Source organism: Entelurus aequoreus, linkage group LG21 (genome assembly GCF_033978785.1).
Source record: "Entelurus aequoreus isolate RoL-2023_Sb linkage group LG21, RoL_Eaeq_v1.1, whole genome shotgun sequence".
NCBI lineage: Eukaryota > Metazoa > Chordata > Actinopteri > Syngnathiformes > Syngnathidae > Entelurus > Entelurus aequoreus.
In genome coordinates, this window is record NC_084751.1 from 48,286,685 (window position 1) to 48,358,773 (window position 72,089).

General features: G+C 39.3%; 2 protein-coding genes across 2 annotated transcripts; one reads left to right on the top strand and one right to left on the bottom strand.

The window, feature by feature from the left end:
- Nucleotides 1–3,439: 3,439 nt before the first annotated feature.
- LOC133638790 (mothers against decapentaplegic homolog 2-like) lies at nucleotides 3,440–37,244 on the bottom strand. The gene is made up of 11 exons (XM_062031740.1): nucleotides 37,051–37,244; nucleotides 27,981–28,494; nucleotides 20,341–20,430; nucleotides 17,389–17,582; nucleotides 17,169–17,303; nucleotides 16,742–16,816; nucleotides 16,548–16,601; nucleotides 14,808–15,020; nucleotides 14,574–14,711; nucleotides 12,553–12,697; nucleotides 3,440–6,213 (listed from the first exon to the last, which is right to left on the bottom strand). The coding sequence occupies exons 2-11, from the start codon at nucleotides 28,238–28,240 to the stop codon at nucleotides 6,090–6,092; spliced, it is 1,428 nt and encodes a 475-aa protein (XP_061887724.1). The 5' UTR covers nucleotides 28,241–28,494; nucleotides 37,051–37,244; the 3' UTR covers nucleotides 3,440–6,089.
- Nucleotides 37,245–37,909: 665 nt separating this feature from the next.
- si:dkey-175m17.6 (N-acetyllactosaminide beta-1,3-N-acetylglucosaminyltransferase 2) lies at nucleotides 37,910–41,021 on the top strand. Its single transcript, XM_062032249.1, has 2 exons — nucleotides 37,910–38,203; nucleotides 39,130–41,021. Exon 2 carries the CDS (start codon nucleotides 39,148–39,150, stop codon nucleotides 40,471–40,473), a length of 1,326 nt encoding a protein of 441 aa, XP_061888233.1. The 5' UTR covers nucleotides 37,910–38,203; nucleotides 39,130–39,147; the 3' UTR covers nucleotides 40,474–41,021.
- Nucleotides 41,022–72,089: the final 31,068 nt, after the last annotated feature.

The following is a 72,089-nucleotide window of genomic DNA, read 5'->3' on the forward strand; positions in this document are numbered from 1 at the left end:
GTGTGATTTAGCTTGCTAAATTACAGTCAAAAGTATTTTCAGGAAGAATTGTTTCTTATTATGTTGGGCGTTGTGGTTAGGGATGAGCAGTTTTCTACAAAAACAAAAAATATTATTGGCTTTTTAAAAATACCATTGTTCATATGTACTTCAGGAATTTGAATTATTATTTTCAGTCATGTAGCATGCTGGGTCTTTTTGGCCTTTTAATGTTTTGCAACGTGGAAATGAGTTATACTCTCCTGCTGAAGAATAAACAAATACAATGATACATCGAGAATACGCTGTATAAAAAATATGAATACAACTCAAATAAAAATGTGCACAATATATAAATATGAAGGCAAAATTGTGTTCCCCTACTTGTTTTAATAAATAATTGGCAATAGTTATTTTGTTGTTGTAGCTTGCAGGTGTGAACTATACTATTTGTAATAATGTTATTGATACAGTTCCTGTATTGTGCTATACATTCTTATAATTACCCAAATTATTTTATTTACAGGAATACTTTTTTTTTTTTAAATATAAATACATATTTAACATTATTTGTGTGTGTATATATATACATATATATATATATATATATATATATATATATATATATATATATATATATATATATATATATATATATATATATATATATATATATATATATATACTATAGTTTAAATATGCCTACTACATGTTTTAATTTCCAAATAAAATATTTGAATTACTTTTGTTATTCATTGTATTTCGTATAAGAGAGTATTAGAGAGTAGGCTGCAGTGAGTCTCATTAGTGCATCTCTACCTCCCCCAAGTGGTCATTCCAGTGTAATGCAGCTACCGCCAAAAAATATACAATATATAATATTTGATGTATTCGTTTTATCACACTGAAAACACAGCCAAATTATACAAGGGACTTCATTAAAAATAAAAAATAAAGTAAACACCGATACTTAATAAACAGTACAAACTATGACTATGATGCTAACTAAAACTATGTGATAATGAAAATACTGTAGTTGTATTCAGTGGCCAATGGACAGAATATGTTTACTTTTTAGTCCAAACACATTAACATAAAACATAATGAATACCGAAATAGAATCTCTCTGATATTAAATACAACTTTATTTCATGTAGATTATCTTTCAACTAATGTAAGTTAGCGTGCTAATGCTAATGCTTACCTCATCAAATGGCAGCTGGAATGAAATAAATCAATAAATTAAAAATAATAGTCATCATGTAACATACATCATCATAACTTACTAACTTGTTTGCTTTGGAGCTTAAAAGGAGTAACTTTAAAGTTGTAGTTTAAAAAGCACACTAGTCCCAACTTTTCCTGCTTCACTTGCGCACTTCCGGAAAGTGTCAAAATAAAAGTGTCACACGGAATTTAAAAAAAAAATTCAATCATTCCTAAATCTTTCTAAAGCAGTAAAGGAAATAAAAGGTAAAAAAAAAAAAAAAGAAAAAAAAGATAAGGCAATGTTTACTGTGCATGTTAGCAGATGTAACATTGAAGTGGTGTGGCTTTTTTTTAAACTTACAGGGACACAATCTAAGAATGATAAACATATCAGCAGCTATGGAGCAAGTATTTGTATCTAAACTGATACCAGATAGTGTATTTGTATGATAGCTGATACCAGCTAATGTATTTGTATGATAACTGATACCAGATAGTGTATTTGTATAATAACTGATACCAGATAGTGTATTTGTATGATACCTGATACCAAATAGTGTATTTGTATAATAACTGATACCAGATAGTGTATTTGTATGATAACTGATACCAGATAGTGTATTTGTATGATAACTGATACCAGCTTGTATTTGTATAACTGATACCAGATAGTGTATTTGTATGATAACTGATACCAGCTTGTGTATTTGTATGATAACTGATACCAGATAGTGTATTTGTATGATAACTGATACCAGATAGTGTATTTGTATGATAACTGAAACCAGATAGTGTATTTGTATGATAACTGATACCAGCTAGTGTATTCGTATGATAACTGATACCAGATAGTGTATTTGTATGATAACTGATACCAGCTTGTATTTGTATAACTGATACCAGATAGTGCATTTGTATGATAACTGATACCAGCTAGTGTATTTGTATGATAACTGATACCAGATAGTGTATTTGTATGATAACTGATACCAGCTTGTATTTGTATAACTGATACCAGATAGTGTATTTGTATGATAACTGATACCAGCTAGTGTATTTGTATGATAACTGATACCAGCTAGTGTATTTGTATGATAACTGATACCAGATAGTGTATTTGTATGATAACTGATACCAGCTTGTATTTGTATAACTGATACCAGATAGTGTATTTGTATGATAACTGATACCAGATAGTGTATTTGTATGATAACTGATACCAGCTTGTATTTGTATAACTGATACCAGATAGTGTATTTGTATGATAACTGATACCAGATAGTGTATTTGTATGATAACTGATACCAGATAGTGTATTTGTATGATAACTGATACCAGCTTGTATTTGTATAACTGATACCAGATAGTGTATTTGTATGATACCAGCTAGTGTATTTGTATGATAACTGATACCAGATAGTGTATTTGTATGATAACTGAAACCAGCTAGGGTATATGTATGATAACTGATACCAGATAGTGTATTTGTATGATAACTGATACCAGCTAGTGTATTCGTATGATAACTGATACCAGATAGTGTATTTGTATGATAACTGATACCAGATAGTGTATTTGTATACCAGATAGTGTATTTGTATGATAACTGATACCAGCTAGTGTATTTGTATGATAACTGATACCAGATAGTGTATTTGTATGATAACTGATACCAGCTTGTATTTGTATAACTGATACCAGATAGTGTATTTGTATGATAACTGATACCAGATAGTGCATTTGTATAACTGATACCAGATAGTGTATTTGTATGATAACCGATACCAGCTAGTGTATTTGTATGATAACTGACCCTGCAACCAGCTAGTGGAACCATGTATTTTTTTACCAGCCAAGAACCAACCTCCGGGCTTTTTCATTGTCCTATTTAAAGCAGCAGTTCTATTGGCAGCAAAACAGACCCAGAGCATAATACTACCACCACCATGCGTGACGGTAGGTTTGGTGTTCCTTCACCTTTTCTCCTCCAAACATATTGCTGGGTATTGTGGCCAAACAGCTCCATTTTTGTTTCATCTGACCACAGAAGTTTCCTCCAGAAGGTCTTATCTTTGTCCATGTGATGTCAGATGAAACAAACTTTATTTTGGAATAAGGCTGTAACATAAAATGTGGCAAAAGTGAAGCATTGTGAATATTTTCCGAATTTACTGCAACTAGATTTGTTGAATTTGCAATTAGTGTTACTATTTCTAATGGTTTGACAAGACAACACAACAAACATCCTGACTGGAATCATAACAGCTTTATTAGTGTACACAGTCCCAAGTTGCTCACATATGAAGATCAGTGTTTGAAGAATCCTTACAGCTTGTTGTCTGATGGCCTATGTTGGCGGGAAGCCAGGAAAACATACAAATAAAGATGAGAGAAGAACTATACAAAACTACTCGAGACGTGAAGCAACTTTCCCCTGAAGTAGTAGTTTGTTTTGTTTTTTTTAGAGAGAAAATTCCCCAGAGGCTGTTTGGGAATCCACACTTGTCCTTCACAGAAGAACCAACAAGGTGTGTGTAGATGTGGCTCACACACACCTGGGCTCACACTCCCTCGGGAAGGGAAGAAGCCGACTATAAAGAACAAGGTGGCACTCGTTGAGAGGAGGAAAGGCTGGTTGGAAGCTGGCAATCTGCACACAAGTGATGGAACATCAAGGGGAACTACGAGTGAATACAATCTGAAGTCAATGCATAGAACAAACACTCGGTGGCACTGATACAACATCTTCTTACTGACCCGGCCATCCAACAAGTCATTGCCTAATGAGTACAAAGGAAAGGAAAGAAACACAACTGCTAGTTAAGTTTATGTACAAGTACGATCGCATTGGATCCGGAGGAGGAGGACTCAAAGAAAAGACTAGAAAAAGGCCACCCTGCAGGATCAGGTTTGTGATCAAAGTCATTCAACTCGTCAATATTCATCACCCTGTTGGACAACATGTCGCTTCCAATAGTTTGGAGTAAACGATGCATGTGGAATGTGACGTATTTACACCGACATCGTGCTTGTGCGCACATGAGCAACATTGGCCTGACAGGAACATTGAACATGAAAATGTAAACACACTCCGTGGAATTGAACACAAACACACAAGCTGCAGAGTTGTGTTTTTTTTTTTTAACAATGCAAACTGGAATGTTGCTGAAGGAAAGTAGACAGAATTCAATCAATGCATCATGTTAAAAAAAACTAAACAACTGTCATTCTGCATTGCTGAAGCTTTTTAAAAAAAAACTAACAAAAAACAACAACATGAGGACATGAAACATACAAATTGTGTTGGTAGAATCATGTTGTCATTGAAATAAGAGTTGAGAGGTGGCCATTATGTTAATAAACTTGTACAAATAATGCATTTAGTCTTTGGGACATCATAATCCATTTTGCAATTGGTGAAAGGTCCTTTTTAAAAGGGGATACAATAGCTTATATATTCTGAAAGTATTCAATTATAAAAAAGCAATTTCAAATCTCATTTTTAAGAAAGGAGGTAAAATAAAAAATATATTTTGGACAAATTATTTCACTGATTGTGTGAACACAACTTGGCCAAATGACAATTTCTTGTGTTTGTTCCCAAGCCTTGATTATTTCACATTTATATATATATCCATCTATTTTATACCACTTGTCCCTCTTGGGGTCGCAGTAGAGGGGGGCCAGAGCCTACCCCAGCTGCATTATATATATTTTTTTATTTTTTTAAACCATCAATACGGGGGAAAACAAAGCTCCAAACCTCAAATAACTGTGCTTGGTTTAAAACTTAAAGCTTAAATACATTTGATTGGAAACATGTGGACTCTAAACTGCTTTCAGATGAGGACAAGAACTCACTAAAATACCACATCAGCCAATTTATATAATAAAAGGAGAATCTTTTATGGTGATTATTTAAAAAATATGCTAATATTTTGCTTCTCTTGGGTTTTTTTCCCCCACATTCCTATCTGTACAATTTAAAAGCATGTCTTGCTGTTTTGGACATCAAAAAGGCAACTTTCTTGAAAGTGTTAATAAGGGTGCATCATTTGGGGGCAGTGCAATTACAATATTGAGGCCATTTTTCCAAACATTGTAGGACTCGTAACGATTGGGCGGGGGACCATGCGTCAGTTGGAGCGTCACCCAGAATGAGGGGAACAAACTGACAGCAGGGGGCGACGTTACAGTCGCCCCTTGATATAGGAAGATGACGTCATGGAGTAGAAGGAAGCAAGAGACAGAATGTGGACGTGGAATTCTAATTTAGCCCACCACTTTGACTGAAACGCAGCAGTGAGAAGGGAGATGCGAAGACGGGGGTGTTACTGTTCAATAAAAGACATCAACGTCCGCCATCCAGACAACAACGGACTGAGAGAAGGGCAAAGAAAACAATACTTTGGTCACTGAAACCAAGAAACACTTTGGTTGAACATGAACCCAGAGAGTGGCAGTTGGACTACAAGTCAACCTTGTGTAAACGAAAAACTCTTGACACTGGATCCAGCTTGTGGTGTGGCGTCTGCAGGCAGGGAGGTGTACTTGCTTCCCAGAAACAGTTGTTGAAGGTCTGGTTCAGCACCTCAGTCCAATACCTGAATGGATTCTGGGCTACCGTCATCCTTGAGTGACTTCAAACTGTTCCATTAGGTCCATGATGATCGGAATGTCCGCCTGAGGTGGATCCAGCAGAAGCAAAAAGGTGATCAGGCTTGCTGTGACGTCTACATTCCACTACGGCGCTGCTCTTTCTCTCATCTCTGAGGTTGACTTTCTTCTTCTTCTTCTTCTTGTGATGATGTTGCTCCGTCACCTCCGCATGGTGTCGTCCTTCAAGACGCTGGTCAAATGTTGTGCAAGGTCAAGTTTCTTCTGCAGAAGCTCCACGCCACTTATGACATACTGGAGCAGCGCACGGAGGGGGAACCCATCTGGGTCAGTACCTTGTCCAGCCACTGGAGGGGGCCGTTGAGGTGCAACTCGATCCAACAAGGTGTGCTGGTGACCGTCTGGCGTCTGGAGGGGTAAAGAACAAAAGATAGAGTGGTGGTCAAAAGTGTACGTACACGTGTAAAGAACATCATCTCATGGCTGTCTGGACTTTACAATCATTTCTTATTTGTTTGTGATGTAGTGATTGGAGCACATACTTGTTGCTCACAAAAAACATTCATGAAGTTTGCTTCTTTTATGAATTTATTATGGCTCTACTGAAAATGTGAGGGTGAAAAGTATACATACAGCAATGTTAATATTTGCTTACATGTCCCTTGGCAAGTTGACCTGCAATAAGACACTTTTGGTAGCCATCCACAAGCTTCTGCTTGACCACTTGACCACTCCTCTTGCGACTCTCTGACCAACCGTCCCTGCTGCCTTCATGGTCACACAAATAGTCTGGACATGCCAACAGCCAAACACTGTGGTATGCTGCCAACGCGCCCATACAGCAGACATTTATCCATGAAACATTAAAAAGCCGCAAAAAGCTGTTTGACATATTCCAGTCTGTTCCGTCTTGTCCTGACTCAACTCACGGTTGATTTGGTACACCAACACATCGCCTGTTGAGAAGTGACTTCCTGGGTCACTCACTCAAAGACAGGGTTGCCAGACGTAAGGACAGAAGCATGCGAGAGCTCCATGAAAACAAGTCACTTGTAATAAGCAGATAATACACAGACTTAGCAAACTGGACAGACAATCAGCTCAAAGGAGACACTACATTATAAGTTAAAGGCCTACTGAAATGAAATTGTTTTATTTAAACGGGGATAGCAGATCTATTCTATGTGTCATACTTGATCATTTCGCGATATTGCCATATTTTTGCTGAAAGGATTTAGTATAGAACAACGACGATAAAGATCGCAACTTTTGGTATCTGATAAAAAAAAGGCTTGCCCCTACCGGAAGTAGCGTGACGTAGTCAGTTGAACATATACGCAAAGTTCCCTATTGTTTACAATGATGGCCGCATGAAGTGAGAGAGATTCGGACCGAGAAAGCGACAATTTCCCCATTAATTTGAGCGAGGATGAAATATTTTTAAATGAGGAAAGTGCAAGTGAAGGACTAGTGGGGAGTGGAAGATGCTGTGAGAGGCGGGGGTGACCTGATATTCAGCTGGGAATGACTACAACAGTAAATAAACACAAGACATATATATACTCTATTAGCCACAACACAACCAGGCTTATATTTAATATGCCACAAACTAATCCCGCATAAAAACACCTAGGTGTTTGTTATGCTAGCTCCTAGCTCCTAGCTCGAGCTAGGTATAGCTCGAGCGGGTAATATGGACGGGATCCTGTATATATAACCCGCCAATACAATTCAAACACCTGCACAACACACACACTCACTCAGCCCAAACAACCGTTCACCTAACCCAAGGTTCATAAAGCTTATATATTTAATCAAAGTTACGTACATGACATGCACGTACTAGCAAGCAATCAAATGTTTGGAAGCGCGCGGGTGGGACCTGATATTCAGCTGGGAATGACTACAACAGTAAATAAACATAGGAAATATATATACTCTATTAGCCATAACACAACCAGGCTTATATTTAATATGACACAAATTAATCCCGCATAAAAACACCTAGGTGTTTGTTATGCTAGCTCCTAGCTCCTAGCTACTAGCTCGAGCTAGTTATAGCTCGAGCGGGTAATATGGACGGGATCCCGTATATATAACCCACCAATACAATTCAAACACCTGCACAACACACACACTCACTCAGCCCAAACAACCGTTCACCTAACCCAAGGTTCATAAAGCTTATATATTTAATCAAAGTTACGTACATGACACGCACGTACGGGCAAGCAATCAAATGTTTGGAAGCGCGCGGGTGGGACCTGATATTCAGCTGGGAATGACTACAACAATAAATAAACACAAGACATATATATACTCTATTAGCCACAACACAACCAGGCTTATATTTAATATGCCACAAATTAATCCTAATGCTAGCTCCTAGCTCCTAGCTACTAGCTCGAGCTAGTTATAGCAAGCGATCAAATGTTTGGAAGCGCAGCTGTGTACTCACGTTATCGCAACTGTGTATCCAAATCAAAGTCCTCCTGGTAAGAGTCTCTGTTGTCCGAGTTCTTCCATCTTGACTGCATCTTTCGGGAATGTAAACAAAGAAGCGCCGGCTGTGTACGTGTTGTTGCTGACTTCCCTCGCAAAATAGACACTTCGCACCGACAACTTTCTTCTTTGCTTGCTCAGCTTCTTTCTCCATAATGCAATGAACAAATTGCAACAGATTCACCAACACAGATGTCCAGAATACTGTGGAATAATGAGATGAAAACAGAGCTATTTTGTATTGACTTCAATGGTGTCCGAATACTTCCGTTTCAATGATTGACGTCACGCACATACGTCATCCTCAGAGGCGTTTCGAACCGGAAGTTTAGCGGGAAATTTAAAATGTCACTTTATAAGTTAACCCGGCCGTATTGGCATGTGTTGCAATGTTAAGATTTCATCATTGATATATAAACTATCAGACTGCGTGGTCGCTAGTAGTGGCTTTCAGTAGGCCTTTAAAGTTAAGTTAAAGTACCAATGATTGTCTCACACACACTAGGTGTGGCGAAATTATTCTCTGCATTTGACCCAACACCCTTGTTCACCCCCTGAGAGGTGAGGGGAGCAGTGAGCAGCGGCGGTGGCCGTGCCCGGGAATCATTTTTGGTGACTTAACACCCAATTCCAACCCTTGATGCTGAGTGCCAAGCAAGGAAGTAATGGCTCCCATTTTTATAGTCTTTGGTATGACTCGGCCGGGGTTTGAACTCACAACCTACCCATCTTAGGGCAGACACTCTAACCACTAGGCTTTGTAGTCCGCTAGCCAAGGTAAATGCTGTAAAACATTGATCGATTATTATATTAAAGGCCTACTGAAAGCCACTACTAGCGACCACGCAGTCTGATAGTTTATATATCAATGATGAAATCTTAACATTGCAACACATGCCAATACGGCCGGGTTAACTTATAAAGTGACATTTTACATTTCCCGCAAAACTTCCGGTTGAAAACGTCTATGTATGATGACGTATGCGCGTGACGTCAATGGTTGAAGCGGAAGTATTGGTACACCATTGTATCCAGTACAAACAGCTCTGTTTTCATCGCAAAATTCCACAGTATTCTGGACATCTGTGTTGGTGAATCTTTTGCAATTTGTTTAATAAACAATGGAGACAGCAAAGAAGAAAGCTGTAGGTGGGATCGGTGTATTAGCGGCTGGCTGCAGCAACACAACCAGGAGGACTTTGAGTTGGAGAGCAGACGCGCTATCCGACGCTAGCCGCCGACCGCATCGATGATCGGGTGAAGTCCTTCGTCGCGCCGTCGATCGCTGGAACGCAGGTGAGCCCGGGTGTTGATGAGCAGATGAGGGCTGGCGTAGGTGGAGAGCTAATGTGTTTAGCATAGCTCTGTCGAGGTCCCGTAGCTAAGTTAGCTTCAATGGCGTCGTTAGCAACAGCATTGCTTGGCTTCGCCAGGCGGCACAGCATTAACCGTGTAGTTACAGGTCCAGAGTTTGGTAGTATTGTTGATCTTCTGTCTATCCTTCCAGTCAGGGGCTTATTTCTTTTGTTTCTATCTGCATTTAAGCACGATGCTATCACGTTAGCTCCGTAGCTAAAGTGCTTCGCCGATGTATTGTCGTGGAGATAAAAGTCACTGTGAATGTCCATTTCGCGTTCTCGACTCTCATTTTCAAGAGGATATAGTATCCCAGGTGGTTTAAAATACAAATCTGTGATCCACAATAGAAAAAGGAGAGAGTGTGGAATCCAATGAGCCAGCTTGTACCTAAGTTACGGTCAGAGCGAAAAAAGATACGTTCTGCACTGCACTCTAGTCCTTCACTCTGACGTTCCTCATCCACGAATCTTTCATCCTGGCTCAAATTAATGGGGTAATCGTCGCTTTCTCGGTCCGAATCTCTCTCGCTGCTGGTGTAAACAATGGGGAAATGTGAGGAGCCTTTCAACCTGTGACGTCACGCTACTTCCGGTGCAGGCAAGGCTTTTTTTTATCAGCGACCAAAAGTTGCGAATGTTCTCTACTAAATCCTTTCAGCAAAAATATGGCAATATCGCGAAATGATCAAGTATGACACATAGAATGGATCTGCTATCCCCGTTTAAATACAAAAAATTCATTTCAGTAGGCCTTTAAGTTGGGGCACTCTCAAGATGAGGTACCACTGTAACACTCATTTCAAGAATTGGGTTTATAACTTGAACAAACCCTCTATAAAAAGTAATGGTACATACTGTACAATGGGGGGAAAAGCGGTATTTATTGCCCAAGACTAAGATGATTAAAGATGACTAACCAGACACAGCAGCTTAAGGCTGACCAATGAGGATACACCACTGACTGTGCTGTCTGGCTGCTGGGAGCCTCCAACATAAAAGCCGAGCCAGGGGCAGAACAGATGTTTGCTGGATTGGATGGATGGATGGTTAGACGAGCAGACAGACAAATGCCCTGTAATCTTGGGGTGTTTTAACACAAAAGGTGAATAGAGTAGAACTTATACACGTGCCTGGCAGATCAGAGTATGTCTCATGCTTGTTTACAGTGCAAATATGCCACTCTTACAGAATATGTATGATTCATACTCTGGGGAAGCTGGTACCGTATATATCAAGCAGTAAAATGACTACAAGAAATAGGTACTGTAGGTCAGATATAGGGACAAAAACAAACAATTAAGCAACAAACTTTTCCAGGTGCTCAACCCAAGAAAATCTATCCAGGAAGTGCCTCAACTTTATTCAACATTTCTGCAGTTTTAAGTTAACTGCCACCCGAGTGTTAAAAAAAGACGGTTCATCTTTTAACCCAGCATGAGACTTTAAACTGTTTTTAACTTTATTAACTGTTTTTATCTAACAAATTGTTCTTAAGATAATTTGTATTTGCTTTTTCAATGTGTATTTTACCTCTGTTTTAAATGTTATTTTTTAGTCTGTCCTTTGCCTGTAGTTTTTTGTGGTGTACAGCCCTTTGTTCTTCAACTGTGGTTGTTTTTAAAGGGATTTACAAATAAAGTTGGTATGGTATCTTATTTACAGGTGATATTGTTGAATGTCCCAGCAGGACTCGGCACCTACTGTATCTTCAACTGAAAATGTGGACTACACATAGGGTGACTATGAACATGGTGAGTCTAGAACACTGCAGTGTGAACCATAACACTACCAATGGTCGACCACTGATGATCGTAAAATCAAATCACAAATAAACTTTGAGAAGAACACTTATTATAACACTTGATTCTTACTGCCTTAAATTCCTAACTCCATGTAACTTGTAGTCCAGTGCTTCTCAATTATTTTCTGTCACGAGCCCTGTGGGGGACAGATTTTTACTGCAAAACCCCTTAATGTAATTACTATTAACAACTTGATAATATGTATTCATGTATCTGTACAACGCACTGTGTGAGTTACAATCTTAATAGATGCCTTTTTCTCTTTTTATTCCTGTCACAAACCTCCATTTCTTGGCTTACGTTAGCTCTGTTCCTGTGTGCTAACTACTTCAACTGGGTCAACCAGGAAGCCTCATTAATAGATTGAGCACTGCTGCCACCTAGCTGCAGCTATATAAACGTACACTAAATCCAATACATATTATCTAAAAGTACACTACCGTTCAAAAGTTTGGGGTCACATTGAAATGTCCTTATTTTCAATGAAGATAACTTTAAACTAGTCTTAACTTTAAAGAAATACACTCTATACATTGCTAATGTGGTAAATGACTATTCTAGCTGCAAATGTCTGCTTTTTGGTGCAATATCTACATAGGTGTATAGAGGCCCATTTCCAGAAACTATCACTCCAGTGTTCTAATGGTACAATGTGTTTGCTCATTGGCTCAGAAGGCTAATTGATGATTAGAAAACCCTTGTGCAATCATGTTCACACATCTGAAAACAGTTTAGCTCGTTACAGAAGCTACAAAACTGACCTTTCTTTGAGCAGATTGACTTTCTGGAGCATCACATTTGTGGGGTCAATTAAACGCTTAAAATGGCCAGAAAAAGAGAACTTTCATCTGAAACTCGACAGACTATTCTTGTTCTTAGAAATGAAGGCTATTCCACAAAATTGTTTGGGTGACCCCAAACTTTTGAACGGTAGTGTATGTAGTTTAAATGTAGATTAAAATCACCACAAATCGGCCAATTTTGAAGTTACACGTGTTGTAAAGTAGTCGCAAAATTCTAAGTTTTTTTCAACTGATTGTAGTCAACTCCTTCTTGACCAGAAGGTGATGTGCAAAGAGGCATACCTGTATTCAGCACCCCAGCCTTTAACAAAGCTCATCCTGATGGTGCACATCCTGGTCAGCTGGTAGACTGCCTCAAAACCCTGATTGACAGACTGGGCCAGCAGCGCAGCAAACTCTTGGTTATTAAAAATCTTCAGATTACAGCCTAGAAATGCAGAACATGTGGGATGAGGCTTCATTTGACTTGCACGGACAGAAACATCTTTGAACTCTTGTGTGGCGTGACATGCTTTGATAAGAGAGTTGAATGCATTGTAAGAACACAAATTGCCTTGACAAAATTCAACAGTGTGGAATGTCTCCATTGTATTGTGTTCTGAAGCAAAACAAAACAAGACAGTTTGTTCCACAACATAGTTCTCCAAAGACATGTTGATGGTGACAAGCTTAAGTGCTGTGAAACTGGCGGGCGTTACATGAGGGCTATTATTCACAAGCGGACATCTGCACGTGATGCTCGTGTTCCTTATGCGCAAATGTGTACAACATGGTTCACGCTGCTCTTTGGCCAAGAATGAAATGTTCAAAGTTGCATGGATACAAATTAGTCAGCGTGTGTGGGTGAGCAGCTGAGAGAAAAAAACAAGTCATGTTGTGAAGAGCATTGGCTGCGCTTCCTTGAGGAGATTTATTTTTCATATGAGTGTCATTTGTAGAAGGAGCTCATTACGTAATCACTAGGGGTGTAACGGTACACAAACATTGCGGTTCGGAACGTACCTCGGTTTAGAGGTCACGGTTCGGTTCATTTTCGGTACAGTAAGAAAACAAGAAAATATACATTTTTTGGTTATTTATTTACCAAATTTGTAAACAATGGCTTTATCCTTTTAACATTGGGAACACTATAATAATTCTGCCCACGTTAATCAACATTAAACTGCCTCAAGTTGTTGCTCGGATTAAATAAAAGGACAAAACTTTTCTTCTAAATATAAAAAGTGCAACATTGAAGTTTCATGCTTAATTTATTACAGCATTTGGGAAGCCTGTAGTTGATTTATTATGTAAATGTTATATTTGTATCAACATGTGATAGCAGGGACCCTGCCATTCAAAACTAGGCTGCTGCATTACTAATGATTCATGTAACTATAGCTGAAAAAATAGTACAATAGCAATAGGAGAGACTATTCATCCCTGAACACCTTGGAGTTCATGTAGGCTTAATGATGCACTTACATTATTATATCAACTATCAGAGACAGAAACTCTTCATTTAACATAATGTCCTTTTTTGCTGCTTCAACACAGCTCAATCAACACAGAAAAAGGTCAAGTGTAATAACAGTCAGACAGGGCTTTGCTGTCCGTAACACACACACACACAGCAAAATGAGCTAACGTTACGCTAAAAGCGAGTTAGCCTTCACCTCAAGCCAGGACTGCGAGCGAGCTGAGCTGCCTTTTATATTTCTAGAAGGTCAACGGGCTCATAGTGATGTTACTAGTAGTTGACTGGGAGGTGTTTATTATCATTTGGGGAGAGTCCGCAGCCTGATGCTTACCTGCTAAATGCTAAGCACTTGCACATGCGCTCTGAATACTCACTGCTGATTGGCTGTTACCGCTCTGTTTGTAACCAATCAGATGGTTGTGTGGGTGGGACAATGCTGGGTGCTGTGTAGAGGACTGACAGAAACAGAGGCAGAAGGAAGCGAAGGCGGCTACTTAATATGTTCGTGTGGAAACTCGTTCGGTACACCTCCGAACCGAACCGCAACCCCTGTACCGAAACGGTTCAATACAAATACACGTACCGTCACACCCCTAGTAATCACAATATGACATGTTTAGTTTCTCACATTCTGCAGCAACATACTACTTAGACTGACTTACTCTATTCTAATTTGGTCATCAATGTCATTTTGAGTGAATATGAATTAGTTATTTTTTTTTTTTTTATGACAGCCACACAATAAAATGAGGAGGAGCCCTGCCTGGGCCCAGTGGCCCAGTAAAAATACATCCTGATATGAGGTTTGAATTTCCTACAATTATAATAAAACTGGTGTAATTACCTGGAGGTATCTTGCAGACTGTGGCGGGGTGCCAGCCGTATCGTTGGTTGCAGTTGGGACTCTGGACAAAAATGGCACTGTCGCTGAGGCACTCGGCGAAAACCTCACCTCCAATGTAGTACAACCTCACGCCACGACCTGCAGGGTGCATTGCAAATATATAAGCATTAAAAACATATTCCAATGAAAATCTTCTCAGCCTTTGACTGGTAGGTGTGTTTACATAATAGATACCTATATGCCTCCTTGTCATTTCAACAGTCGCGTTCCTGTTGACGTTGCTGAGTAGTCCGAGGCAGAAACGTTCAGAGTTGGAGGGGTCAGTGAAGCCATCCACAGTAAGAGAAGGCTGCGACGCGTGGAAGGTTTCTCCAACTCGCTGGTTGAGCTCATAGTAGGCTATAGAGCACCAGAAAGCTGGTTCACTGTAGGTAACAGGCTGAAGGTCTGGTGGGGAAATCGGTTTCAATAAATACCTTTTGTTTTGAAAATGGTGACATTTAAACTCCAATGTAAACAAATAATTAATGGCTGCCATTTCTAATCTGAAATGTAAATGTATATGAGAGATGAGAGAAAAAATACAGTGACATGGTAGTTGTTCTATCACTGCAACTAAACAGCTCCCAAATAAAAACTTCAAATTGCTTACCAGACTAGTGCAAAATTGTAAATTGAATTGAGAATGTGAATTAAATTTGAATGGAGGTTGCAAACACAAAGTAGATTTGTCAGTTCCAGTTGGAATTGAAAAAGGTATACGGTTTTGAAATTCTAATTGATACTTTTGTTATACCAGAATCAACAACTCCTACCTTTGTCAAACTATTCCAAAGTCAAAATGCTCAATTAGTTCAGGACATTTAGCACTCTCTGTACTTACTGCTATCATGCTAGGTGTTACGACGCTAACTGTTAGCTTTATGCCAACAAAATTGGCCAACATGCTAAGTTATAGATACTCTTAGGCACTAACTTAAGCCTAACCCAGCATGCTAAGTGTTAGCATGCTAGCCAATTTTGTACATACAAAAATACAAGTCAATTGTTGTTACTATTTTTAAAATGATGGAAAAACACTTAAATTCCCAGAATAATTCACTTTATCCAAGTATAATGTACACACTCTTCTTTGTGATGCACTTATTACGGTCTCTGTGCAACCAGGATTTAAAGTTGCCTCCTCATAAAATGTCATCCAGAAAAGATATCTTTTAGCCAGCGAAGCCAAACATCAGTTGAAGTATTTACATCAATGAAAGTTAAATTGCTCGTTAACTTTTCTGAGAAACAACATTTTCCAGACTGATATGAACATGTCCACTGTGAAGGACACTGCTTGTCAGAAAGTAAAATAACTTTGTTTTACAGTGGATGTTTACAAAGACACTCAACTGTAGTTTTTTTTAAATATTTGCTTGAAACAGAGGATGTCCCCGCACAATTATTTGCACTTAAAATTTACATTTGTAGTAATAAATATGATTAGAACATTTTAGCTTTGTTTGTGTTCAATTACATTAAGTGTGCTTATCCTAAACATAACTGCCACAATTTTACACAGTGTAACATTTTAAAGCCTTTTATATATCGTACTGTGGCCTTAATACCCTGATAATATCCTATCGTAAGAGTTGGGACCGTTACATCGCTACCGACTAGGCTAACTAGCGAGTTTGTCGCCTCATTGTCTTGCAATTCAGTGTGGCGTTCAGGCTCCAGGAACAGCGAGTACTTGTGGCTAAAGCCAGCATTCAACAAATTGTGTTTAGATCTTATTTTTTGATATTGTAGTGGGTTTACATAATTCACTCAGGAATTTATCTGAATTGCAATACATTTAGTTCAACTTCCTGTAATTCCAATTCAACGTCCTGTGAAATGGAGCCAGTTCAATTAATTACCTCATATGGATCTATCGAAATTCAAAAACGGCAAGTGCTTTATAGAACGGAAGGCAGAAAGCAGACTTACCCAGGCCGTGACTGACTGGTGACAAGGTGTTGGGTGACAGTTCTGCTGGTGAACCTAGCACAGACAAGGCAATATGTACTGTATGTATTTGAAAGAGACGTCAATGTATCATCTGAAGTCTACCACTTAGCTGCAACTACTGCTAAAGTCCAACCTAGCAAGTAGACGTGACATTAAAAAAAAGACAAATTTACCTGATTCCATACTTTGATTCATCTGCTGGTCACTAGCCTCGCCATCCTCACTGATGTAGCCAGGCGGGGGAGTCTCTGCATTAGAAAATAATACATGAATTATGCTTACTTGAATGGCAGACAACAACAACAAATGTTCCTGCTGAGATGTAGTACTGGTTCATAACAGTCATCCAATACTTCTACTACGGTAGTTGGTTAAGCAATTCAAACCTTTTGTATATATAAAGTCAAAGTACAGTGGCTGAAGAAGTGGAACATACTCTGTGTTCACACTTTTGCCAAACCTAGTGTCAAAGGGTAGAAATAAAGGTATGCAACGCATATACATTTTGTAATATTTGAGTTTCTTTAGGGACTATGTGACACATTACAATCACATTGTAACATTATGAAGGTTTAGCATCTTGTGGTCCTGCATACAGACCTGGTATGTAGTTGTTTGGAGGATCTATGCCGGCAGGGAAATTGGTGTTTTCAGGGATTGAATTGGTAAAGTCATCTAAAGGTGGAAGCTCAGTCAAAATCTCTGTGTGGCGTGGCACCAACACTGGGGGCAGCACTGAAGACAAAAGAGGCCCAGATTGAACTTTGATGGCACCCTGATGAGATTTTGCGACAAATCTACTTCAAAAAGAGTTTCTTACCCGGCGTCTCCACCCTCTGGTAATGGTATGGGTTGACGCACACTTCATCCTTCTTGAGGTTGAAGGCAAACTGGCAGTTGTCAATGGCTCGCAGCTCATGGTGGCTGTGAAGATCTGGCCATCGCCACAAGCGACAGTAGATGACATGTGGCAGGCCCTTACGATGGGACACCTGAAGACGGCCATCCAGTGACCTGATTACATTTGAAAGAGGACGGCTATCACTTGCGAAACAAGGTATAACACAGCATTACCTAAAAAGAACACTTATAGCATTGAACACACCACGGTATTCACTGTGGAACTCATTTTCTATTTTACTGGATTCATTTAGTGCCAGGTAAGAAAATAAATATGATTCACAGTACACATATATTACACGTAGGGGTGTGCCGATTGATCGGCCACCGATTGGTATCGGTCGATTTTCGTGAAAAAGTACAGTTGTGGTCAAAAGTGTACATACACTTGTAAAGAACATCATGTCATGGCTGTCTTTAGTTTCCGATCATTTCTACAACTCTTATTTTTTTATGATGTAGTGATTGGAGCACATACTTGTTGGTCACAACAAACATTCATGAAGTTTCCTTCTTTTATGAATTTATGAGTCTACTGAAAATGTGAGCAAATCTGACATCACATGGACAAAGATAAGACCTTCTGGAGGAAAGTTCTGTGGTCAGATGAAAGCTTCTGCTTGAATTTTTGACCACTCCTCTTGACAAAATTGGTGCAGTTCAGCTAAATGTGTTGCTTTTCTGACATGGACTTGTTTCTTCAGCATTGTCCACACGTTTAAGTCAGGACTTTGGGAAGGCCATTCTAAAACCTTCATTGTAGCCTGATTTAGCCATTCCTTTACCACTTTTGAGGTGTGTTTGGGGTCATTGTCCTGTTGGAACACCCAACTGCGCCCAAGACCCAACCTCCGGGCTGATGATTTTCTAGGGTTCTAATTTCACAATATTATGTCAGACCCACTCGACATCCATTACTTTCGGTCTCCCCTAGAGGGGGGGGGGTTACCCACATATGCGGTCCTCTCCAAGGTTTCTCATAGTCATTCACATTGACGTCCCACTGGGGTGAGTTTTCCTTGCCCGTATGTGGGCTCTGTACCAAGGATGTCGTTGTGGCTTGTACAGCCCTTTGAGACACTTGTGATTTAGGGCTATATAAATAAACATTGATTGATTGATTGATTGATGATTTTAGGTTGCAGAAGCTTGCCAGAAAGCTTGTGGATGGCTACCAAAAGCGCCTTATTGCAGGTAAACTTGCCAAGGGACATGTAAGCAAATATTAACATTGCTGTATGTATACTTTTGACCCTCACATTTTCAGTAGACCCATAATAAATTCATAAAAGAAGCAAACTTCATGAATGTTTTTTGTGACCAACAAGTATGTGCTCCAAGCACTACATCACAAAAAAATAAGAGTTGCAGAAATTATTGGAAATTCAAGACAGCCATGACATGATGTTCTTTACACGTGTATGTAAACGTTTGACCACGACTGTATGTGAGCGGCTAACAGCTAAATATGTGCGTAATTTCCGGACTATAAGCCGCTACTTTTTCCCCTCGTTCTGGTCCCTGCGGCTTATAGAAGGGTGCGGCTTATTTACGGCCTGTTCTTCTCCGACACCGACGAAGAGGATTTTGGTGGTTTTAGTACGCAGGAGGAAGACGATGACACAATGATTAAAGACTGACTTTTCATATACCGGTAGGCTGGTTATTTTGATAACGTACAGGCGAGCACTTTGTAATACTTTGCACCGTTGTATTATTTGTACTCTGCACGAATGCTGTTCGCCATGTCAAAGATGTGAAAGTTTGATTGAATGATTGAAAGATTTATTGTTAATAAATGGGACGCTTTGCGTTCCCAAACAGTCATCTCTGTCCCGACAATCCCCTCCGTGGTAGCAGGAACCCCTATATACTACGCTAATTACACATCAAAACCCTGCGGCTTATAGTCGGGTGCGGCTTGTATATGGAGCAATCTGTATTTTCCCCTAAATTTAGCTGGTGCGGCTTATAGTCAGGTGCGGCTTATAGTCCGGAAATTACGGTAATTATAATCACCTCCATTACAGAAAATAAACTGCATTTCTTAGTATCTTAATTATCACTATCAAGTACCATATCACTGGATGACGGGGCTAAACTTGTTACCCACAGAGAGCAAGCCAGGAGCAGACATGCTAATTGCTAAGCTGGCTTTAAACACCACCAATTAATGGGTACTGAGTAAATTTTAAGAATGCAGATAAATAAGTTGCAACAAAAAGTAACAGTTTATAAATTAATTAAAAGTCTAGAGAGAGCATAATATAACCGCAACTGCTGGTGTGTCAGCATTGTCGCCATCAGTACACGACACGTAGGAGGGCGGATCCATCCAGAAATTGGTGGTGGATACGGGTAGTACCAGTATAAGATCCATACTAGAGTGCTTAGTAGGAATGGATTAAGGCAATATTTTTCTTTTATAAATCTCTTTTTTTTGTTCTTGTTTATAAACTCAGGGAATAAATTCCCTAGACACATATTTAAATGAGTAGTTTTTGCTTTTGTTCAGTTATTAGGTACTATTGACTTGTATTTTACTTAAACAATTGTATTTAATAGAGAAATAAGGAACTAGTTTAAATATTGTGTTGATATAGCAATCACCATAAATAAGTGGAAAAATAACTATAAACAATACTAATTTGTTTGTGTAGCAGATTGGTTATAGAATAGAAAGTACTTTATTGATCCCTGGGGGAAATTCAGCACCAATGGTTGCATTATATGAATGAACACGACTACAATACACTCAGTACAGTCGTTCTATTGGGTTAATCACATCCTAATGGTCAGAATGAGTGAAACACTTTACAGACAAGGTGGCATTGAAGCCATTGCATGTGTGTGTACATGTGAGTGTATTCACCTGTTGTGGTCATGGTATCCGTACATGCCTGCAGAGTCCCACTGTTCTATCATGTGGCCTGAGCCAAGACCCCATAGATCTGAGCAATTGCTACAGACACACAGAACACACACATGCACACAAGACACAAAAACATATAGGGCATGAGCAAAAAATGACAAAAATAAAATCCAACAGACAGTAAATGTGAGATGTTGTATTGAAAATAAGCAGGATGAAAGCACAAACATTAATGTAAACAGCTGACCTCCCACATGCTTAGTACTAAAAGAAGGGACGGAGGTGTGACAATTTGAAAAATGATGTGTGCAATAAGCATTGTAGAGTAGGTTTTCTTTGAAAACATTTAAATGAGGACAAATGGTGACAAGAAAGTAAAATTATTGTCTAAAAACTGCAGGTGTTGTAATGAAATTGTTTTGACCACTGGACAACTTGTTCAAATTAGTCGTAGTGCTGTATTTGTATTCAAGCAAACATTGCGGCCCATTAAGAAAGATATCCATTACTTGTTTTCAGGGTTGAACGTGGCATAAGCTCACGCTCGTTGCACATAAGTTCATACAATGTGCATTATTCTTAATATATTGCTACAGTATATTTTTTTATTGGGACGCGCCAATCCATCAGTATTAGCCGATTTATGAGAAAGAGTACGTGATCGGCCAATGACGACTAATGCCTTTCGACGCAAATCACAAAAAGACAATTCCCTCTGACACTGGATTTATTTTTAGTGCCTCGGCTGACAGCAGCTAAACGTGTATTTCCATAAACAGAGTAGAGCGCCTTCTCCAAGTTAATAATCCTCAATTTTGGCAAATAAACTGCATTTCTTACTAGTATCACAATCATTGGAGGAAAAGGCTAAACACGAGTAAGACTAAGCAGACAAAGGAACAGACAATCCCTAAACTAGCAACTAAACCAGATTGAAACAACTCAATAAATAAGTGCTTAGTAAACTAAGAAGTCTGGATGGAAACAAATTACAGCGATAGATAGATTTAAAAAGTCAGGAGAGAGGATATAATAACCATGAGCACCAAAGGAAGGGCAGATCAATCCTTATTTCTGTAGTCTCGATACCCAGGTCGCATCGGTATATGAATATTACCAGAGTGATTAGATCACAATTTCTTTCCACAAAAAGTTGTTTTTGTCCTTTTTTTTAATGTTTACAAACTCTGGGAATAATTTTCTGGACAGAGGAAGACTTTGAGGGCAAAAACCAAAAGATTTAAATGAGAAGTAGATAGTGGTTTTTGCTTTTGTTCAGGGTACTGTTGACTTTGTTCTGTTCAAATAATTGTTTGCAATGTACAATGGATGTGTTGATATAGTCTCACTGTCAAGCACTCAACAGAATCACATTTAAAAATGTACAGTTAATCTCATTGGTATCCAAATTGGCAGGATAAAACCCCTGCTTCTAAATAAATATGTGGGCTGGGTTTTGAACATTCCAGAAATGAGTACATACATAAATGCAAATGACAATTCAAAAGGTGTCAAGAAGACAAAACAATTGTGTTTAAAGGGGAACTGCACTTTTTTTTTTCCAATTTTGCCCATTTATTCACACTCATTATGTAAGACAAGAACACATATGTTTCTTATTTTAATGCATTCTAAATAGTAAATACATGCAATCAAAAGTCCGCTTACAATGTAGCCTATGGGAGTCGCTCTATTCTGCCGATTACACCCTTATAAAACATCCAAATAACTCCATTAAGGTTGTATATACATGCTGCAAGTATATATGTTTTGTAGTAAAGGACACATTTAATTTCAAAAACATCACAAAGTTCGCTTTTTTCCCCCAACATCATCACTAAATTGTCCCAAGTGTGTGAAAGTGAATGGTTGTCTATCTGTGTTGGCCCTGCTAGGAGGTGGCAACTTGTCCAGGGTGCACCCCGCCTTCCGCCCCAAGCAGCTGGGATAGGCTCCAGCACCCCCGCAAACCCTAGAGGGATGGATGGGTGGATGGATGGCACTGATAACTACTCACTGCAGACTTCATGAGAACCAACACACATAATAAAACATCACTTACTGGACAATGTTTGCTGTCATTAGGATGCCGACTGACAGAATGTTGTTAGGGGGGGACCAAGCGTCTTTTCCTGTCCTTCCCGACATTTGCGGCTCTAAATTGGATGTCAAAGTTGATCAAATCGTTGGAACACGTCCTCATCCTTCTACTACCCAGGTGAGAGGCATGATTTATGATCGAGAATAAACTTCCACAAGCAAGAAAGCAGCTAACTAAGTCCATCGTGTCAAAATAGGCACACAAGCTTCTGAGCTAGTTTGTCTGTGTTAGCGCTTATGATAACAACACCACTAATACCTGGTTAATATTCAAGTCACGAAATGTAAATGAGTATTGTTGGCGATTTTTGGATGGTTATTTATTGTGTTTTATGGGCGGAATAGAGGACTTTCTCTTGGTTCCATTGTAAGGTGACTTTTATTTACGAGTTAGAATGCATTAAAAATAAAACTGCATTGTCATGATGATTGTGAAAGATACGCAAAATTCCCCAAAAAAGTGCAGTTCCCTTTTAAGGGTTGCATATGGCTTGTTTATGAACAACAAACACCCCTACACACACACATCTAGACTAATCGAAACATTCCCTCTTTGGTTACAAGATATTTTCTTCAAGGAGCATGTGACCGATCAGTAACAGCAATTTCAAAATCTGTAATGGGAATCTGCATTGGGCTTGTCTCTATTAAAGGCCTACTGGAATTAATTTTTTTTATTTAAACGGGGATAGCAGATCCATTCTATGTGTCACACTTGATCATTTCGCGATATTGCCATATTTTTGCTGAAAGGATTTAGTATAGAACGACGACGATAAAGTTCGCAACTTTTGGTCGCTGATAAAAAAAAGCCTTGCCTACACCGGAAGTAGTGTGACGTCACAGGAGGAAGGATTCCTCACAATTCCCCGTTGTTTACAATGGAGCGAGAGAGATTCGGACCGAGAAAGCGACGATTACCCCATTAATTTGAGCGAGGATGAAAGATTTGTGGATGAGGAACATTAGAGTGAATAACTAGAGAGGCAGTGCAGGGTGTATCTTTTTTTGCTCTGACCGTAACTTAGGTACAAGGTCTCATTGGATTCCACACACTCTCCTTTTTCTATTGTGGATCACGGATTTGTATTTTAAACCACCTCGGATACTATATCCTCTTGAAAATGAGAGTCGAGAACGCGAAATGGACATTCACAGTGACTTTTATCTCCACGACAATACATCAGCGAAGCTCTTTAGCTACTGAGCTAACGTGATAGCATCTGGCTCAAATGCAGACAGAAACAAAATAAATAAATCCCTGACTGGAAGGATAGACAGAAGATCAACAATACTATTAAACCATGGACATGTAACTACACGGTTAATAATTCTCAGCCTGGCAAAGCTTAACAATGCTGTTGCTAACGACGCTGAAGCTACCTTAGCAACTTAGCAACCAGACCTCACAGAGCTATGATAAAAACATTAGCGCTCCACCTACGCCAGCCAGCCCTCATCTGCTCATCAACACCCGTGCTCACCTGCGTTCCAGTGATCGACGGCGCGACGAAGGACTTCACCCGATCACAGATGTCTGCTATCCAAGTAAGTCCTCTTGGTTGTGTTGCTACAGCCAGCCGCTAATACACCGATCCCACCTACAACTTTCTTCTTTGCAATCTCTATTGTTCATTAAACAAATTGCAAAAGATTCACCAACACAGATGTCCAGAATACTGTGGAATTGTTCGATGAAAACAGAGCAGTTTGTATGGTGACACATTGGGTACGAATACTTCCGTTGCCGTCGTGACGTCACGCGCATACGTCATCATACATAGATGTTTCCAACCGGAAGTTTAGCGGGAAATTTAAAATTGCACTTTATAAGTTAACCCAGCTGTATTGGCATGTGTTGCAATGTTAAGATTTCATCATTGATATATAAACTATCAGACTGCGTGGTCGCTAGTAGTGGCTTTCAGTAGGACTTTAAATGAATACAAGTGTCTCCACACAGAGCAATTTGGTGCTTGATTCTTTATCTAGCTATAATGACAATGGACTGATTACTGACTATAGCCGGTAAGTACCACCAGATTAAATCGAGATGTCTGCTGTCTTAAGTAAAATACACAACCACCATTTAATGCATGCGTTAGAAGCATTTAAACTCATACTAATAATAAGCATCCCACTTGTGCTTGTGTTCTTTCACACACTTCCTCCAACATCATTTTGAGTTCTAACAGACATTTATACCTGCTTCCTCCTGACTGTACACCTCGCCCACAAATGTGTGATTAGTCACAAATTCTAAAGGCAATAGTGTTAAAGTATATTAAAGCTCCATGCAGCCATTTCAGCTGTGCACTGATACATATTTAATACCACCAAACAGGGGGGAACAAACTCTACATCACAAGTTCACACTTTTATCAGCAACATTTTAAAAATCTGATTCTCATAGGTAGGACAAAATAATATGTTCATGTAATCTTGGCATGCGCACAATAATGACGACATAAATGCTGCTAAAAGCAGCTCTTTTACAATTTGTATCAATCGATGAGTGGGCAGATGCACATCATTTTGTGACCGTCTATGAAGTTTAAAACTCTATGTTTGACAAACGGGCTACTACAATCTCCATTTACAGCTGAACCTCAACAAAGTGATTGACATTGATCACATGCTTCCGTTGGGACTCGCTTGACATGGTTTTGATCAAGATAGTGTTTTGCCTGCTCATGTGATGTGGCTTGTGTACCTAATCCTCGGGACCTCTGAAGTCCACACTGTCAAAAAAATGACTTGTAAAAACTGTTTTATCACATAAGGATGCACTAAATACAGCACTTGCATAGTTAGTTGACTGAAATTTGGCAAATATAAATCAGTAAAGCATCTAGGATACAAACCACTGTTCTTGAAATAATCAAATACTATTGATGTCTAAAACGCATAAATATCACAAACAGTACAATGAAGAATATAAGAACAATGAAGTAACAGCGTCACAGATTGTCCAACAAATGTGAATTCTGGTCTAAGGTGATCGATGATTGCTCACAATCTCATCACAAAGGACTTAAGGTCAAGTTCTTACACACCAAACCCATCCAAGCATGTCTGTATGGAGCTTTGTTGTGCAGCCATGCTGGAACAGAGAAGTCTAACTCTTCCTGCAGAGTTAGAAGCATAGATTTGTGCTCAATGTTTGAAGTGCATTTTTCCAGAAGACTTTGGTGCAACGCCTGATTGTTAAGCAGTTCCACTGTATGTTTTGCAGGATTTTGTCCAGGGAGTTTATTGGCCAAGCAGCATGGTTTTTAGAAGAAAAAGTAAATTTCAAGAATTTCAGGCAAGCTCTCCTTACTAAAACTATCAAGTAGCAGAAGTTGGTGAAAGTTGGTTGGCTTCACATGCTGGGTTTTGGTTTCCTCCACCCTGGTTTCACTTCGCTCTTTCAATGCCAACCTGTGTGAAATGAATGAAGAAGCGAGTTCTCGGTTTCACAACTTCTATATTTTGTCCTGCAAGCCTGTTGAGTTGTGGCTTTAGGACACGTGGCCGACTACTGTGAAGTTATGTGTCAATTTATTCATTAATTAGTTCGGATTAGCTAGACTCAAGACAGGTAGCATGTTTTATCCGCTTAGGTTGAGTTATTACTATCCAGAGTAGCGATATCCATGTTTGTGTAGGAGAGACAAAAGGCCAGGGCTATTCAACTCAATTGTTTTAGGAGCTACATTTCCACAGAGCTAAGGACTAGTGGGCTAGACTTTTCTCTACACAATTACTCTTTTGTATATTCATGAGAATCTGCTGTTATTGTAGACTTACAGTAAAATAGCTAGTCAAAGATCTATATGTCAGCAGTACCAACAGTACCAATAATGGGTTAAACAGACGTCTAACTCGATTTATGTCTATTTACTTGTGTATCAAGAAAATATTCGTAACATTTTTATGCATTTTGCCATGCCCCAATGGTAGTGTTTTTTTAGCAGTGATAGTTATAGATAGTACGGTATTATTATGTTATGTTGATGTGTCTGAATTCCAATGAAGGCCCCCCTTGTCATGACTTGGTGCGAAAGTAGGGATGCAATGATTAACCGGTTTTATAATTAACCGTGATTAAAAACGTCACGGTTATTTAATCCCAAATGCTCTACTACACAATGTTTCAGTCCTCCTCACTCGCTATAAGCGGACTTTATGCTGGTACATTACTTTCGGCCCAACCTCCTGTATATGGAAGGAAAACAAAGTTGCTTAAACGCACTTATCAAGAAACTTCCTAGTATGCTACATTAGCTTAAAAAGGGCAGAGGGACAAAGCATCGAACTGATCCCACTCCAAAAAAAGTTAAAATGACAGGGCGAGTCATTGAAGACCATGGCGCACTTATTTTGCAAAACCAGCCAGAAGATATTTGCAGCTAAAGAGTCTGATAAGTCCAATATGGAGCAATAATTGTGGAGTTAAATTATGTTGGTGGGAAGATTCTTAATGAAGAATTGAATTGGTAAAGAGTTAAATACGAACATTCGACACTTAAGTAAAGTGGACGGCGTGGCGCAGTTGGTAGAGTGGCCGTGCCAGCAATCGGAAGGTTGCTGGTTACTGGGGTTCAATCCCCACCTTCTACCATCCTAGTCACATCCGTTGTGTCCTTGGGCAAGACACTTCACCCTTGCTCCTGATGGCTGCTGGTTAGCGCCTTGCATGGCAGCTCCCGCCATCAGTGTGTGAATGTGTGTGTGAATGGGTGAATGTGAAAATACTGTCAAAGCGCTTTGAGTACCTTGAAGGTAGAAAAGCGCTATACAAGTATAACCCATTTATCATTTGTTTACTATACATATAATACAATAAATTCCCATATAAAATGATGTTTCAAGCAATACTTTAATTTTGCCTTTGAAAGTAACACTCCAATGTCCATTAGTGGAGCTGTACACATAAGGGACATCGAGGGACAGAAGTAGAGTTCTAGACACGATAAACATTCCATAATAACATCAGAAAAATATGCTAGATTTGTTGCTAGTCGTTTTTAAGAAAGAAAACGTCACTAAAAGTCTTTTGACACTTGAAAAATTCTCAACAAAGTACATTGTGCAACAAGCACCAACAATTGCAAATAGAGCAAAACGATATATGAAAATATGTAAATACTAGTAACAGATTAGTTTTAAATGTATGTATTTTTGAGCCTTTTTTAACGATGACATAATGATGACCACACCCCCAAGGGTATCTAGGGAAACCCTGCATGAAACCTTAATTATTACTCAGACTACAATCGCACTGTTAAAATCTACAACTGACAGTGACATGCGTGATTGAGTCTGAGTTGTGCGCTATTTATTGTCAGCATGAGGTAAAGCTGACCGTTAGGGTTCGTCGATAATCTTTCTAAAAAGATACGAGCGTTGAGACACTACAGTATGTAGATATTGCAAATACTCCACTGTTTAAATTCAGTGGTGACTTTCGATTGTTTTTCCTTTTTTAAAAACTGTGGCAGTGCTAATCAGACCGGCTGAAAGTGTAACTGCGTGTGTTAGCGTTTTAATCTCACCTTGGTATGGTGACACACTTTGTGTTGCTGTTCTGCGTACTGATGGCTTTCTCCAGCTCATCCAGTTGCCCCGTCTTCTTCAGCTTCTTCACCAAGCTCTTGACAGCTTTCTCGCACCACTTCTCCTCCTGCCCACCTCCGTTCTGCTCCCCGACTCCCCCTATGCCACCTCCGGCTCCTCCACCTCCCGCCGGAGGAGTCTTCTTCCACCCAAGAAGCCTCTTCACAACCGGGGGAGTGAAGGGTAGTATGGAGGACATGCTTGCTGTACGTCGTGTACGTGTGTTTTGAGTTGCCCGTCTTAATCTGATGCCAAGGGAACAAGGGAGGGGGAGTGGGATTTGAAGTTGCTAGGCTGTATGTTTGAAATCCTCCAGGAGATAAATGTATAAATACAGAACGTGTATATTTTTAAATGAAGTTAGGTCAGGTTTAAGGCATTAGCATTAAAGAAAGTGTAAGATGCTGGAGTGTGCAAATGAAGGGGAGCAGAAAGGGGAACATCCAAAGGATCCTAAGAGAAGGAGACAAAGAGACAATTATTTGTTTATTTTTTAAAAAAGCTCACAAGTGTGGATGACCCCATGTCACAACACAAGGTTCCCTGTTGGTTACTGGGTCAGCTTCTAAAACCTAATCCATCTTAACTGAGGTGACAAATCTTCTCTGTTGATGCCTAACCTAATCATATGCTAATCCTATGCAAGTGTACCTATCCTATTATCAAAACCAGGGTTATAACCTTCTCCTTCTAAAGCCAAGCAGTGTCAGACTGCATTAAACTTGGCTCGGCTGCAGGGTCAAACATGCTGCCATTACAGCAGCACTAACCAACTAACTTGTTCCAGGGGCCACATTTTCAGAAAGCTAAGGACCGAGGTCGCATTTCTCATTTCAATATTATTCTTATTTTGAGAACAACCATTTTCAGTTGTTTTTGGTATATTTATTTTATTGTTACACATTTCTTAAGAAAATAACCATGTTATACTGTATGAATTTCTTTAATAAGAAAATTTAACTCATTAGAAAGGAGATTAAAGCATCCCAGTTCCAACTGGGTTCTATGAACGCTAGGGATGATGTTTGATAAGGAATTATCGAGTTCGAGCCTATTATCGAATCCTCTTATCGAACCGATTCCTTATCGATTCTCTTATCGAGTCTAGATAGGTTGTTGTATATGGAAAAAAAAACACGATTGATTGATTGATTGATTGATTGACAATATTTGGTTTAACAAAAGCTCACTTTTATTATATAATAAAAAAATACAATCTAATAAATAAATAAATATTGACTGTTACCCACCTAAAAAAATTAAATAAAATAAATAAATATTGACTGTTGTTACCCAAAGTATATTAAGTGGGATTTTTCAGAGAAACAAATATATACAGTAACACAAAAACAAGCTGTCTCTGTGATCACTATAAGTGTATAAATAATAATATAGTGTTAAATAAAATCAGTCCCTTGGGCACAAAACTGAAAATAATACAGCTCTCCAAAAAGTGCACTTCTGCTGCTATTTGACATAACTAGTTAGCTGTTTGTTATGATGCTTTGACATTTTTGCACTTTATTTCTTTATTGAAAGAAAATTCTATGAAGAGAAAAGTTGTTTGCAAATGTGGTTCAAATGCTAAAAAATGAAAAGTTAAAGCTGAAAAAAGAAATACACTTTATTGAGTTAACATTATTTCTTTATGGGGGAAAGATGTTATGAGCGAGAGAATATAACAACTACACTACCCAGCATGCAACGGGAGTTACGAGCATGCGCGGTCACCCCGAAAAGTGTTGCATGTTGCCACGCTGTGAAAGTAAACGTCAAGAACTCAGCCAACACGCCTCGTCTGTATTATTTATAATTAGACAGACAACACATATACAGTGTGATTTGGTTTTGTTTACAAGGAAATAGACTCTGCCAGACGGAGATATGTTGTATATATATCAGGGGTGTCAAACTCATTTTAGATCGGGGGCCGCATGGAGAAAAATCTACTCCCAGGTGGGCCGGACTGGTAAAATCACGGCACGATAACTTAAAAATAAAGACAACTTCAGATTTTTTTTTTTGTTTAAAAATAGAACAAGCACATTCTGAAAATGAACAAATCATAATGTTGATGGGTTTTTTTACACATACATGTTGCAGTTAATAGTATTCTATCTTTATTTGTCGTTACCTATACTTTCTGAATAAATGATGGGATAATGTTCATCAGTCAACTCATAGGTGTAATTTTCAATCTATTAAGATAAAAAAATATCAAAATCAAATTACAGGATGTTATTTATGTAGTTTACTCATTTTTCTCAACTGGTGCACTAAGATCATGTGTTTTTTTTGTTTTTTTTTTACATATGTAGCATCATCTAAAATTATACAAAGAATTGCTATTGTGACATCTAGTGGACACATTTAGAAGAGCAGTTTCTTTAATTCCAAAATTTCGCAAACTCATCCCGCGGGCCGCATAAAACCTGTTCGTGGGCCTGATCCGGCCCGCGGGCCGTACGTTTGACACCCCTGATATATATGTATGTGCTGCAGTGTTGTATATATATGTATGTGCTGCAGTGTTGTATATATATATGTATGTGCTGCAGTGTTGTATATATATGTATGTGCTGCGGTTGCATCAAGAAGGTTGCGACAGCTGCCGTAAAGGAGGTGCGTTGCTAGCCTGGTTGCTATGTTTCCGGTTGGTCGTAAAAGTGTCCGTCATGTGTTTTACCCTGCTCAAATCTCTCAGTAAAGTTATTCGTTGGATTATACCTTTTGTTTTGAACTTTATTACACCTTGGAGCGCTTTTTCCCGTCCATTGTTTTTCCTGCTTTCGCTATCTGCGCCTAATGACTGAACTACATGGCGTCATTTCTTGTGATGTCCCACGGAGCATTTCTGGTCGGGACGGGATTCCACTCTTTTTCTTTACTATAGTGGTCTCGATAACGGGTACCGGTTCTCAAAAAGGTATTCGAGTCCGAGGACTCGGTTCTTTTCTTATCAAACAACCGGGAAAACCGGTTTCGAGTATCATCCCTAATTAACGCAGATACGAATGTATGAACGACGGATATTGAGCCCCAAAATAATCTATCTCTTTTTGAAGAAATAACAGAGGAGCTCCTGCGATGTGTAAATGAGACAATCCAAACACCATGTTTACCTGACCCACTTCCTGGGAAACTCATCAAGGAGCTGTTCGCAACATTAGGACCATCAGTGCTAAATATTATTAACTTATAACTTTCCTCTGGCATTCAAAATAGCGGTTATTCATCCTCTGCTCAAAAGACCTAACCTCGATCCCGACCTCATGGTAAACTACCGGCCGGTGTCCCACCTTCCCCTTATCTCAAAAATCCTCGAAAAATGTGTTGCACAGCATCTAAATGAACACTTAGCATCTAACAATCTCTGTGGACCCTTTCAATCCGGTTTCAGGGCAAATCACTCTACGGAGACAGCCCTTGCAAAAATGACTAATGATCTATTGCTAACTATAGATGTTGATGCGTCATCTATGTTGCTGCTACTTGATGTTAGCGTTGCTTTTGATATATCGTCGATCATAACATTCTATTAGAACTTATCAAAACATGTATATCAGACTTAGCCTTTTCTTGGTTAAACTCCTATCTTACTGACAGGATGCAGTGTGTTTTAAGTATCACTATCAAGTATTATTATCAAATATTAAGACAAGGCTAAACATATTACACACCGAGAGCAAGCAGGAGCAGGCATGCTAATTGCTTAGATCACCACTAAACTAGCTATAAATACCATAAGTGAAGTGAATTATTAGATTTATATAGCGCTTTTTCTCTAGTGACTCAAAGCACTTTACATAGTGAAACCCAATATCTAAGTTACGTTTAAACCAGTGTGGGTGGCACTGGGAGCAGGTGGGTAAAGTGTCTTGCCCAAGGACACAACGACAGTGACTAGGATGGCGGAAGCGGGGATCGAACCTGGAACCCTCAAGTTGCTGGCACGGCCACTCTACCAACCGAGCTATACCGCCCAATAAGAAATAAGAGCTTCATAACTTTTAAGAAGTATAGATGGAAACATGTTGCAAAGCTGCTATTAACGAGTGGATTTACAGAGTCTAAAGCAAGGAATGATTTAATAACTGTTGATGTGTCAACATTGTCACAGTCCATCCCCACACGGAAGAGGAGTGCGAATCCATCCATAAATTGGTGGTGTCGCCACCGGGAGTAATATCAGTATATGATTGATACTAGAGTGATTTGATCGATATTTTCTATTTTCTCCCCCAAAAAAATGTTTTCGTTAATGTTAACAATTTCATAGAATAGGTGCGTAGACACAGGAAGACTTTAAGAGCGAAAAAGGACTTCAATGAGTAATAGATGGTGTTTGTTTTATTTTATTTTGTTTAGTTATGGGACGGTATAGCTCGGTTGGTAGAGCGGCCGTGCCAGCAACTTGAGGGTTGCAGGTTCGATCCCCGCTTCCGCCATCCTAGTCACTGCCGTTGTGTCCTTGGGCAAGACACTTTACCCACCTGCTCCCAGTGCCACCCACACTGGTTTAAATGTAACTTAGATATTGGGTTTCACAATGTAAAGCGCTTTGAGTCACTTGAGAAAAAGCGCTATATAAATGTAATTCACTTCACTTCACTTCACTTATTGTGTATTGACTTTGTTTTGCACCAACACTTGTATGTCATAAAACAAAATAAAGAACTAGGTAAAATATTGCACTGATATTGCCAAACTGTCAATAGCACTCACAATAAATAACTTAAAACATGTGATTGGTATTGGCCGATCTCAAGGATAGTCGTTTTGGAATCAGCAGCATAAATCCCTGATTGGAACATGCCTAGTTCAAACTGGTCTAAGTGCGTCTGTATAACAGAAACACAATAGTGTTTGTATGAATTTGCTGCAAAAATGTTGGTCTCCCAAGTTTTGAACAGAACCTGGGGGCTGGAACCATGTAATTCCCAGTCGAATAGTCCTGCATTAGAGCTTGGCTTTGTTTTCATTTTCTCTTTCAGCAATTCTGACACTATAAAACACAGTTCTGAAAAGGCTGCAATCCATTTTTTGTTGAGTATTGACCCTTTCTGTAACCCTATCCTATTACAGCCATCATTTGAACAAGATCAATGTTCCTGATTAGGTAATCAGAGAGAAACAAGCTCAGGAAAGAACTGAGGGAATGCGTATGTCAAATTAGTATAAGAAAATATTGATCAATGAGGCCTTAAATCCATAGAGAATGGTACACTGATGACAGGAAAGAAGGGATAACTGTCTTTAGAGTGTTTCTCTGAAAGTCCAAGCTCCTTCCAAGAATTAATTTCAATGGATTAACCCTTGGACTGCTTACAAGTAGTACAGTGGCAGAGCGAGCCTAAATCATCTTTGAATGGGGGAAAAAAAAAAAGTTGATTCTTAGCAGTGTGCGACTATTTAAGCCGTCGTGGCATTAATAATTATTGCTTCTGGAGGAATGTTTGGATGCCAGACAAAGACAGTGCCTGGAAAAACCTTCACAAGCAGCATGGGAATTCACACATTTCAACTTCTGATTATTTCCCTTATGCGTCAAGAAATGTAAGAAGATGCAACAATGCTGTAGCTCTGGGGATAAAACCGTGTGTTGTGAAGGGAGCCTTGCAAATTGCACACATCGCGTTCATGCAGTGTTTTTCAACCACCGTGTCGTAAAATACAGTCTGGTGTGCCGTGGGAGATTATGTCATTTCACCTAGCTGGGTTAAAAGTATTTTTTGCAAACCAGTAGTTATAATCCGCAAATGTGCCGTTGTTGAGTGTCGGTGCTGTCTAGAGCTCGGCAGAGTAACCGTGTAATACTCTTCCATATCAGTAGGTGGCAGCAGGTAGCTAATTGCTTCCTAGATGTCGGGAACGACGACAATGGTTTGTCGTGATCCCAATATGCAGACGACAGCGTGCAGGTAAAGCAACAATAAAGAAAAGGCGAGTGCCGCTAAGAAAAGACATTGAAGCTGAGGGAAGGCTATGCAAAACGAAACTAAAATCTGAACTGGCTGCAAAGTAATCAAAAACAGAATGCTGGACGACAGCAAAGACTTGCAGCGTGTGGAGCAGCAGACGGCGTCCACAAAGTACACCCGAACATGACATGACAATCAACAATGTCCCCACAAAGAAGGATGGCGTCCGCACAACTTTAAATATTCTTGATTGCTAAAACAAAGCAGATGCGGGAAATAGCACTCAAAAGGAAGACATGAAACTGCTACAGGAAAATACCAACAAAACAGGAAAAAGCCACTAAAATAGGAGCGCAAGACAAGAAGTAAAACACTACACACAGGAAAACAGCAAAAAAGTCCAAATAAGTCAGAGTGTGATGTGACAGTACACCTACTTTGAGACAAGAGCTATAGTGATGCATGCTTGGTTATGCTTTAAAGTCATATCCAACATTTGCCAGAACGACTTTTTATTGCCAATATTGACTGCTGAGTTTCATTTTTTTTATGTTTTCTGCTTGGTGGTGTGCCTCTGCATTTTTTCAATAAAAAAAAAATTGTGCCTTGGGCTTAAAAAAGGTTGAAAAACAGTGCGTTGATGTACAGAACACACAATAAAAAAAATAAGTTTATACAGCCAACATGCCAACTGCAAAATGCTAATCACGACTGGCGTGGCCTTGTGAGCGAGATTAGCAAACATTATTATGTCTGTAGTGTGAGTCTCTTTGTGAGAAACTGTCTGTTTGGGTTACTTTCTTCCCTGCAAACACCACCATGCAGACACGCACACCATGCAAACACACCTTTAATTCTTCCCTGCAAACACCGCCATCCTCACACACACTATGCAGACACCACCATGCACACACACACACCATGCAAACACACACCCCATGCAAACACACACAATGCCAAAACACACACACAATGCAAAACACACACACAATGCAAACACACACACAATGCAAACACACACACTATGCAAACACCACCATGCACACACACACACCATGCAAACACACACCCCATGCAAACACACACAATGCCAAAACACACACACAATGCAAACACACACACTATGCAAACACCACCTTGCACACACACACCATGCACACACACACACACACCATGCAAACACACACAATGCCAAAACACACACACAATGCAAACACACACACAATGCCAAAACACATATACAATGCACACACACACAATGCACACACCACCCAACGAAAACACCACCATGCACACACACACAATGCAAACACTCACAATGCAAACACCACAGTGCACACACACATCCTTACTTCTTCCCTGCAAACCTTACCATGCACGCACACACCATGCAAACACACACCATGCAAACACTCACAATGCACACAGACATCCTTACTTCTTCCCTGCAAACTTCACCATGCACGCACACACCATGCAAACACACACCATGCAAACACCACAGTGCACACACACATCCTTACTTCTTCCCTGCAAACACCACCATGCACACACACACAATGCAAACACACAATGCACACACACACATCCTTACTTCTTCCCTGCAAACACCACCATGCACACACACACCATGCAAACACAAACAATGCAAACACGCAAAATGCACACAGACATCCTAACTTCTTCCATGCAAACCTCACCATGCATGCACACACCATGCATGCACACACCATGCAAACACACAATGCACACACAAACATCCTTACTTCTTCCCTGCAAACACCACCATGCACACACACACACCAAGCAAACACACACCATGCAAACACACAATGCACACACACACATCCTTACTTCTTCCCTGCAAACCCCACCATGCACGCACACACAATGCAAACACACACAATGCAAACACCACCGTGCACACACACATCCTTACTTCTTCCCTGCAAACACCACCATGCACACACACACCATGCAAACACCACCATGCACACACACGCAATGCACACACACGCAATGCACACACACACACACACCCACACAATGCACGCACCACCATGCACACACATCCTTACGTATTCCCTGCAAACACCACCATGCAAACATACACATCCTTACAGTATAATTCTTCCCTGCAAACACCACCATGCACACGCACACCATGCAAACACACAACGCACACACAATGCAAGCACCACCATGCACACACACATCCTTACTTATTCCCTGCAAACACACACATCCTTACTTCTTCCCTGCAAACACCCCCATGCACACGCACGCCATGCAAACACACAACGCACGCACACACACACACACACACACACAATGCAAACACCACCATGCACACACACATCCTTACTTATTCCCTGCAAACACCACCATGCAAACACACACATCCTTACTTCTTCCCTGCAAACACCACCATGCACACGCACGCCATGCAAACACACAACGCACACACACACACAATGCAAACACCACCATGCACACACACACATCCTTACTTATTCCCTGCAAACACCACCATGCAAACACACACATCCTTACTTCTTCCCTGCAAACACCCCCATGCACACGCACGCCATGCAAACACACAACGCACGCACACACGCACACACACACACACACACACACACACACACACACACACACACACACACACACACACACACACACACACAATGCAAACACCACCATGCACACACACACATCCTTACTTCTTCCCTGCAAATACCACCATGCAAACAAACACACACACACACACACTCACACACACACACACACACACACACACACACACACACACACACACACACAGCGCTGGAAGAATAAGCTAACGCTCGCCGCCACAAACAGTGGATGTAGACTTTGAGAAACCGCATAAAAGCGAGCTAAATAAGGACGAATGAATGCAGTTTCAGTTTCTTTGTCCTGCAGTGAGTAAAAGTCCATCTTCTTCTCTCCTGCGGCTTCAAAAACGAGTGCTGGGAAATAAAATCCGCTAGCAAGCTTTGCTACTTTTGTCCGCCAGACACATCATCTGCAAATGGAGTCAATGTGACCCTTTTTAAAGCATACTTACTGGCCAAATGGGCGCAAGAAGGCGTGGTGGTGACTCAGGTGCCCGTCAATAAATCCAACTTTGTCATTTTCAAAGTAAAAAGGAGATAAATATCAGCTCTGAACCACCGGGATGATGGCCCCTCATTCAAAGCGCAACCTAACTTGTATCGCTCCACAAAGAGCGTGACGCGATAAGCTCCGCCCTTGCTGTCTTTTCATTGGCTGCTTTTGTAAACTCAGCCAGGAAGTTGATAGACGCGATTTCTATTGGTTCAATTGGCTGTCAGTTGTAGACTATTGTGACGTATATGTAGGTCGGGGACGCTTACCAGTTATACCTTAATTGCCCTTTAGATAATTATGTACGTTTTTTATACTATTATTGCTTCCCTCCTTACTTTTATTTTATTATTAACTGAATTTTTCTGCTTTTTAAAAAACCTTTAGATTTTTTTAGAAGTACACAGTACAGTTTTATTCCGAGGATTAGCGCAAAAATACAAATCAGTGTGTTTGTGTGTGATTAAGATAATGATTATTTAATCAGCAATCAAATATTTTGAACGCTGAAGAGATAATTAGATAATTACAAGACTGTATAATGCTTATGTTCCTTCTTGACTGTACTTAAATGTAGAATATATGTATAATATATTTATATTATTCACATGTGAATAAAGCTGTATAGTATTTATTGTCTAATTGTGAGTGAACTGTGGTGCTAAATTTCCCCCAGGAAATCAATAAAGTACTTTCTATTCTATTCTAATTAGGACTTTTCATAGGTCATTTAGTGGCATCATGCAAATACGTTCCCCAGCAGCACCTGGATGCAAATCAATTCCTCGCTGAAAAACTTCCTACTTTTAAATCACATATGTATATTTGTACTTAATATAGACCGTCGGTGCTGGGGGCGACAACACCGCGCATGCGCATAACGCCCACCGTCGCACCTGGTACTTGTTGCTCAGGTGCGACTGCTGCGTGATGCCAAGGACTGTTTTATACCGCAGGATTGTTTATCTTCCAAATAATCATGAAACGTCGCCATTGACATCAGTGATGCTTTCTGGAAGGGAAAAAATATATTTAGTAAGTAGAGAGAAACAACAAGGAGCCTTTTTTTTCCATCTCTGTCGACTTCACTAATTTCTGAATTCATCTTTCTTGTAAGTATGTTTTTGCAATGTCCTTGATTCATTACATTCATATATTCAAATGGAAAAAAAAGTAGTTTTTGGCTTATAGGCAACAATTGAGCATTTTGCTATGTATTGTTGTCAAGAAGGAAAATACTTTTTTTGTACTTTGTTCACAAAGCTCAGCAGGTCATGTGACCATATTGACATTAATGGGGGCATAAGTTTAGTTTAGTTTAGTTTAGTCTTTATTTGAAGGGAAAATGCACATAAACATTAAGCTCAAAGACAGATATGTTCTGCACCAGATTATAGCTAAATAGCTAATTTCCATCTGCAGTCCCTGGCTACCTAAATTAAAGGGATACAAACATCATGCAATACAATTATACCAATACAATTGTACTATAGCATGTAATCAAATCAAGAAAAGTAATAAAATGCCCTTTTATTGACACATACTTATTATACATTACAACCGCACCTCTCCTTTACATCATAACGTACCATGAATTGATTAACGTGGACCCCGACTTAAACAAGTTGAAAAACTTATTGGGGTGTTACCATTTAGTGGTCAATTGTACGGAATATGTACTGTACTGTGCAATCTACTAATAAAAGTTTCAATCAATCAATCAATCATAACAAATAGACAATACATGCTCTTGTTCACATCTGTCATCATTTGTAAAAAAACAACCATGATAAGAGAGAATGGACTCTGATATTGTATAACATTGTTGTATATTGTGTGCTCTGTGCGTGTTCACGGGGTTCCAGGCAGGTAAGAATGATGCCGAGTTAATAACGCTCACTGGGCCGTCACCAAGGTGACGGAGACTCCAGAGGGTTGACAGTAGTCCAGGTTATACCCATGTCGGGATACGCTTAGTGAGAACCTGTGTTTTCTATGTTTGTTTGGGTTCCATTTAGTATGTCCTCTGTGTGTGCAGGTGACTTGGCTGCAGGCGATGGGCAAATGCTGCAAGTGCAACGGGAGGCTGCTGTGCCTGTGCTTGTTACCCTGCATGATGACCGGCCACCTTCTCATCTACATCATGGTCACCATATTCGTCACCATCTCCTATGCTCCCCCTAAAATAACCATCCACTATGTCGCGCCGGGGATTTCCGCAAACTCCGGCGCTCTGGCCTCTCACCCGCTCGGCCCCTTCTGGAACCTTCATCTGGAGAACAGTGCCTTGTGGAACCGGCTGCAGCACTCTTTGGACCGTCAGAACAATCCCATACTACGTGGAAACACCACCGGGACTCTGAGGAAGCCCAAAGCAGAGTTACCCGGTCAAACCGGAGACAAGTGCCTTCCTGACCGTACATCATGTAAGTGCTCAGAAGCCGGTCCGCATGATGTCAACAATATGCCCGAACAAATCGGGGTATTTGTCAGGTCAATGCACTGCAGGAGTTATCCAATCCTCATCAATCAGCCGACGACGTGCAAAAGGAACGAGACCAGTCGAGAGTATCCGATGCTCCTCATGGCCGTCAAGTCTCAAGTGGGGAACTTTGAAAACAGGCAAGCCATCCGTGAAACATGGGGCCGCAGTGGTTTGGTTAAAGGGGAGTCTCACAGGAAAGGTGGGTTCGTGCGTACGGTCTTTCTGCTGGGAAGGCAGGACTCCAGTACGGGACCTCATCCGGACCTCAAAAACTTTCTGGAGCTGGAGAACCGGAAGTACGGCGACATCCTCCAGTGGGATTTCAAAGACACTTTCCTCAACCTGACCCTGAAAGACTTGCTGTTCTGGCATTGGCTCCAGCAACACTGTCCCACAGCCGTGTTCGTCTTCAAAGGGGACGATGACGTCTTCGTCCGGACCGGCGCTCTCCTGGATTACTTGCACCAGCAGTGGGAGGAGCACAAACTGCGCAACCAAACTCACATCAATTTATTTGTGGGGGATGTCATCAGTAACGCCTTCCCGAACCGGAATCCATCGACTAAATACTACATACCGGAGAACTTCTATAAAGGTGCCTACCCAACGTACGCTGGAGGGGGAGGGGTGGTATATTCCGCCTCACTGGCGTTACGACTGAAAGAGGTGTCCAAAAAGGTATGCCTCTTCCCCATCGATGACGTTTACTTGGGAATGTGCCTTCAGAGACTGGGGTTGTCTCCGAGCCATCACCCTGGTTTTCTAACATTTGACCTCCCGGAGACGGACAGAGGGAATCCCTGCGCTCACAGGTCCGTGCTGCTGGTGCACAGGCGGAGTCCCAAAGAGATGTTGACGTTGTGGCACCAGTTGCACAATCTGCCCGCTCACTGCTGAGCTTCATTTGCCTGTCAAATATAAATAGCCTGCGAGCAGCCACCTGAAGGGTGAACTCTGGGTGACTTAGCGGGTCTAATTCAAGCAGGTAATATCCTAAACAAGGTCAATGAATACCACGCTGTGACGATACACTCACGAGGCCAGTCCATACACGATATCAGTGACGTGCGGTGAGGTTCAAGGCAGTTGAGGTACTTTTTCAATATTAAATCTTAGATGATGTCATCATTGTTATTACAGTAAGGGCCCTATTCTCCCATGTGCTTTAGTAAAAAAAAGGTGTGCAGATTCCCAGTCGCTGTCTTCATCCAAGATGCACACTCTGGTGGAGCCACCCTCAGATGTGGGTGTTGCCTGTCAAATATGGCCTTCTATCCACGTAAATACTTGTGTTCTTATGCGCCTCTGAGCCGCCAATAAGTCCAGTGCCCCTGGAGGATGAAAAATGATATTGCGCTTGAAGTTTGGATATAGTGTTAACCACACATAAGAAAATGGTAAAAGAAACTTCCAGAAAACTGTGAAATCTATTCTGATCGCTTCAATTGAGACAACTGGAAACATCTTCTTTTTTTTTTGCGCTTTTGTACCATTAAATGGTAAATGTGTTATACTTGTGCGGAGAGGCGGGGCCGGCAGTCCGACAGCGAGGCAGGGCACACCGGAGCCCGCTCCAAGATGGCGGCGAGCAGTGGGTTCGACGCCGCAAACAAGATCAGGTGCGGGGATCGCGCACTTGGGCACAATTGAGTAATCCCCTCCTCGCCGCCATCTTGGAGTGGGCTCCGGTTTGCCCTGCCTCGCTGTCGGACTGCCGGCCCCGCCTCTCCACAACTTGTATAGCGCTTTTCTACCTTCAAGGTACTCAAAGCACTTTGACACTATTTCCACATTCACACACACATTCACACACTGATGGCGGGAGCTGCCATGCGAGGCCCTTACAACCACCCATCAGGAGCAAGGGTGAAGTGTCTTGCTCAAGGACACAACGGACGTGACGTAGGTTAGTAGAAGGTGGGGATTGAACCAGGAGCCCTCAAGTTGCTGGCACAGCCGCTCTACCAACCGAGCAATGAGGTTTAGCAATGCCACTGTGCAGTAACTATCACAAATCAAAATGCACATCATTGTCTCATTGGTACGACCACAGCGGAAGTCGACTGCATGTGTTGAACATCCTGGTACCGACTGCATCTGGACCGCCATCATTGAACAACGTGACTGTTCAATAGAAAACACATATATAATGTAGCATCTATCAATAGATTTTTTATGTTTTTGTCTGGTTCAAACACTGATGACATTTATTAAACAGACAAGAAGCAAGGAATCATGCAGAGACAGAGTTCAATTTGGCTCAATGAGGAGAGACGTTTGGGGCTGCACACTCAGTTACAGATCCAGACTACGCTCTAAAGTCCAGCCCACGTGCTCCTCTATTTATTTGGGAGGTCCCTGCTTACATCACTGAGGCTGCTTCTGATGGAAGCGGGGGTAATCTCAGCAGCCCCAGTTGGACACAATATGTGACTATTCATGAAATGCAAATGTGCTGACACTCTTGTGATATCGCCCTGTCTCTGCTCTGTCTGCGTCACGGCACTCGATGTTCTGGACACAAACACTGATACGAGACGATGTCCCTTTGCACAGATAGAAAAGTACAACTTCAGCACAATTGATAATAACTATAGCAACGGCCTTTAAGCATAAGAGTTGTGTGATAACCTACACATAATTATTCTAACAGTTTTCAATTGAGTTGTCCATTCGAGGCCCTCTGATGTGTCCCTGCTTCACAAACATTCCTGCTAAACAAACCTTTTAACATCATAAATAACATCCGAGCGGTTAGAATACCAAGTGAAACAAAGTTGAATCTATGGAATATTATTTGCATCCAGCCAGGAAGAAGAAGCTGTTGTAGCGTGCATACACTAACTACATCACCATGGCGACACACATGACAAGCGCTGACTGGATTGATGCTTTTCAACGTGTTATCTTCTCCATGGATTTGAAAGACATTCACAAGTGTTAGTACAACTTCAGGTTCCATCATTTTCACAACAAAGTCTGCCTCACTAGTAATGATCCCGCCTCCATTCCGGACATAAACACATTATGCGGGGTGGGCGTGTCCGCAGGCCGCGTGGGAGAAAACCAATAAGAGAAACGTGCGTAACTTCAAGCGCGTAAAAAAAAAACCCACCGAAGTGCAAACAGGAGTAGAGGATCCAAAGTGGATAACAAGAAAAAGAAGAGAATAATACATTTTTATAAAAATCATCAAATACTTTTTAGTCACATTTATTGACTTTTATAAAATGAAATGAAGTACATGCTCCTATTCAGTACTTTGATTATACTTGTTGATCACCTTCGGTTGTGTCTAACAGTCCAGTTTGGAGACTTTTTAGAGCTTGTATATTTAATCTAGGGCTGCCACAATGAATTAGATGAGTTAGTTAAACAAGAACAAAAAGGCTTTGATTTATAAACTGTTGCTTTGATTAATCATTGAATGAGTGCAACTCATCAAATGAAGTGCTGGGAACTTCAAATATATGGACATAGCTATAGAGTGCAAAAGATAGATAGATAGATAGATAGATAGATAGATAGATAGATAGATAGATAGATAGATAGATAGATAGATAGATAGATAGATAGATAGATAGATAGATCGTACTTTATTGATTCCTTCAGGAGAGTTCCCTCAGGAAAATTAAAATTCCAGCAGCAGTGTACAAAATTGAGATCGAATTTAAATAATAAAAAGTAAATAATGGGGGTATAAATCGAAACAAAATAGAAAAATATTACAATAGAGTAAAAATAAAAAGCAACAATGAGAATAAAAATATAACAGAAGAGTGAACATGAGAGCGGTGGTGCGGATTTTTTTTTTTTTTTTTAGTAATGCACACGTTAAAAGGTCAATGTTATTGTTAATGATGTGAATTTATTCGAAAAGAACATCTATTATTTCAAATTGTTTCCCTAAAATACACACTGAGGCTATAAAGTGTCTTTTATTTGATTACTCGGTGAATCAAACAAACTAACCAATAGATTATTTGATTGCTACAATATAGCACTGATATCATTTTCCATCCTTGTAGTCACATTTATTCATTCATTTTTTCATTCATTCATTCAGCAGGATATCAACATAGATTTCTTGTATTTTGTTTGTGTCAATAAAGTTTTTTTTAAACAAAATCCTCTTTTTTTTTCTGTAGTGTCCAATTAGCAAGAATAATAATGAATACATGATGTCGGGTGTTGATTCTACAATGTACAACGTCTTGATTTAAAAACTATTCTGGAAACATTACACTCTTTTACACTGAAGTAGACAGGAAATACTTTGTGAGAAAACTCATATATTTCTGGCTTCTCTGATGTATTTGTGATGGAGGCCAAGCAGTATGTGCATGTTGGCAGGTGGGAGGGGCCTATCCCCAGGTGCATGTTGTTGGAGGTGGGAGGGGCCTATCCCCAGGTGCATGTCGTGGGAGGGGCCTATCCCCAGGTGCATGTCTTTGGAGGTGGGAGGGGCCTATCCCCAGGTGCATGTCTCTGGAGGTGGGAGGGGCCTATCCCCGGGTGCATGTCTTTGGAGATGGGATGGGCCTATCCCCAGGTGCATGTCTTTGGAGGTGGGAGGGGCCTATCCCCAGGTGCATGTCTCTGGAGGTGGGAGGGGCCTATCCCCAGGTGCATGTCTTTGGAGGTGGGAGGGGCTTATCCCCAGGTGCATGTCTTTGGAGGTGGGAGGAAGCCAGAGTACCCAAAGGGAACCCACGCAAACTCCACACAGAAAGATCCCGAGCCCGGGATTGAACTCAGGACCTTCGTATTGTGAGGAACATGCACTAACCCCTGTACCACCGTGCTGATTTGATCAATTATTCTTTAAAAATATATATATTTTAAATGTCTCACCTGCTTACCCTGACCGCACGTCAAAATGAGATTATTTTAAAATGACATTATTTGCTTTAGGGAAAACTAAATATTAAAACACAGTAGCGTAGTTGGCCAAAGTATTAATTAAAAACAAGGCAGAACATTTACAAGTACATTTAGCATGTTGGCCATTGTAGCATTACAGACAATTTGAATATAGGAAAATAAAATACTGTACTTAAATTGATTCTTTGGCGTTTTACTAAATGGATCCAGCGTACCACTAGTAATACATTAGTGCTGTTTTCATAAATATATATTTATATTTTGGTGCTTTCTATTTGACTTGTGAAAGCTAAATAGACAATGAAAACATTTTGTTGAACATATCAATTCAGCTTGGTTTGCAGCAGAAGATGATTGGCAGGTAAAAAAGCAAATTTATACCAAATCTTGCTGTACATAAAAATTGCTACCCAAAGTTTTAATAGATGAACTATTTAAAATAACGTACTGTGAGATAATACTGTAAACTGGCAGCACTCATGCAGCCCCATTTTATAAGGCTGCTGACACCATGTTGTAAATGATCTTTGTATTCTCTTGTGTTCCACTTACACGAGACAGTGATGACCATCCTAGGTACTGCTGCACCAACTGTACACAGACTACTCTTACAAGTCTCATTTTTATGTTCTTGTACCTTGAAAAATATCATAAAATGGTTGCTGGGATGTGTTTTATCTTACCATTTATTCCACTCACAAATGTCACAATTTAACAAAATAAAATGCCAGTTTCAGATGTGGCCGTCACAGGTGGAAATATTCAAGTCAATGTTTTGTCATTTGCACCACAGATCATATTTGTTCTGCCTTTCTAATATTGTGCTTTTATTTGTCAACAAAACATGTGTAGTTTGCATTTCAGGTCCCAATATTTGATACTAAAAGGCGAAGATACTGAACAGATATTTTATTCATGTCACTAAATACTAAAGAATGCATTGGAAATGACAAAATGTACACACTGAAGCTGTAGTTGAATAGTAATACTAAAATATGAATAGTAATACTAAAATATGAATAGTAATACTAAAATATGAATAGTAATAATGTTACAGTGAAGCAGCCCTTGAGCAAATCATACAAGTCTCGGAAGTTGTTGGCTTAAATGCAGATTTCTAATGTTATTTTGGGATTGAGTGACATCTAGTGGTCATTTCCTGCACTGCGTTAGTGCGCCCAGTTGAAAGTGGGACACCAGCCTACTATCAGAACGAGGGTTGCACAATTCCGGGAATATTCAAAGTTGGAAACTTTCCATGGGAATTAACGGGAATGAATGTGCATAAACATTGAATGCAACATGCTAGATCTTGCAGCATGATTGTTAGCTAAAACAACCTGTAGAATTTCAACCCTGCACTGTGCATTCCTCCATCACATGCCCAGATAATTCCCAGCATGCTCCACACTACAGCAGGGCTATTGAGGCCACACTAGTATTTGAGCCCAAGGAGTCAGGTAAGTTTTGATGATATTACTGGGGTAAATATATTTGATGTATAGTATTTGAAGGCCTACTGAAAGCCACTACTAGCGACCACGCAGTCTGATAGTTTATATATCAATGATGAAATCTTAACATTGCAACACATGCCAATACGGCCGGGTTAACTTATAAAGTGACATTTTAAATTTCCCGCTAAACTTCCGGTTGAAAACGTCTTTGGATGATGGCGTATGCGCGTGACGTAACCAGGGAAACGCAAGTATCGGTACCCCATTGAATACAATACAAAAAGCTCTGTTTTCATCTCACAATTCCACAGTATTCTGGACATCTGTGTTGGTGAATCTTTTGCAATTTGTTTAATGAACAATGGAGGCTGCAAAGAAGAAAGTTGTAGGTGGGATCGGTGTATTAGCGGCGGACTACAGCAACACAACCAGGAAGACAGAGATGGATAGCAGACATGTTAGCCGCCGAACTCACCTTAACTTCCTCCGTCTCGCCGACCGCATCTGTGATCGGGTGAAGGCCTTCGTCGCACCGTCGATCGCTGGAATGCGTTGATGAGCAGATGAGGGCTGGCTGGCGTAGGTGGATAGCTAATGTTTTTAGCATAGCTCTGTGAGGTCCGGTTGCTAAGTTAGCTTCAATGGCGTCGTTAGCAACAGCATTGTTAACCTTTTGCCAGGCTGGAAAGCATTAACTGTGTATTTACATGTCCATGGTTTAATAGTACTGTTGATCTTCTGTCTATCCTTCCAGTCAGGGATTTATTTATTTTGTTTCTATATGCAGTTAAGCACGATGCTATCACGTTAGCTCCGTAGCTAAAGTGTTTCGTCGATGTATTGTCGTGGAGATAAAAGTCACTGTGAATGTCCATTTCGCGTTCTCGACTCTCATTTTCAAGAGGATATAGTATCCCAGGTGGTTTAAAATACAAATCCGTGATCCACAATAGAAAAAGGAGAGAGTGTGGAATCCAATGAGCCAGCTTGTACCTAAGTTACGGTCAGAGCAAAAAAAGATACGTCCTGCACTGCACTCTAGTCCTTCACTCTCACTTTCCTCATCCACGAATCTTTCATCCTCGCTCAAATTAATGGGGTAATCGTCGCTTTCTCGGTCCGAATCTCTCTAGCTGCGTTGAAAACAATAGGAAAATGTAAGGAGCCTTTCAACCTGCGACGTCACGCTACTTCCGGTAGGGGCAAAGCTTTTTTTATCAGATACCAAAAGTTGCGATCTTTATCGTCGATGTTCTCTACTAAATCCTTTCAGCAAAAATATGGCAATATCACGAAATGATCAAGTATGACACATAGAATGGATCTGTTATCCCCGTTTAAATAAAAAAAAAAAACATTCCAGTAGGCCTTTAAGTGCTTCCTGAGCTTAACTTCCCGTGGTAAATTTCTGGAAAGTTTCCAGAAATTTACCGGAAACTTTCCATCCCTTTGCAACCCTAATCAGAAAAGACAAGCAGGTGACATTCCTAATATTATTATTGCGTCCACTCAGCTGTGATGCACGTGTTGTCGTGCACTATTTCACAATGTATCCCCTCGATGAACCGCAGCTCCCCAGCACTCATGCAGCGTTGAATGTTGACTAAAGTTGACTTGTGCAGGTACTCAAAGTGCTCTGACATTGTTACCTCATTCACCTACTGAAGACGCAGCATGAGGGTTGAGTATCCTGCTGGAGGACTTGGTCACAGAGGGTCTGAGGATGGAACCCACAATTGTCATCATGGCACCCGCTTGTGGTAGCAGCGGTTTAGATGTGTCAGTCCATCCTGCTACAAAAGCTGTACACTGACTACTTTGAATGATATCTACCGTATGAGAAGATAGTGGTGGAAGTATGAGGGGTTTTAGACTCACTTTTCGAGAACACTGAGGGCCTCGCAGTCCTGCTGTTTGTCCAGCAGGTGGCAGCCTTTCACAATGAATGTCCAACACATTGGCCCTTAAAGTGTGCGTCCTTCCAAAATAGTTGATACACATTTTAAAATAAACCAGTGACTGATTCCAACTATAGATTTTCTCTTCATTGGTTTTTGGCACTTTTGAAGTTGTTGATTTTATTTGACATTATATTTTATTTTAGTTTATATTGATTCCTTTTGATCTGTTTTTAAAGTGGTTTACTTTGGCTATTCATTTGATCCACCTTTTTAATACATTTATGTTTTTTAAATGTGTTTCATTTTTTTGGGATGTATCATGTTGCTTTTTATTAGTTTTACATGCCTTTTTATTTTCATACATTTTTCTTACATCTTATTCCCTGTGGTTGTTTTGAGGTGCTCTCCAAGTAAAGTTGAGGGTCAATGCCATCACACACAGAACATTATTGTGGTGTTTCTAACATGTCTGCTTACTTTCCTTGAGGTTGAATGACTGGGAAATGATAAATAATTAACATTCTGACTTTAATTTAACTCTCCAGGGAGATTCACTTTTAATTATATTCAAAGCCAAACAGGGCATAAACGTCCTCACGTTTTTGAAGGGCATAAAAACATGTTGGATTCATATATTTTTTACTTTTTTCCTTCTAAAACTATAATCCCAAACAAAATATCAAACATGCTTTATATATTTTTTTATAATATTGACACTTTTTAGGCCTTTTGGTCAGATAAAATAATTAATGTGATGCAAAAGTGAAAACTGTGACATCATTTTTTAAAAAGTCCTTCAAAGGGTTAAAATAAAAAAATAAAAAGCTGGTGTCTATATGGGATGAGGTGGCCACCCGAGAGGGACAAGTGGTAGAAAATGGATGGATGTTTGGTATTTCTGCTGACTGAGAGATTTGAGTACAATAAGTGAGAAAAGAAAAGACTGAAATGTCCATCTGTCGTCGTCATGTCGTGACTTTGCTGGTTTTACGAGCAGAGGAGCATGTTGGGCAGCGCACACACACAGAGTACTTACAAGCAGACACAGTGTGTAGACAGAAAAGGGAGAATGGACGCATTTTGGTGTAAAAACTAACGATAAAGGTGAAGTTATAACACTGAAACTCCCTCAGGAAGAGGTGCTTTAAGACATGGCTAACAGTCTGCAGTGTTTTAGCTACTTCTAAATCACTAATCCTGGTCTCCATGGTGACAAATAACGACAAGCTCGCACTCCTCAATGTAAACAATTGCTATGGGTGGATCTACACCTGGCATCCACTGTAATGATACCAAGTACAAGAGCGTAGTCGATACTACAATTATTAGATCAATATTTAACATTCATAATAACATGTAATATATACATGATGTAAGTATATATGTCATGTTGTAACATTCATAATAACATGTAATATATACATGATGTAAGTATATATGTCATGTAGTAACATTCATAATAACATGTAATATATACATGATGTAAGTATATATGTCATGTAGTAACGTTCATAATAACATGTAATATATACATGATGTAAGTATATATGTCATGTTGTAACATTCATAATAACATGTAATATATACATGATGCAAGTATATATGTCATGTAGTAACATTCATAATAACATGTCATATATACATGATGTAAGTATATATGTCATGTAGTAACATTCATAATAACATGCAATATATACATGATGTAAGTATATATGTCATGTAGTAACATTCATAATAACATGTAATATATACATGATGTAAGTATATATGTCATGTAGTAACATTCATAATAACATGTAATATATACATGATGTAAGTATACATGTCATGTAGTAACATTCATAATAACATGTAATATATACATGATGTAAGTATATATGTCATGTAGTAACATTCATAATAACATGTCATATATACATGATGTAAGTATATATGTCATGTAGTAACATTCATAATAACATGTAATATATACATGATGTAAGTATATATATCATGTAGTAACATTCATAATAACATGTAATATATACATGATGTAAGTATATATGTCGTGTAGTAACATTCATAATAACATGTAATATATATAAGATGTAAGTATATATGTCGTGTAGTAACATTCATAATAACATGTAATATATACATGATGTAAGTATTTATGTCGTGTAGTAACATTCATAATAACATGTAATACATACATGATGTAAGTATCTATGTCGTGTAGTAACATTCATAATAACATGTAATACATACATGATGTAAGTATATATGACGTGTAGTAACATTCATAATAGCATGTAATATATACATGATGTAAGTATATATGTCGTGTAGTAACATTCATAATAACATGTAATATATACATGCTGTAAGTATATATGTCATGTAGTAACATTCATAATAACATGTAATATATACATGATGTAAGTATATATGTCATGTAGTAACATTCATAATAACATGTAATATATACATGATGTAAGTATATATGTCATGTAGTAACATTCATAATAACATGTGATATATACATGATGTAAGTATATATGTCATGTAGTAACATTCATAATAACATGTAATATATACATGATGTAAGTATATATGTCATGTAGTAACATTCATAATAACATGTAATATACACATGATGTAAGTATATATGTCATGTAGTAACATTCATAATAACATGTAATATATACATGATGTAAGTATATATGTCATGTAGTAACATTCATAATAACATGTCATATATACATGATGTAAGTATATATGTCATGTAGTAACATTCATAATAACATGTAATATATACATGATGTATATATCATATATTCCTATTGTGATATATATGTCATGTAGTAACATTAATAATAACATAATATTTAGGTGTTTTGACCATATGTGTTTATAGGAACTTGAGTGCATTTTGTAACAAACAGTTCCAACTACATCCTTCATTGTGATCAGACTGAATTACTTCCACAAGACTTACTCCAAGGTCATCAAGTCTTAACTCCAAGGTCATCAAAACTTACTCCAAGGTCATCAAGTCTTACTCCAAGGTCATCAAGTCTTAACTCCAAGGTCATCAAGACTTACTCCAAGGTCATCAAGTCTTACTCCAAGGTCATCAAGTCTTAACTCCAAGGTCATCAAGACTTACTCCAAGGTCATCAAGTCTTAACTCCAAGGTCATCAAAAGACATAGTCCAAGGTCATCAAGTCTTACTCCAAGGTCATCAAGACTTACTCCAAGGTCATTATGTCTTAACTCCAAGGTCATCAAGACTTACTCCAAGGTCATCAAGTCTTACTCCAAGGTCATCAAGTCTTACTCCAAGGTCATCAAGACTTACTCCAAGGTCATCAAGACTTACTCCAAGGTCATCAAGACTTACTCCAAGGTCATCAAGTCTTAACTCCAAGGTCATCAAGACTTACTCCAAGGTCATCAAGTCTTAACTCCAAGGTCATCAAGACTTACTCCAAGGTCATCAAGTCTTAACTCCAAGGTCATCAAGTCTTACTCCAAGGTCATCAAGTCTTACTCCAGGGTCATCAAGTCTTAACTCCAAGGTCATCAAGACTTACTCCAAGGTCATCAAGTCTTACTCCAAGGTCATCAAGACTTACTCCAAGGTCATCAAGTCTTAACTCCAAGGTCATCAAGATTTACTCCAAAGTCATCAAGTCTTAACTCCAAGGTCATCAAGACTTACTCCAAGGTCATCAAGTCTTAACTCCAAGGTCATCAAGACTTACTCCAAGGTCATCAAGTCTTAACTTCAAGGTCATCAAGACTTACTCCAAGGTCATCAAGACTTACTCCAAGGTCATCAAGACTTACTCCAAGGTCATCAAGTCTTAACTCCAAGGTCATCAAGACTTACTCCAAGGTCATCAAGTCTTAACTCCAAGGTCATCAAGTCTTAACTCCAAGGTCATCAAGTCTTAACTCCAAGGTCATCAAGTCTTAACTCCAAGGTCATCAAGTCTTAACTCCAAGGTCATCAAGTCTTACTCCAAGGTCATCAAGTCTTAACTCCAAGGTCATCAAGACGTACTCCAAGGTCATCAAGACTTAACTCCAAGGTCATCAAGTCTTAACTCCAAGGTCATCAAGTCTTAACTCCAAGGTCATCAAGTCTTAACTCCAAGGTCATCAAGTCTTAACTCCAAGGTCATCAAGTCTTACTCCAAGGTCATCAAGTCTTAACTCCAAGGTCATCAAGACGTACTCCAAGGTCATCAAGACGTACTCCAAGGTCATCAAGGCTCCAATAAAATGTTTACTTTGTATCTCCACAACATTGATAATAAAGATGGTGGTCCATGACTTCCCACACATAGAACATTACTTCACTCTCCCTTCACCTTCTTCTTACCTCATCACCTCACTTACCCTCACTCCCATCCTTTTTCTTCTTCTTCTTCTTCTTCTTCTTCTTCTTCTTCTTCTTCTTCTTCTTCTTCTTCTTCTTCTTCTTCTTCTTCTTCTTCTTCTTCTTCTTCTTCTTCTTCTTCTTCTTCTTCTTCTTCTTCTTCTTCTTCTTCTTCTTCTTCTTCTTCTTCTTCTTCTTCTTCTTCTTCTCCTCCTCTCATCCCCTCAGCCTCCTCCCCTCATGTCTGTCTGGGCCTAACTGGAGCAACTTCTTCATCCAGGCTCACACACGTGATGGGAATGTCTTGGCACACACACACACACACACACACACACACACACACACACACACACACACACACACACACACACACACACACACACACACACACACACACACACACACACACACACACACACACACACACACACACACACACACACACACACACACACACACACACACACACACACACACACACACACACACACACACACACACACACACACACACACACACACGGTCTGCCTGGCAGCCAATTAGCAACATGCTATCCAATGCCAGCCGAATGAATGCATGTTGATGAGCTTGTGGCCCAAAGTGTGTGTGTGTGTGTGTGTGTGTGTGTGTGTGTGTGTGTTCAAACCTCCATGAGGGTCTCAGTGAGGAACCAGGAGGTGGACTTTGTGTGCTGGTATTGTCTTTGTGAGAGTTGTCCTGCTTCCTTCATAAGCTGCATCAGCACAACAATGGAGCAGCACCGTGGTTTCTCCTCCTCCTCCTCCTCCTCCTCTCTTTCTGCTACCTTTCATGCTCCCCAGCCTGACTTCAATCCTGCCTTGGCTTTGGGGAGTTCATCCAGAGGTGAAGAAGCTGTGCTATTCTCTTTGTGTGTCAACAATATTGACTTGGGATCCCCAGCAGTGATGTGCTGTTCTCTTCCAGCTCAGGTTTCATCAGCCACGCTTTTATTTTGGAGAGGGAACATGTCTAAAAGTGGGCTGTGGGCTTAAAGTCTGTTGCTGGCCTACTTCTTGACACAGTCTCTTCTTCTGGGCTCTGCAAGGAAAATAAATGTCAGTGCCAGCACACATCAGAGAAGCTGCATGACAAGTGACTTTGTGTCATTAATACCAAGTCTGCCTTTTAATGATGCTCAGCTGGGATGGACTCGAGTAGTTCTCCACTTTATACTGAGTGCTACGCCAAAGAAGTCAGTAAATATGTACTGTAGATCATTTTTGATGATGTTTGTGTATTGTGTGTATTGTTACAGGGGCAAACACGATTAAATATACTTGTTAAATCTGCCTTGTTAATGAATACTTAGGCCTAATGTTGTCATTATGGTGGCACTTCAAGTGTTTTCTGAGGTGCTACTTGGTTAAAATCAGAACCACTGATTTAAGTTATAAGATGATGAGAATAATTTACAACTTTTAACTCATTTTGACTTTCATTCTTGTCAATCCTCCAGAAAAGTGACACATGTGCTGCTATCTGCGTCACACATCTGGTATATGCCGCACTCTGTCATTGGAGCTAGAAAGTTCCTTCATTAAAGCTCTTCAAAGTGATTCTCCAGAACAAATTGATATGTGGCCTGACAGATATTAAAGGCCTACTGAAATGAGATGTTTTTATTTAAACGTGGATAGCAGATCCATTCTATGTGTCATACTTGATCATTTCGCGATATTGCCATATTTTTGCTGAAAGGATTTGGTAGAGAACAACGACGATAAAGTTCGCAACTTGCCCCTGGTTCCCTGGGCACCACACCTACTGTTTGTGGGATGGGTTCTCGGGGAGGCTGGGGCCGTACTCTGGCTCCCGCACACACTGGGAGTCAAATGTATTGTACATGCAAATTCACATATACTCACACACATACATACACACATACATAGGTACCTACGCTCCCACATACATATACAAATAAATACAGTACATATTTACACACTCAAAGTTCGTACATCCACACGCACATTCATTATACAAACATACTGTATACACATACCGTACATATACATTCACTGTACAAACACACACATACACATACTACACATACATTCACTGTACAAACACACACATACATATACTGTACATATACATTCACTGTACAAACACACATTTACACATACTGTACATATACATTCACTGTTCAAACACACATACTGTATACACATGCTGTACATATACATTCGCTGTACACACATATACACATACTGTACATATACATTCACTGTACAAGCACACATACACATACTGTACATATACAAGTACATATGCACACATACACTCATGCACATAATCACGTTTCATCAAACATATATTAACGTTGTTGCCCTAGGGTAAACTGGGTATAACACATGGCACACTGACAAAGCTTAACCTAGTGTTACTATAACAATCTACAAGGTTAAGGTTGCTTCTCTTTCTTCCCCTCCATTTTTCTGCATTCTTTCGTATCTCAAGTTATCATTACGTATATGTATTGTTGCATTTGAACAATTGTATTGTTGATAATAAAGGTAAAGTACTGGTATTGTTTATTATCAATAGCACTATTTCTATTGGTATTCATATTGCTCCATTTTTAGTGTAATAATGCTCATTGTCATTTCTGTATTTTTTTTTAAAATTTTCGCTAACTGCTTATTTGCTATTACTTTTACCATCATATTTGTACATGTCCTATTTGCTGATGTTGCTCTGTTGTTGTTGTTGTTGTTGTTGTGTTTGCTGTTGTTGTTTTTGTCTCTCTGTCTAATCCCCCTCTTGTCCCCACAATTCCCCCCTCTGTCTTCCTTTTTCTCTCTTTTCTATCCCCTCCGGCTGCACCAAATGATAATATAAATACATTTAATAAAGTCAAAATACAAGTAAGTCAACAAGAGAAGTATCCTACACTTCTCTTTTGTAAAGTAAATCTGAACAGCCGATATGGGCATCTACATCTGCTATATGATTTGCCCGAGAATCTGGGCAGGACATTAAAAAAAAAAAAAAAAAAAAAAAAAAAAAAAAAAGTTCGCAACTTTCGGTCTCTGATAAAAAAAAGCCTTGCCCCTACCGAAAGTAGCGTGACGTAGTCAGTTGATCGCCTCCTCATATTTTCCTATTGTTTTCAACGCAGCTAGAGCGATTCGGACCAAGAAAGCGACGATTACCCCATTAATTTGAGCGAGGATGAAAGATTCGTGGATGAGGAACGTTAGAGTGACGGACTAGAATGCAGTGAAATACATTTTTTTTTCCGCTCTGACCGTAACTTAGGTACAAGCTGGCTCATTGGATTCCACACTCTCACCTTTTTCTATTGTGGATCACAGATTTGTATTTTAAACCACCTGGGATACTATATCCTCTTGAAAATGAGAGTCGAGAACGCGAAATGGACATTCACAGTGACTTTTATCTCCACGACTATACATCGACGAAACACTTTAGCTACGGAGCTAACGTGATAGCATCGTGCTTAACTGCATATAGAAACAAAATAAATAAACCCCTGACTGGAAGGATAGACAGAAGATCAACAATACTATTAAACCATGGACATGTAAATATCGGTAAATGCTTTCCAGCCTGGCGAAGCTTAACAATGCTGTTGCTAACGACGCCATTGAAGCTAACTTAGCTAGGGAGCTAACGTGATAGCATCGGGCTCAAATGCAGATAGAAAAAAAATACATAAACCCCTGACTGGAAGGATAGACAGAAGATCAACAATACTATTAAACCATGAACATGTAAATACACGGTTAATGCTTTCCAGCTTGGCGAAGCTTAAAAATGCTGTTGCTAACGACACCATTGAAGCTAACTTAGTAACGGGACCTCACAGAGCTATGATAAAAACATTAGCGCTCCACCTACGCCAGCCAGCCCTCATCTGCTCATCAACACCCGTGCTCACCTGCGTTCCAGCGATCGACGGAAGGACGAAGGACTTCACCACGATCATCCGTGCGGTCGGTGGCTAGCGTCGGCTAGCGCTTCTGCTATCCGAGTCAAAGTCTTCCTGGTTGTGTTGCCGTAGTCCCCCGCTAATAAACCGATCCCACCTACAACTTTCTTCTTTGCAGTCTCCATTGTTCATTAAACAAATTGCAAAAGATTCACCAACACAGATGTCCAGAATACTGTGGAATTATGAGATGAAAACAGAGCTATTTTGTATTGGATTCAATGGGGTACCGATACTTCTGTTTCACTGGCTACGTCACGCGCATACGTCATCATCCAAAGGCGTTTTCAACCGGAAGTTTAGCGGGAAATTTAAAATGTCACTTTATAAGTTAACCCGGCCGTATTGGCATGTGTTGCAATGTTAAGATTTCATCGTTGATATATAAACTATCAGACTGCATGGTCGGTAGTAGTGGCTTTCAGTAGGTCTTTAAGGGCTCAAATAAGAGCAAACAATTAAAACACGGAGATGATTGATTGATTGATTGATTGAGACTTTTATTAGTAGGTTGCACAGTGAAGTACATATTCCGTACAATTGACCACTAAATGGTAACACCCGAATAAGTTTTTCAACTTGTTTAAGTCGGGGTCCAATGATCACAATGCAGAGTGGGAGTACGATTGTATGAATCACATGACTTCCTGCACTTGACAAAGAGGATGCGGGGGTGAACGTGGTGATAAGAAAAGAGCAGTGATGGACACATGCACACGGGTGATCATCTGAGGCTGATGGATCCTCAGCTTCCAGTTCAGGCTGTAATGAAGCCATGAGAGACCGTTCAATGGTTCTGTTCTCACTCTCATCTTCGTACTACAAACACAACTCTGGTATTTCACCACATTGGTGGTTGTGTAATCAGAGCAGTGGTAGCGTGGAAACTAATTAGACTCACAGACTTCCACCGCACACAACAAACGACTTGTTTTGCTTTGCGGTTGTCAAGTCAACACCAGACATTATTAGACATGCATTCAGTTCATGGTCACGGGCAGGCTGGAACCTATCCCACTGATGGGCCATTTACACTCTCCAATTAGATGGTGCGTCTGTGTGCGAGTACGTTGGTAATCCTCACTCCTCGATGCCTCAAGAGTTGTGCTGCACAAGTGCGCATGAGTGTGAATCCAAAGAATGCGGAAATGTGATTAAAGGAATCTTTCACTTGAGTGCAATTGTTGAAGAAAATAAGGCTCTGTACTTTGTCCTTTAATATTCATGTTTCACACTACAAACTGTCCAAATATTCTAATGTACCATTCATGAGGTCATGGATTCATGTGAAGATGTCAACAAAAAAAACCCTAATAAATCGTACTTTTAATGGTTTGTATAATGAAACATGTACAGTATATCAAATAGAGGTTCCCCCACACAACTTCTACAATATTGGCCAATACCGTAATATCATGCAGCTCAAATTATGCATACTTTTATTTTTAATTTTTATTATTTAGTAGTGTGGAATGCTGAAAGAAGGCTTGATCAAGTTAAATGACTAAAACAACTTCTATATTATTAACCATCCTGAATACTGTTTGAAGTAGAGTGGTAATTACTTCTAGTTGACCCACTCATTTAATATTTTCAGTTCACGACACAGTAAATTGAAATATGCGGACACGTTTGTTACTGTATACTTTCTAAGACACTTTTGTCTTGGAGGCTTTGCATGTGTAAGTATTATGCGACTATGATTCATTAATACTTGTTTCTATTGAACAATGTGGTGTTTTAGACCACAATATTGTTCAATTAATGACACTTATTACCTGTGCTTAGCTTGTGTGCTCTTGTGTGCTTAGTGCTTGTGTAGCTGCCGAGCCTACCATGTTTACAATGGCTATTTCCCAGTGGCGGGCCGTGCATCTCCCACCTAGGCCTTCAGTGATGTCCGACTTCAATGATGACCTCTCAAAATAGCATCATTGATGTCACCACATGACCATTGCTGGAGAAATACTATATAGGAACACATTTCCTGGGAATTGAATCACATCAACGGTGTACAAAACGGGTTATTTTCTGGTGCGTTTAAAAATATAAACATATAAAATAGAATAAAATAAAAACATATCGTATGTGGTACTGTCAAAATTAAAATTGCAAAAAATATATTAAAAGTGAAAAAATTTAATATTTGAACTCACAATTTATAGCACCTATTTATAAAATATGAAAATTTTTATATATTTAGGGAAAATAAATAAAAAAAAACTTTTATCTCTTTAATTATGATCATGACTTCTGGTTATGTTAAGCCAGCAGAGAAGGCCTTGATGACCCACCACTGATATTTCCAGAGATTGACGTCAGTGTAGTAACACTTCTGCTCTCTGACCATAATATCAGATCAGTCATACTGGAAATACGCACAAATGAGAGAGAGAGGTACTATCATTAACAATCCTTATATACGACATGTACACATGCATCCTAAATGGTAAAAATACAAAAACATAAAAAGTCAGCTAACAATGTAGTCTATGGGGGCTCTCTATTTTGCTCACAAAACCTTCTAAATAACCATCCAAAACCCGCAAACAATACTTTATTTACATTTCCTGACCTAATATCAACCAAATATTAGTAATGTTGTTATTATAAGTGCTAACAGACAAAGTATTTTAAGAAATGATAACTATAGTTTACGTTGCCCTGGACTCAAAGAGAGACTTCAACCTAATCATAAAATAAAACTGAAGACGGCACTTTTATATGGATGCAAAGTTCTAAAAAACTGTACAAAAGAAGAAGCTTATTTACTGCAGCATCGAGGTCTTATTTTCTGCCGTTCTTCTCCCGCGTCATCGTGTCTCGACTCGTCAAAGTTCTTCTGGATTATGAATCATGCCTCTCACCTGGATAATAGGAGGATTTAGCCTTGAATCTAGACGTTGTTCACCCGTGACAGTCAGTTTATACCCGCACATGGAGACAAATACACTATAAAAGGAGACAGCAGCAACCTTTTCAACCCTTAGTCGTGTAGATAAAAGTGAATTATTCATCTAAACGGGAAGATATAAACATCCTATAAAAGTGAATTACTCATCAAAGCGGGGAGATATAACATCCCATCAGTCGTCAACACAGTGAGAGCAGACATCGTACAGTAAGATACCGTTGTATTATGTCTGTAGTTTGTATTTCTTGTTTCGCACTTAGCAATAATGCTACATGATGCTTAGTGTTTCACCAAAGCTGGATCTGTTTAGCATAGCTTCTAAAACTTGTAGCTCTTCCTCCTTACATTCAGGTTCAAAAATATAAAGTTCTGGATCATAAGATTTTCCTAGAATAATCCTTGTTGGCTCTCACAAAGTCTGCATTGTTGTTGATGGGGAAGGGATCTGTGGTTCCTCCTCTACGTCACAGATCACGTGACTGGCTAGCTCATTAGCTATCACAATGGCTCAGGAATCTTTGTGAAATTGAAACTATTGTGATCATATCTATTTACTCACAAACTTCTGGAACTTTTTTGGTGTCATAAATCAGATAAATATGATCATAGCTTCAATATAGAGACAACTTGTTTTTCACTCTACTGCCACTTTAAGCTGAAATACCAACCCAGAGTGACCACGATGCTGCTTCTCTCAAGGTACCACTGTACTTAAACATGAGGGCCTAAACAGTGTGTGTGCGTGTGCGTGTGCGTGTGCGTGTGCGTGTGCGTGTGCGTGTGCGTGTGTGTGTGTGTGTGTGTGTGTGTGTGTGTGTGTGTGTGTGTAAGTGGCCTAAGTGATTTCAAGGTCCTCTGGTGTTTGTTTGATGGAGGATGATTAAATGGGTAATGGAAACCAGCCTGCTCTCATAGCGGGCGACTTGATTGATGCAGCGCACACACACACACACCCACACACACACACACACACACACACACACACACACACACACACACACACACACACACACACACACACACACACACACACACACACACACACACACACACACACACACACACACACACACACACACACACACACACACACGCACGTGCAAACATCCCACCGACACCTATTGTATCTCACAAAAAGTGGGTGCACCCCTCAGATGTGACTTTCTTGAGAGCAGTATTGATTTAGTGTCCAGTGAACATGATGGTTGTCTAAATAGTTGTCAGCACAAGTCAGAAGAACACTTCAGAGTGTCCAAAATGTGAATATTTCATGAGTTGTCCAGCACAGCTTTAATATTGTCCTCTTCCCTCGCGCCGCAGGTTTAAGGTGAAGTACTTGGCTTCTCCAGAATGCCACAGTGCATGATGTCATCCATTTTTGTCTCAATGAACCACATTGTCAGGTTCCAACACCGATGACATCTATTAAACAGACAAGAAGCAAGGAATCAAACAGAGACAGGATTCAATTTAGCTCGATGAGGAGAGCGCGTACACCTGTACTCTTGTACAGTGGCGTCACAAGCTCCGACAAAAGGATTGCACGTCATTTTATTTGGACTTTCCCTGATTACATGGCAACAGCTGTTTCTAAGGGGAGAGGGGGTCGTAAACAGCCGTTGCCCTCGGTCACAAAACAGTTCAAAGAAAAGATGCGCCAGGTCCTGCTTCCTCTCCGCTTTGTAGATCTCGGGTCAAGACAAGATCTTCCTGTGGATCAAAGAAACCGACACCTTCATGTCGCTTCCCATCGTACACAGCAGAGTTTTACAAGCCTTTTGCTTGGTAAGATCAAAGACAGCTTTTGTCTCCTCGCCGGGAACTCATGTGAACAGAAAGTTTACATACGATTATTCTGACACACATCTCCCCAGCCCCGGTAGAACTCATGCAGCTCCAAACCATGATGCTACCACCACCATGCAAGGCACGATCATGTTGATACATTTGTGTTGCTGGACAATATTGGTTGTGTGTTGACTCCATTTCACTGCATTGTAAACATGTACTGCCATAACAAAGCTCTACTGTTTTGTAAGGCGCACTGCTGACAAGCGGGTCTATTCAGGTCTATTTTCATCCACAAAGCACATTTCAAAGACTTCCTTGTGGTCTACATAACATGTAATGATGGTTCTTTGCTCAAAATGTTGCATAAATGATGTTTTACTAGCTTCTGACTGTCGCTTCAGGATGCGCCGTTTTGTGGGCGCTCTTATTTTCGTGCCTCCACAACATCTTTGTTGTAGCTGTGTAGCGTGCAAGGACGGGAGTGGAATAAGTGTCAAAAGATGGCGCTAACTGTTTTAATGACATTCAGACTTTACTTCAATCAGTAACGGAGCAGCATCTCCTCATCCGTGGCTCACTAGTGCAACAACAACGCCCGGAATGTGTCCCGTGACCGGAACTCTCTAATAACTAAAGTTCCTCGGGTGAATTATGTAAACTCACTACACCGGTATGTTTTAGCGCTCGGTCGTAAACAGTTCAATCAATCAATCAATGTTTATTTATATAGCCCTAAATCACAAGTGTCTCAAAGGGCTGTACAAGCCACAACGACATCCTCGGTACAGAGCCCACATACGGGCAAGGAAAACTCACCCCAGTGGGACGTCAATGTGAATGACTATGAGAAACCTTGGAGAGGACCGCATATGTTGGTAACCCCCCCCCCCTCTAGGGGAGACCGAAAGCAATGGATGTGGAGTGGGTCTGACATAATATTGTGAAAGTCCAACACATCAGCGAGAGTCCAGTCCATGGTGGGGCCAGCAGGAACCATCCCGAGTGGAGACGGGTCAGCAGCCTAGAGATGTCCCCATCTGATGAACAGGGTTGGGAGCAGAGTAGAAAAGAAAAGAAAAGAAAAGAAACGGCAGATCAACTGGTCTAAATAGGGAGTCTATTTAAAGGCTAGAGTATACAAATGAGTTTTAAGATGAGACTTAAATGCTTCTACTGAGGTAGCATCTCTAACTTTTACCGGGAGGGCATTCCATAGTATTGGAGCCCGAATAGAAAACGCTCTATAGCCCGCAGACTTTTTTTGGGCTCTGGAAATCACTAATAAGCCGGAGTTCTTTGAACGCAGATTTCTTGCCGGGACATATGGCACAATACAATCGGCAAGATAGGCAGGAGTTACTGTGTAGTATTTTATACGTAAGTAGTAAAACCTTAAAGTCGCATCTTAGGTGCACAGGAAGCCAGTGCAAGTGAGCCAGTATAGGCGTAATATGATCAAACTTTCTTGTTTTTGTCAAAAGTCTAGCAGCCGCATTTTGTACCATCTTTAATCTTTTAATGCTAGACATAGGGAGGCCCGAAAATAAAACGTTACAGCAGGCCCGGCCCTAACCAATCTGGCGCCCTAGGCAAGATTTGAGGTGGCGCCCCCCCACATCGGCAGTGAAGTGTATATACTCACAAGAAACCGAATAGCTTTGTCTTTGACCTTTTTTTTTAACTTAAAGAAAGCAAATTAACAATCAGAATAGTTAACAAGATAAAAAAAAATATGGATAAATAAATGAATACAAAAAATAAAAAATGAATATATGAAATACAATATTTTTTACATACATAAACACAAAATAAAACGTGTCAACAAGTTGCATGAAATAAATTAAAAATACAATATAAATAAGGCACTGCACAAAACAAGATATCAAACCAGTATGACTTTAACAACTATATTACAAAAAAAGGGGATCCTACAGAGTTCTCTATTTGTGCTTTTTAATATTGCATTAACTAGAATGACTTACAAATGACTGTACACCAGGGAGTACTGTAATTACCTAACGTTACATTATTATTTTCCATAACAATTTAGCCCCCTCCACAATATTAACCCGACGTTAAAACAGAACTAGCTATTTATTGATTAGCAATTGCCGAATCATGTAACATTAGCTTAATGCTAAAAAGACAGGTTACTATCACATTCTGTAACAGACAAATAATTTCATGTAGGCTAACGTTACCTACCTGCTACCTCTGTCTTTTTCTCGTTTCTCCTCTTCTTTTCTCTTTTTTCTCCCCTGAGCACCTGACAGTTTTGGCCGTTTTGACATCTTGTGTTGATTTTTTTTATGTGGTGACGTCCAAAAAGAGTCATGATACGGGAAGGGAGGGGGCGCACCGTGCCGGGGGAGGGGGGGCGTAATGTTGTAACAAATAATATTTCTATTAAATAGGCTTTACTTTGCATTTTAATTAACGTGGAATTATTTTATGTATTTAGAAATAATAGTACCAACTTTTTTTTTTTTTTCCTCCAAAATTTGTGGCACTGGCGTGGCGCCCCCTGATGGACGGCGCCCTTAGCATTTGCCTATACGGCCTATGCCACGGGCCGGCCCTGCGTTACAGTAATCGAGACGAGATGTAACGAACGCATGGATAATGATCTCAGCATCGCTTGTGGACGTAAGCATCAGAATCCATCGTTCAGTTCATGACATTCAAACAGTTCAAACAAAAGGTGCCTGGAGCGGTGTCAGGTCTGCCCCCTCTCTGCTTTGTAGATCTCGGGTCATGACCAGGTCTTCCTGTGGCTGTCCAATAGAGCAAAGAAACCGACACCTCCACGTCGCATCCCATCGCACACAGTGGAGGTTTACAAGCGGTTGGCCTTTAGCCTGATAGGAACAAAGACAGCTTTTGTCTTCTGGCAGGTCGACCTGAACTCATGGGAACACAAAGTTGTGTGATAACTTCTATACAATTATTCTTGTTGGTAGCACTTTAAGGTGGAAGTGCTTCTGTCAAAATAAAACTCCTTCCTGCATGATAGTTAATGTTGTTTCAATATGTTTTTTTGCATTCCATCCTACAAACTTCCATATTGACTTGTTTATTCTGCAGCCTGTCACTAGCAGATCAACTTGCATAAACTGCCAGAAAGACTTTGCCGGAGACCTTTCAAGGATATCGAGTCATTCTGCATTGCAGATGCGCTAATTGGGTTACTTTTGTAAATCAGATGGATAATGATGATGGGTATTAATCTGCATTAAAGAGTGTTTCAGCTGCAATGTTTACATCAAATGAAAGCTCATGACTAGACTTTGCTGAATTCTGCTTGCTTGCTTTTGTTCTCTGTGATGTGACACTGATAAGCCGTGATGGGCGATAGTGAGCCGTTAATGGTGACAAGGACAAAACATTAACATTGAAACAGGCACAACGGTGATGTGCAGCTGCTTTATTCACAAAGGATGGATGAATGGTGGAAGTGGGGGTCACTAAAAGGGGGGATTCCACGTGACGTACAGATGGTGATCATAGAACTTGCTAACAATAAATGTAAACATACCAGAAATTCATTCTTACTTCTCTGGCAAAACCACCAAGTTTGCAAACAAGAGTTTTCTTTGACTAACATTTAAATATATGTAAATGTTTTTCTGTTGCAATTAAAGCTTAAATTTAAAATAATTTTCTAAATTACTACATCATTATTGGTCTTTTCTCATAACCAAGAATCTAACTATTCACTATTATTATGTCTATTTTATTATTATGATAGGAATAAATACATACACAAAAAAAAATAAAAAAAATAAACAGCACCAAATTGGTTGCCGTTCTGAAGAAATGTGACTCAAAAGTGAAATAAAATCTGCAGTTGAAGGCATAATCCTGGCTGACCTCAGGTCAGACTTAAAGGCCACTTTGAAAGGACTTTTCAGACGTATGGAAATGTTTCAATTAGGTCTTTCAAATTCATTAACTCATGTGAATAATCGCAGAAGAATATTGAATTAATCAAGTTTCAACTAATTTAATGCATCAACTCAGGGCTGTCACACTCGTTTACATCAAGGGCCACATCGCAGTTATTGTGGCCTTGAAAGGGCCGCTTGTAACAGTGAATGTATAAATACAAATCTATAATCTTATCTTTCTATTATTACACAATTACATACACATTGGAATATTTGATAACTTGCTTAGAAGTCATAAGTCAAGGTGACAAGTATATATTGAAGTATTTATTTATTTAATATATTAATTACATATTATTATGATAGCACATTTTTTTTATTTATACCGGAATCACAATTCTTATTTTTTTCCCATTGTAAATTCATTATTTTCAAATATATATAAACATATATATATTTATATAAATATATTTTGTTTGTTTATTTATTTATTTATTTATTTTAAGAATACGTTTTTAATAAGACCTTTTCAGGCTATCTCCGTGCTTACTTGCTGCGTGTACACGTCTTATGTCAGCAACCAAAAGGAGGTCAAAGGGTTTATGAGAGTTATTATACAAATTAATACATTTTGAGAATTGGTTTGAATCGAGAATCATGTTAAATCAGGACTATCTTCTGACTCGATTCCCCTCGAATCGGAATCGAATTTTGAGGTGCCCAAAGAATCCTACCTCTGATAATAAAATAATATTTGATGCATGATCAGAGAGTATTATACGTATATTTCATGCATTACATTGTTTTTATCTGTCAAAATGGAAACAATTAATACATTTCATTAGAAAGATGAAGTATGCACATTATTTCAAGGCTTTTGTGGGAAGGTTAAAATAATGTGGCGGGCGAGATCTGGCCCCCAGGCCTTGAGTTTGACATTGGAATTAACTAATTTGAGTAATCAAAAACAATTATTGCATCAATCATGTATAAACTCAGGCTGTCATTTTTCATGAGTTAACACATGTGAATAATGACAAACAATTATTGCATTATTAAGTACATTACTCATGTGATACAACCCCCAAAATACATCATTCATCAAGCATAGTTGCAAAACACAATTTATTTTGAGCGTATATGTTCCTGCACCTTAAAGGAGAACTGCACTTATGTTGGAATGTTGCCTATCATTCACAATCATTATGAGAGACAAGAACACTTTTGTTTCTTTTATGTATTCTAGTCGATACGACAAGTAGGAGGTGGCTAATGGGAGTCCGCTATTGCCCCAATAGATAGATAGATAGATAGATAGATAGATAGATAGATAGATAGATAGATAGATAGATAGATAGATAGATAGAGCACTCTAAAAACATCTAAACAACTATAATACTGTATTTACACATTGTAATGTGCATATTAACCAAGTATTAGTGACATTGTTATAATAGGCGCTCATGCAGAGGCAGGGCCGGCCCGTGGCATAGGCCGTATAGGCAAATGCTAAGGGCGCCGTCCATCAGGGGGCGCCACGCCAGTGCCACAAATGTTGGAGGAAAAAAATAAAAAAGTTAGTACTATTATTTCTAAATACATAAAATAATCACACGTTAATTAAAATGCAAAGTAAAGCCTATTTAATAGAAATAGGATGTCGTTGTGGCTTGTACAGCCCTTTGAGACACTTGTGATTTAGGGCTATATAAATAAACATTGATTGATTGATTGATTGATTATTTGTTACAACATTACGCCCCCCTCCTCCCCCCGCACGGTGCGCCCCCTCCCTTCCCGTCACCACATAAAAAAATCAACACAAGATGTCAAAACGGCCAAAACTGTCATGTGCCCAGGGAAGAAAAAAGAGAAAAGAAGAGGAGGAGAAACGAGAAAAAGACAGAGGTAGCAGGTAGGTAACGTTAGCCTACATGAAATTATTTGTTTGTTACAGAATGTGATAGTAACCTGGCTTTTTAGCATTAAGCTAATGTTACATGATTCGGCAATTGCTCATCAATAAATAGCTAGTTCTGTTTTAACGTCAGGTTAATATTGTGGAGGGGGCTAAATTGTTATGGAAAATAATAATGTAACGTTAGGTAATTACAGTACTTCCTGGTGTACAGTAATTTGTAAGTCATTCTAGTTAATGCAATATTAAAAAGCACAAATAGAGAACTCTGTTGGATCCCCTTTTTTTGTAATATAGTTGTTAAAGTCATACTGGTTTGATATCTTGTTTTGTGCAGTGCCTTATTTATATTGTATTTTTAATGTATTTTATGCAACTTGTTGACACGTTTTATTTTGTGTATATGTATGTAAAAAATATTGTATTTCATATATTCATTTTTTATTTTTTGTATTCATTTATATATCCATAGTTTTTTTTTATCTTGTTAACAATTCTGATTGTTAATTTGCTTTCTTTAAGTAAAAAAAAAGGTAAAAGACAAAGCTATTCGGTTTCTTGTGAGTATATACACTTAACTGCCGATGTGGGGGGGCGCCACCTAAAATCTTGCCTAGGGCGCCAGATTGGTTAGTTTGATTTAGGAGTTAGAATGCATGACAAAAAAGAGAAACTATACGTGTGCTTCTCCCTCATAAGAATTGTGAAAGATAGACAACATTCCAAAACATGTGCAGTTCCCCTTAAAAGAGCAGATTTGACCTGAAAGTTGTTACTCGCTGATCAAAGATGAGTGAGCAAACTTTGCTGGCGAATTTCACTTCAAAATAAACCTTCCAATAAAAGTTTAGAGCAAAAAAATGACATACATTCAATTAACTTTGTAAAAATGTTCCTGTATGACATTCTGACAATAAATAGTTGGCTATTTTTTTAAGTAATTTAAAATATGTAAAAAGTTATTTACTGCGATTAATTGTCTTTAATCCAAATTCAAAAGTGGGATTAATCTGACTTTAAAATAATCCTTTGCCAGCACTAGTTATGAGAGAAATGATTTTTAAAATCTCATCTTAACAATGCACCTCTGAATATTGGAGGGAAGACAGAGAGCAGAGAAAAGCTGAAGTGTAGTCAGCGTCAACAAGGAAACCCATCAAATGACTTTATTGATCTGTGCTGTGTCAAATATTCTCACTTTTTGCTCAAGACCTATTTGAATAACAATAAGACCCAACTTGGTCGTAAAACTGTGTGTGTGTGTGTGTGTGTGTGTGTGTGTGTGTGTGTGTGTGTGTGTGTGTGTGTGTGTGTGTCTTGTGTGTGTGTCTTGAGAAGGACAAAGAGTGCAGTGTGTCAGCTTTGTGTTTGGGTGCGATGATGGTCTATTTTAACTTCTGCTCCAAGTTAAAAAATGTGTCCTGTTTTGCCTTTTGGTGTGAGCCATCTGATCAAATATGCATGCTTTGGACTTTTCACCTTTTCCATTTTTATTCCTTGTATAAATCAAAGGAAAATGGAGCCTTTTATGGTTGGAGCTCATCCATGTTTGATGTGCAGCCAGGAGGGAGACCTAGATAATAGAAGCTATCAGAGACATACAGTGCTGTGTCTGCATGCGTGTGTGTGTGTGTGTGTTTGCATGTGTGTGTGTGTGTGTGTGTGTGTGTGTGTGTGTGTGCACTTGTCTCACCGTCCTTGTGTGGACATACACTTGATAAACCACCTTTCTGTGAGGATCTTTTGACTTGTGAGGACATTTCCCTGGTCCTCACAACTACAGAAGTAAAATATTTGTTTTACTTTGTGTGTTTTGCATTCTGAAGTGAGGTTGCAACTAGGGATGTCCGATAAATGCTTTAAAATGTAATATCGGAAATTATTGGTATGGTTTTTTTTATTATCAGGTTTTTATTTTTATTTTTTATTATTAAATCCACATAAAAAACACAAGATACACTTACAATTAGTGCACCAACCCAAAAAACCTCCCTCCCCCATTCACACTCATCCACACAAAAGGGTTGTTTCTTTCTGTTATTAATATTCTGCTTCCTACATTATATATCAATATATATCAATACAGTCTGCAAGGGATACAGTCCATAAGCACACATGATTGTGCGTGCTGCTGCTCCACTAATAGTACTAACCTTTAACAGTTAATTTTACTAATTTTCACTAATTACTAGTTTCTATGTAACTGTTTTTATATTGTTTTACTTTCTTTTTTATTCAAGAAAATGTTTTTAATTTATTTATCTTATTTCATTAATTTTTTTTTAAAAAGGACCATATCTGCACCATACCTGGTTGTCCAAATTAGGCATAATAATGTGTTAATTCCACGACTGTATATATCGGTTGATATCGGTATCGGTTGATATCAGTATTGGTAATTAAAGAGTTGGACAATATCGGAATATCAGATATCGGCAAAAAGCCATTATCGGACATCCCTAGTTGCAACTCTCTACTCCCATCTAGGGCTAGATATATATTTTTTCATCATTCTAGCTATAGTGGAAAGGGGGGCCCTCACAACCTACTAACCAAACGTGGGTCCACACAAAGTAGGCAAGACATGTATGTGTGTGTGTGTGTGTGTGTGTGTGTGTGTGTGTGTGTGTGTGTGTGTGTGTGTGTGTGTGTGTGTGTGTGTGTGTGTGTGTGTGTGTGTGTAGGCGTGTTCCATTCCACTGAGTTAATGGATATGAAGTTGCATCCCAGGGCTTGGAATGAAAGTAAATAGCGTAATGCAAAGTACGTGTGTGTGCATGCAAGTAAAAGTCATTTTATTGTGGTTTTACTGGCGTGTAAACCAGTGCAAAGTGAAATCTGTTCCCTTCTTCTGGATCACTGTCCTCCTTTCATACATTCTTAACAGCAACAACGGCAAAAAAGGCAAGTAAAGTGAAACCAAACGTCTGCGCTCACGTGTACTACTGGAATGCATCATTCATAATAAGCCATTCAAAGTATTTCAGGCAGTGATATTTTTCGGCGAGGGAAGACGAAAGCTCTGAGGACGTTCAATGGAGGGAAAGCGTGAAGTGATGACAGAAGTGAATCATCAGAAAAAGTGTATGATGGTCTGCAGGCGGAGTCCTCTGAGAATCACACGCACGTCTTTGATTCAAGCTATAGGACAAAATCAATAGTCATTTTTGAAACATGACTTAATAATGATATAGTGGCGGTGCAATAAGGACATGATGGTCTTTAACCTCCTTGGGGAAATCAGCTTTCTATTTGTGTCCCTCAGGTTCCATGTTGCATGTTTAGGCTCCTTGACAATGTCATGTTTTAGTGAGGGCTTCTTTGACAATTGAACTGATCAGTAACAATTCCTGGTGTCTGGGAAACAGTACTCATGGTAATTTTTGTTATTTTTGTGAATGTTCCTATACTAATAAATACTGATTTTTTTTAAATCAATATAATATATATTTTTGTTTTTAACATTTAACAGTGAGCTGATGATAACTGTGCTGTCCAGTTGTGGTCGGTTACTCTATGGAGCTCAACTCGTGACAAAAGTTGTTGTTGTCATCTTTGTTGTTGATTTATGTGTTTGAAAAACAAAAAAATCAAAAAAAGGAAAATATGTGAAAGTAAAATATAAAAAATAAAAAATCTCATAAAAAGACTTGAATCTGAAAAGACAAAAGGTGAAATCTGAAAATATATTCACGTAAAGAAATGAGAATAAAAACAATTTGAAAAGGTGAAATATCAAAATATGTGAATGTAAAAAATGAAAATAAAAAAATCTGAAAAAAAAGATTTGAATTTGAAAAGACAAAAGGTGAAATATGAAAATATATTCATGTGAAGAAATAAGAATAAAAACAATTTGAAAAGGTGAAATATCAAAATATATGAAAGCTAAAAATGTGTCAGGTCGTGGTCGCATGTTTGTGTGCTGAGCAAGATGCAGATGGACGTCAGGAAGCAGGGCGCAGGTAAGAAGGTCATTTATTCCATACTTGCCAACCTTGAGACCTCCGAATTCGGGAGATTTTTTTTGGGGGGGGGGGTATATTTATAGCTAGAATTCACTGAAATCCAAGTATTTCTTATATATATATACTTATAAAAATAAAATAAATACTTGAGTTTCAGTGAATTCTAGCTATACATATATATATATATATATATATATATATATATATATATATATATATATATATATATATATATATATATATATATATATATATATATATATATATATATATATATATATATATATATATATATATATATATATATATAAATATGTATTTTACTAAATATATATATATATATATATGTCTTAATTAGATTATCCAAAAAAATAGTGCTCGATACCGTGGTAGAGCGTAATATGTATGTGTGGGAAAAAAATCACAATCACATTTTCAATATATATATATATATATATATATATATATATATATATATATATATATATATATATATATATATATATATATATATAAATAAAATAAATACTTGAATTTCAGTGTTCATTTATTTACACATATACACACATAACACTCCTCTCTACTCATTGTTGTATTTGAAAATGCAATGCTTTGCAGCCAGTAGCACAGCCTTTGAAGGAGCATAGGTATGGGCAGTGTCATCTTCTGGGTTGGAGTCAATAACCGGGCGAGGTGACGAAGTTACGTCTCTTTACTTCATACTTCAGAACCCACTCCCACACTTGCCACACCAAAGCCGGAGATGTTATAACGTGACTGGGCCGGCACGCTGTTTATATCAAGGAAAAGCGGACGTGACGACAGGCTGTCCTCACTCAGGTCCGCACGGACCTGGAGGGGGCGTGCCTTAAGTCCGGCTGGAAATGGGGAGAAATTCGGGAGAATGGTTGTCCCGGGAGATTTTCGGGAGAGGCACTGAAATTCGGGAGTCTCCCGGAAAATTTCGTGAGGGCTGGCAATATTCCAATAATCACGACAAAAACACGGAAAAGGGAAAACATGCGGATGGCACCAGAAGCTACAAGCTTAGCAAAAGATAAGCAAACAACGAAGCAAGTCATTCTAAACTCCCATCAAAACAAACACCAACATAAGTTCTTTACTTAAGTGTCGAATGTCGCCAACAAGACTGACAGGCAGATAGTGGCAGGAATAAATATCTCTCTGATTAGTGACCGGGAGCAGGTGAGCGTCCCCACCACTAATCAGAGGCAGGTGACCAAAATCAGCACCCATGGCAACAAAGAAAACAAATAAGGTTGCTGAAACAGAACTAAACAACAACCAAGGAAACATCAAACTAAACTAAACATGATCTGGGCAACAGATCTTGACAAAATGACCAAAAAAAATTAATTAAAGATTTTAATCTGGAAAAACAAAAGCTGAAATATGGAAATATATTCATGTGAAACAAAAAAAAAACATCCAT

Excerpts from the sequence above, each read along its gene's own strand:
- LOC133638790 (XM_062031740.1), bottom strand. The coding sequence starts at position 28,240 with ATGTCCTCCATACTACCCTTCACTCCCCCGGTTGTGAAGAGGCTTCTT. Across the intron at positions 12,698-14,573 it reads AGTCTGCAAGATACCTCCAG|GCTGTAATCTGAAGATTTTT; the intron begins GTAATTACACCA and ends CTGCATTTCTAG. Across the intron at positions 6,214-12,552 it reads GGCTGGGGTGCTGAATACAG|ACGCCAGACGGTCACCAGCA; the intron begins GTATGCCTCTTT and ends TTACCCCTCCAG.
- si:dkey-175m17.6 (XM_062032249.1), top strand. The coding sequence starts at position 39,148 with ATGGGCAAATGCTGCAAGTGCAACGGGAGGCTGCTGTGCCTGTGCTTG.